The sequence below is a fragment of the Leptosomus discolor genome, chromosome 15 (genome assembly GCF_034619465.1).
Source record: "Leptosomus discolor isolate bLepDis1 chromosome 15, bLepDis1.hap2, whole genome shotgun sequence".
NCBI lineage: Eukaryota > Metazoa > Chordata > Aves > Leptosomiformes > Leptosomidae > Leptosomus > Leptosomus discolor.
Genome location: NC_141405.1, coordinates 10,647,954 through 10,717,921, shown reverse-complemented (window position 1 = coordinate 10,717,921; position 69,968 = coordinate 10,647,954). Strand labels below are relative to the sequence as shown.

The window sequence follows — 69,968 nt, the reverse complement described above, 5'->3', positions numbered from 1 at the left end:
TATAGAAGTGATCTATGAAAGCAAATCATTTAATGATACGAAAGCAAAAGCATCTCATGCATCAGAAGCAGGAAGGCAGGACAGTGGTTTAATGCACCTGGTGTACGTCAAAGATAAAGGCTGACCACGCAGACACCTGCTGAGGAGCTCCTGAAGGAAGGGGAGGGTTTTCTCTCTCAGTTACTGGCTTCTCCATGTCACCCAACGCAGGAGGACAACTGTCTAATTTGACTTTGTCCAAGAAAGTCTCAGGGGATTTTTTCTGAAACGTAAAATCCACCACCTGAAACAGCTTTTCAGTCTGCCCTGACAATCTGCTTATTTCTGTCATCACGAGACAAGAACGATGCAGACACAGAATCGGCAAGAGGGCCTTGTTCTAAACTCAGCCCACAGATACACTGGCAAAGCTGTGCCTCTGCCGATTCAAAAGCCACCTTTACCCACATGCAGCACAACAGAGGAACCTCTCCAGCTCTGTCACAGCTTTTGTAGACTTTGTGCCTGACCAGTTAGCTTCTCTCTGTTCAGTTCTGGTCGGGTTTGTGTTGGCAGCAACAAAACCGCCCCAGGAGAATTTGAAGTTACAAATACCGGCCATGCCTTCTGTGCATAAGATTGTGTGTGTTATTAGTGTCTCACCTCTGCAGAACTAACAAACAGCTCTGTAGCTCCTCTTTCTGCTGGTGGCAATGTCTCTTTTTGGTCCTGCGGAGGAACGGACCCTGCTTCTTCATTGTCGCTCCCATTCTCCTCCTCTACTGCCTAGCACACACACAGGCAAAAAGCAGAATAGCAGCGTTACAGCAGGTTGTGCATTTTATTTAATGCTCATGCTACGGTGCTGTAACAACTGCTTTTTGTCATGGGAGTTTAATTCTGAAATTTAATCTCGTTCACAAAAAAAGTCACCCAGGCAGCATGAAGACGGTAAAGATCCTGACAAAAATTCTACACACCACTTTTAATTTCAGATGTGTTTCTGGCTCACGTCTATTTTTTAAAAAAATGCCCTTAGGGATTGTAGTCCTCCAGCTGGTGCTACAGGTAGCCAAACTATTATCTTCTTTTTAAAGAGACACTGTTTTATCCCGTGCCATCATTTGCCAAATTCAAATATCGTGAGTACGAACAGACAGAAAAAACTTATCACCACCAACCTCGAACACAGCCCCCGTACGTGTGTCTGTGAGATGGGGGCAAGCTCCCGTTTAACATGCCTACAGCCATCTGGGAGCTGAGTGAGAAGCACATGCTTCAGGACGCTGCTGACACACAGAACTACAACGACATTTAACTTTGTTTTTTTAATAGGCAGGGCAAGACTTCAACAACCGCTCCCTTGTTTTACTTCTCGCTATTGAAACTGCTTTCACGAAGCCATCACTCTGCAAGGAGAGCGTAGGAACACCATGGTGCCCCGCGAACGTTCTGAAGGAAATCACCTCCATAGCAAGATACGACAGAACTCGGCCGATATCCCGCGTAGCGGAGCCGGATTCCACCCCAGAGCCCTCTGCTGCGGCACCGGCGGCCTCCTCCATATTGCTGGGCTGGGGATGGCCTGTGCCTGCAACCAGAGCGGAGGGAAGAGTGAGAACCAGCCCAGCTCCCCGGGGCCCGCCAGCTGCAGGCCGCCGCAGGGCTGGGCACGGGCACCCGCGGGGCCGGGGAGGCCGGGCGGCCGAGGCCCGGGCGGTTCAAGGCCCGGCCGCGGCCCAGCCCCACAGTCACCCGCTGCTGTCTGCGCCATGTTCCCGTTGCCAGGCGACACATCAACACCCGGTCACGTGAGCGCTCCGGGCCGCAACACCTCAGCCCGTGGGGAGGCAGGGGGGGGGGGGAACGCGGGCCACACCACCTCAGCTCGTGGAGATGGGGAGGACTGTGGGGGGGGCGCTCGGCCCACACTACCTCAGCCCGCCGGGCCCGGGGAGGCCCACGGTGTCCCGGCCGCCCTGGCTGCGCCAGCCCTGGTGCGGGGCAGCGGGTATCGGCGCCGAGGGCTGGAGTCCGGGTGGGGGGAGCTGCGGGGACGAGGCCCCCGGGACGCTGCCCAGCACCCCGGGGATGCATCCATTTTCTTTTATCTCGCTCTTTGTCTTCCCTTCCCACCGGAGCCCCGAGGCGGTTGGTGTGCTGCCGGCTGGGGGCTGGCGGAATGCAAGATAGTTCATTTTAACTTTATTTCCTGCTGTTCTGGGCTGGCTCCCTAAAGCTTGGGGTGTGCTTAGGATTGCCTTACTTTTGGGGAGGGGGTCCTCTCTCAAATTGCCCCACTATCTACCTCTTCCTTTGCTGTTATCAGCAGAGACCTGAAGGTGGATGGTCGGGACCCCCAGCAATTGCTTATGTATGGCCTTCAGGTGCTCCAGGGCAGGGATTACATGGGATATTTTGCTCGCTGTGTTGCTGACGCTCTGTAAAATAACTCTGCTTCTTCCTCTCTGAGGTCTGCCCCGCTTTTCAGTTCTCAGGCTGGGAGCTTGTCGTGCAAAGGTATTATGTTCTTAATTGCCACTCTGCATAGGAAGTAATAAAAATGAAAGATCTTTCATGAGAAAAGAGTAGAAATGTTGAGACCAGGACAGCTCAGGGCTTGCTGCTTCTTCTGTAGAAGCCTCCTTTAAGTTTGTAGGCTTAGAGGAGCTCAGTCTCATTCTGATGATAACTTGGCTGAAAGCAGCAAAGTCTCTGAAAGCTGCTTCTCTGACCCTGCGTTGGATTTGTTGAATATCTGGGTTTATTCTGTACGTCTCGCAGTGTGGTTGGCGTAGAACTGGAGAGCTGGAATGGGGCAGAGCATTGCTTTCTCTGTCCAGCAGGCAAGAAAAGGGCGGGCGGGGGGGGGCAGAGTCCTGCCTGTGGCAGGGTGAAAAGCAGACTAATTCAGTGTCAGAGTGGCTGAGGTGTGTGCTCTGGTGTCTGTCCTGTTAAGAAAAGACTTTGCAATTCAGCTGTGAAAGCAGGTTCCTGGGATTTTTTGGCTGCTGCTATTTAGGGATCTGGTACCGTGAGCGCTATCGGACCACAGCTGCAGGATGTTGGAAATAAAAAGCCATAAAAGTGTTACCTACTGCACGAGCACTGCAATTAACTGATGTGAAAGGTTGTTCACGTCATCCTTGGGACGGAGGGACATATGGCACAAAGAATTTCTAAAGCAGGTGTTGTGGTTGGACTCTTGGTGCTGGAGGCGTGGTAAGCTTTTTGTTTGCTTTTTTATGCCTCAGCAGGTGTGGCTGGGAGCAGCAGGCAGGCTCCGACGGTAGCATTTCGTTTCCCTTTTTATCTCTGAGTCACAAACTTGCAGTATTGAGTCTGCTGTCCCTTTTTTACCTTCTCAGCTGAGATGCATGTGAGTGAAATCTGTTCCACTGAAGTGCCTGGAATTGGAGTTGTGCGAGTGCTGGGATTTCAGCCTTCACTGGTGACTGCTGTTACTTTTCCTTTACTCTGTACTCGCTGTGCCACTGCTGCACCAGCAGGTCAGGAATGAAAGGCTTTTTGGTGACCTACATAATTCTCCCCATGAAGTGGGATGACTTCAGAATGGCTCCCTATGGTAAACCTTTTTTCCTTGATTTGGCTGGGTCATCTTAAATAGCTCCAGTTAATAGCTAGTAGTTTGGAAAGCTTTCCCCCCCCCCCCCCCCCCCCCCCTAATGTAGAGGTATGGCGATACAAAGGGAAGGTCGTTACAAGGGCTGTCATGTACACATAGAGGAGTATAGATCAAGTGTGCGACTGGCTGAGAGTTGCGGAGACGGGAGTTGGAGAATCCACAAAAGACTCAATATGAGTTATATCAGGAAACTCCTTTTTGTGTGCAGATGCACTTTCTTAAATAGGATAATTTTCCAAAGTCATCATGACTTGCAGTTTTTCATAAACTCCAATTGTGCTATACATACATCAGTCATCTGCTTCTACCTATCACTTTACTATTAATACTAATGCGTTTCGCCTCATACGGATGTTAGCTTCTAATTCTTCTATTCTGACCCTCAAGGTCGAAGCGTCCTTGAGGCCTACCATGTTAGCTTAGACAAACTGTTCAACAGAGTTTTCCTTGTGCAGGCCCTCTAGCATTCCATGCCTGTTTTCAGCGAGCTACGCTCCCACAGCCTATCTTGTGTAAAGAAGCATCAAGAGGGTAGGACGGGAAGATAAAATTTAGAGCTGGATAATTGCAACACCACATAAACACTGTCAATTAGGAGAAAGCCTTAAAGGAGTTGGGCTAGGGGGAAAGATGGGGGACTCTGAAAGCAAAATTGGAGAAAATAGGAAAGTTTGGGTGCTGATATTGGTGTGCCCTCATAGTACAACAGAGCTCAGGTATCTTTTTATGTGACTCAAAAATGAAGGTGGAAATGAAATGAATGTGAAGCTGTCGCTGATGCCAGGATTTCGCTCAAGTCACTTAAAAGCATGAGTCTTTCAGAAAGGGACTGGGGTGCCTCCGTTTCCCAGCGCTCAGCTCGAGACAATTCACGGGACCCAATTCTCAAAACAGAAAACAGGCAGCTCTGCCTGAAAACCAGCCATCTGGAGCGGGGCTTCAAAACAGCCGAGCAGCCAAAATCACCAGGGTTTATGAAAGCTTTCAGTAAAGGAACACAGGGAGAGTAACAGCTCAAAGCAGCACAAAGGCTAGCGAGGGTGCCAACAAAAACTGGAAGTCCCTATGAGTTCAGCATGCCATCGGCTTATTTTGGGGAGGGAGATAAGTGCAGAAAGGGAAGGTGCGATGAGCTGGACAGTTTTTCTTGCTTGCGGTTATATCGTCTCTTTAGAAAGGGTGGCTGCTGTCTCCGACAGACTCTGGCTCCAAGATACACACAAAGTAGAGGAAACCTATCTTTAGTCTCCGTGAGACAAAAGTGCTAGTAAAAAAGAAAGAAAAAAAAAAAATAGACAATTGCTTCCTGTTTAGGGCTGCAGCTCTGAAGAGAGATCCTGCCAAGATGCTGGGGCCAGGGCAGGACCTTGGCACAGGTTACAGCTCTCGGGGGCTGCCCCTGGGAGAGCAGGGAGGGCAGGCAGGTCTGTCTGGACCTGTGCTGTGAGCTGGAGTCATCTGGGGGTACGAGATGAGAGAAGATGCTCTCAGCTCCTGAGAGTCCCCACGCTGGGCCAGGAGGTCCATGCCCTGGATTCTCAAGGGAAGAGAAGGGACTTGAGCTTCTGCTCCTTTGGGATTCTTGGTGCCTACAGGCTTTAGGCTGAGCTCAGCTCTGCTTAGGTTAAAAGAGTCGAGAGTGTCTGACACGTGAGTCTGACGGGACAATTTGCAAAGTGACTGTCACACTGAACTTCAGATTGATTAAAGACTTATCCTCTGAAAATTCAAACACTTGGTAAAATTTACAGCCAGAGAGCAGGTACTATGGCAGTCGAGGTGGCTGACTTAAGGACTGATTTGTTCCTTTATCTTCAAAGTGCTTTGGTGCTTCCACCAACAAACTACTTGCAAGAGGTTAAATTAGGAACCAATCCATACTCACCAAGATTAAAACCGCAGCATTTTCTTCAATTAGCTAGCCAAAAGCACTTCTTTGTTTTAAGACCCCAGCACTGACATTTTAGATGACATTTAAAATTTTTCAAAAGCAAGAAAATGATCACTAGACATCAGCTTAAAATGCAAGTTTTTCTGTTTAGGAACAGAACATACTGTAATGCTTTACTAGATAGCTTGTGTTTCTTCTCCTGAACCATTAAAAATACATTAAAGATGTCAACAGCTAATTACTCTGACAACTAGCTTTACTTCCCCTTGTGCTTTTTCCGCATCAGACAGGCTCAAAGCGAGGAGGACATGAGAGTTTTTCTCCTAAAATCACAGACTGAAAGGGTAGGAATGTATCGCTGTGGGTGGATTTACTCTTAGTCACACACAGGATATTTTCAGCTACTTTCTGGCACACCGTGGAAAAGCAACGGAAAGTGAAAAACCAAAGGAATAAAAAATCCTGGTAGACCATGTAACACACAAAGTGATCGTTTAATTTCTACTCAGGGCTTTCATGAGGAAGTGAAAGTCTAATCATGTATTTTCAAAGCATCTTAGCAAAACTGGGAATGCGTCCTAGCAAAACTGGGAATACTCCTGCAACAGATAGCGTGGGTTCAGCTGAGCCCAGCCTAAAAGCAACCCAGCAGCCGTGCAGTGTTGGGAAAGGTCTTGCGCATCCCCATGCACTTCTCCTGGTCAATGAACAGCGAGTTGGCTTTGGTGGCCAGGTCATGCTCCAAGATCGACTTGGCATGCACCAGCATTTGCAGTATGTTCTCGGCGTCTCTCAGCCGCTGCTGAAGGCTCTGGATCGTCTCATTGATTTCATGGACCTCATTGACGAGGCTGGAAAACAGCAAGAAATGCCCATTAACAGTCCCGTCACGGGGGTGGTTTCTAGCACGGCGTTGGTGATGGGCCCCTTGGGGACAGGATTTCCCCCTTCAGTGTGCTCGGAGTAACTCAACCCCTCATTTCTGGCAGATGCACGGGAAAGGCGAGGGCAGAGCTCCTCCAGACCTCCGTGGGCAGGCATGGTTAAGTTTGCTCTAAGGCTTCGGCGATGTGCAGCCTCATCTCCTGGAGCAGCTTGTGCCACCGAGAAGAGGGATGAGCAGCTGTGGTTTCCTGTTCCTGTTTGGTTTTGCGGGTTTGTTGGTTCACCCACCCGGATCTCCCTGTGCAGCGTTCCTCCCCACACCCACGGATGCACACACAGCAAAATGGGGGAGCTGGGAGAGGCTAAAAGTGAATGTGAAACAAGTGGAGGATGGAAAAACCCAATGGCATGCAAGGGCTGGGTTTATATGGCTTCTAAAAAGCTTCACGTGGAGTCATTCCCAGAGGGCTCCTAGGAGGAGGGGTGAGGTTTGGGGTGCCTCACCCCTCACATGGGGTGCTGTTGGGCACTCAGGGCAGCCTGCTCCTCCACGGCCCCTTGGGGTGCAGTCCCAAAGGGCTCACTATGTCCTTGAAAGGATTTCCAGTGTCCTCAGGGGAGGTGAGGACAGCCCTTACTGCTTCTCCACATGGTGCATCCTTTCTTGCAGTGACCCAAAAGGAAGCAGCTAAGTGCTCTCAACACAAGCCTGTCAGAGATTAAAGGGCTTATACTGCAAAACTAAGCCATCCAACAGCTGGGAAGCAGGCAGGAGAGTAGGTGAGGTTTACCCAAGTGGGAAAAATCCATCCCTTCACGGGGTGGTATCAGGCTGTACCCGGCCATGGCGTACAGCCTCCTTCGTGGGTGCAGAGCTCTTCTACCACCCCGAGGCCGGGATACCTAATCATTGCTCTTGATTATACCAGTGCACTTATGGAATGACTCTTTGGGGAAAAAAAAAAAAAAAAAGATTAATTTTGTCATCCAGTGATGCTCCTGAGCGCTACGACCAGTCACTCCTCAAGGACCCTCCCAGCCCTGGGTCCTGCCTTACCGGAGCTGGGCAGTGTCCCGGCACAGCTCCACATTGGGTCTCCGCGTGCGCTCATCCAGCCGGGTCTGAGCCACTTTTAACACTAGCCCATTGTCCCTAATGGCTTTTCGGATGGCTTCTATGTTCATCTCGATCTGGAAGATTTCCTGCAGTGTCTGGCATGAAAAAAACGCATTCATAAATTAAATGATATATTCTCAAGTGACCACATCATTTCCCTTTTCTCCTGTCCATCTGCAGAAAAAAACAAGATGAATAAGCAGACCCTGGGCTCAGACCCCTGTCGCTCTGACACATGCCAAGGCACAGATCCAGCAGATTTCTTTTCAAGGAAAAGCCTCTCTTTGCTGTTGCTGTCACATCAGAGGAGATTTTGGAGCAGTGATGGATCTATTGAATTACCAGCTACCCAAAATTACTGCTTGCAGGAATTGATCATCCATCAATAGCAACTCATAGAGGGAAAGTTTTTAATGGATCCTCAATTAAAGACGTGACATCAGCCTGCAGAGCTGCAAGCCCAGTCTCTGCTCAGTTAATCGATACCGTGTCAAGCTCTTTTCAGGAAGCTTTCCATGAGACCCAGCAGTCCGAGCCAGGTGCCCATCACTGATCTCCACTTCCCCTGCTTGGCAGAGCCATGCGGGAAACACACGGCTGACCATGCAGCAAACCTGGAGCACTGAGCCTGAAAGCATGTCCTTGGAGGAGAAGGGAGCCTGCAAACCCCCCGGCAGGCACCCCAGTAGAGGCCCAGCAAAGACTTTCTGCAGGGCAGCCAGCACTTCTGAAGTAACTACCAGGAGATGCAAACAGCATTTCCACCTTCTGCTTGAAATCCCTTTGCTGCTGGGCACTAGGGAAATAAAGGATCCCTTGAGAGGAAGTTACAGTGCCAACTTGTCCTGCTCCAAGGAGAATGTCCCCAGTACTTGGAATTTCAAACAGATAATGATACTATAACCAGCTCCTTGTAGCAACCGTTCCTCTTCTTGGGCCAGGTCTGTGTGGAGAGTGGTGTCACTGGGAAGTGACGGTGTCACACCGAAAGGGAGGGGTTCAGGCTACCTTGGCCAGGTGGGTCTGAATCTTGCTCTTGGCGTCAGCTGTCTCAGCGATGCGGTTGGCAAAGGCGACGTTCACCCTGTTGAACTGGCGCCACATCTCGTTGGCCGTCACCACCAGCAGGTTCTCGAGGTTGTCCCGCAGCTTGGCGGAGGCCGCCCGTTCGCTCTGGGAGAGGAGAATGTTGTCGTCCGAGAACTTGGCCCACGACTCTGGCACCGAGATCCTGGGGAGGAGGAAGGAGAGGCCTCCAGTAAGCCCATGCTGCTGAAGCTGGCCATGGCCAGGCATGCCATGGGAGCAGTGTGGATTAAATGCAGGTTAAAGCTACGCTCTTAATTTGACCACATGAAGGTAAAACACCTGGACACCATTTGTTCGATATGCTTATGAAATGATGACATGTTCATGAAGACAACTGTGGTACTTATGAAAGCCCAGACAAAGCAAAGATTCCCCCAGAAAAATGAAGATTTTAGTCAGACCTCATATTTACACGTTCGAGCCATCTAAGTGCCAAGTGATTCCCAGCTTCACGTCGACGCGCAGATTGCAGTCAATTAATTTTGCTCATAACTTATCTCAGTTTCATACTAAACTGAACAAGCATTAGATAATATTCATTTCCCTGTCTGTGCATTCACGATGAAGTTCACGCCTGTGCAGTAGGCCAGAACAAGGTCAACAAAAGACTTAAATACCACATAAGCCCCATTTAAAACATGCTGGTTCTCGGCACATTTTGCCCCCCTCTGAATTTTAGCATCAATCCTTTGCAATTCATTTGCAATATGTCTGAGCTGTGAATAATTATTCAAATATTAGAAAGATTGAATCAATCTATGCCCCTCCATAAACTGCACGCGTCCTTGTGAGCAGCAGATATATTCCCTCAGCCCTTTGCCACTTAGCGCGTATCTCTGCGAGTGCTGGTTTAGGTCACCATTCATCTACTGCAGAGCCGAAGCTGAATTCCTGGCACCCAAAAGCAGCTGAACCGTATCCCAGGACCATGCTCTCTATTTCTTTATCTTCTGTGTCATTTCGGCTCCCTGCCAGGCCCTCTCCATGCAGGGGTGAACCCCCCAGACGTCACGTCAACCAAGAGCGCTCATGCAAGCACTGACACATCTTTGAAAATACGCATAAACTTAATGAGCTGTGCAGAGGTGTTGGGCTGAGTTCATTTTCAGGCTGATCTCTGAACCCTGATATAATGTGTAATTAGGTGGGACTCGCTTTCACCCACTGCGTGTTCAGCATCCAGCTGAAAGCAGAGGGTTGTTCTCCCTTTATGGTGAGCAGGGAGAAACGGCCCCTCCAAGATGGGTGTTTCCAGGCAGGATGGATGTGCCATGCAGAGACACATGCCTTTACAGTGGGCTGGGGACAACCCGTTCCCTGCCAGGGCGAGGCACCGCGCATCCCAGGGACAGCTCGGTGCTCTCGTGCTGCCCAGCGTGCACTCACGTGGCGTCAACCCGCTCCACCCCTCGGAAGTAGCTGATGCCATCGGAGGTGTTCCTCAGGTGGTGGCACTTGTCGTCGATGCGGTAGGCTGTCTGCTTGTTGGCCAGGTCCCTCTCCAGCTCATGCTGGGCTGCCCTGTTGGACCTTCAACACACAAACAAGAGCCATGGGTGGGGATGTATGGGTGGAATGGTTTCCTCCCACCTGGGCAGCTACGTGCTCCTGTGGGCGCCACTGCCCGCTTCCCATGGAGCCTGCCCAGGTTTTACGGCTGTAGGGTGTGGGCAGAGGTGGGGGTCTGCCGGGGTTTCACATCGCAGCTGCAAATGCAGCATGAGAGAAGGAGCTCCTCCTTACGCGAGCTGGGCTTTCGCCTTATCCAGGTACTGCTGCATCCTCTCCTGGCAGGATCTGATGACGTCGGCTTCCTGGGCAAAGGCAAAACATGACCCCATCAGTATCCATGCTCAGTTGTCCTGGTCACACTCATCCCCTCAGGCCTCTCCAACCGTGCACACAGCAAGGACAAAGCAAACTGGCAGGGAGTGGAGAAAGTGCCCCCCAACCCCAGAGCGCTCACTTGTGCAGCTGAGCCTGGGCGCAGCGACCAGGAGGGGATGGGAGGGTGCTGTGGCCACAGCCATGGCCTCCCACTTCACTTTCAGGGTGGGTTGCCAAGTGTTTTCTCATCTTGACATCAATGTCAAGTGATGATTAGTTCCACTATAGGAGACAGGGACAGATCCTGACCTGATATGAACAGGCATAGAGGTTCTCTGGACCAGCAGCGCTACACATCCCCATCCCCAATCAGCATCTGCCCTTTTTGCTCCCCAAATGTTTTCTTCCCCAGGAGAAATCCCATCCATCTGGGACAAGAGGAGACGGACTTGAGTTTGGTGTAACTTTCTAAGCCATTTCTAAGAAACATCCAGCTCCACCGGAGGAAGGCATGTGCTGCTCTCAGCTCACTTGACTTCAGCACAAATCTATCGCGTTTGTGAAGCCCCAGCTACTGGAGGCAGGTGATTAGTGCTCCAAAACCATAATTTTTAAGCCCTCCTGTCTGCAGGAGCCAGCTGAAAAGCATGGCCTAAATATGTCCGAAACACTTAAAATCCAAAATGCCATTATGGAGATAACCAGCTCCAATTATTTTCTTAAAATCTCATGACCCTTAAACTAATCTTTCAATTTTTTTAGGGCCTGACTCATAAGAAAAAATCTTCTAACAGAGCAGTGGCTTCACAGTCCCAGGGGCTGCAGTTTCGCGATGCCTTTGCAGTGATTGTATTTTGTTGTACCCTGCGATAGGATCCCATCTTCTGTGCCAGCTCTCATCGTGTTTGCTTTTTATTCATAATTTAAAGCAGCCTATATAAAGGCAGGCAGGAGTGCGCGGTTTTAGGACTGCTATAAAATGCATTGCCTAAGCACACACAGTCTTACTGCGGCCACGCTGCTCTGAGCAAAGCAAAGCTGGGGGTAGATGTAATATCTTTTATTAGACCAAGTAACATAGTTGGGAAAACCAGACAAGCTGTCGGGCAGACACTGCCTTCTCCATATCTGTGTGTGTGCATGTGTGCGTAATATATATGTATGTGACACAGATATATAGAGATATATCACATGTATGTGACAGATACTTATAGATCCTGTGCCGGCAGGGCTCTGAAAGGCAGGAGAGTCCCACAAGCTCCTTGAAGAGGGACAGAGGACCCTGATAGGCTACACAAACACACAGCTGGTTTTCAGCTATTCCTGCCTCTGGCAGGGCAAGTCTTACCCACACCGTGTGGGCACGCTGCTGCGTGGGGGAACGTCGTCCCCTGGCCCTGCAGGTTTTGGGGGTTTGAAGAGTTTAGCACCTCACAGGCACTAAGGAGCCAGAGAGGGAACAGGGCTGCAAAACCTGTTCAGAGTAGTTTAGGTAAAAATAACACATGATCTGTGTTGACAAACTTACCACAAAGAGCTGTTTCTCCACATCATCATGGACCAGGTCAATGCCCATCCTCTTCTCCCGGTGAAGCAAGCACTCCTGAGTGACCTGTTGGGGACATGCCATCACTGCTGGTTGCAAATCCCTACAGGGATGGTCCCCATGTCAAGTAATGTAAGAAATGAAATTGTAGGTGGGCACAGAGACGACAGCACGGGAAAAAAAGTGCCCAGGGCAGCTGGTTTAGCTGACAACGAGCAGCCGAGCTGCAACATCAGCATTAAATCAACGTGGGGGAGCACACGTGTCCCTGGCGCAGCCACAGCTGAAGGCAGGGACCTGTGTCAGGCTTGAGGCTGACCTCGCCAGAGCCTCGTAGGAGGACATGGGCTTTTGTCTCCCAAACCAGGATTTTGGATGTACCACTTATAAAAATATTTGGTTAAGCAAATACTGTTCTGATGTGCTCAGTACGTACTGATAGGGGAGGCAGCAGATGGCAAGGCATTTGTTTATTACTAACTTAACTAATGGTCTCTTAATAAAAACTTTCTAGACGTTACGGAGCTGCAATGAAACTTAATTGGGCGTCTGAATGGCTGCAGATGTTTCAGCAGTAGGCTACAGCTTGCAGCCCACCGGACAGGGTGCTTACCTGGAGAGGGGCCTCTGTCTCAGCCAAGGCTCTCTCCAGTCTTTTCTTCAAGTCTGTGAGTGCGTTCGTTTCCCCGATCATCTCATCCAGCTCATGGCAGAGCTCTGACTTCCAAAATTCTATCTCTTGGACACGATCTCCCAGGTTTTTGGTGCTTTCTACTTGGGTCTTCTTTGTCTGCTGATATTTATCGTGAATCAGACGGGAGGTATCGACTCTCAGACACTCGGCATTGCGCCGGGTAGTCTCCGACTCTTTGTAGTTGGTCAGATTGGACATGTACCAGTCGTCAGAGGTGTACCGGCTGAAGAGGGTTGTTCTGTTGGAAACAAAAGGAAGCATCTTGCTTGGGGGTAACCCCTGGGAGCTTTTGGAAAAGGGAGCCAAAGTTGGGTTGATGGCAGCTGCTTTGTAGTAGGCTCTGGGCATCCGGGGGAGGCTGAAGCTCTGAGGCAAGGGGTAGTAAGGAAAACGGTTCTTATAGCTTGAAGCCATGGTGCTGATGGCAGGCAGAAACTTGGTAGGTGTTGATCTTGGATGGGCATATGTTGCAGTTAAGGGAGATCCAACCAGCTCCATTCTTGAACGCCGCTATTCAGGTATGTGTCCTGCACAAAGGAGACAGAAGAAGACAACCTCACTCAGTAAGCTCCTGCACTTGCGCTACTTCTTACAGCGACACACGCAACTTAAAATACGAAGAGCGATGCACACAGCACCCACACATCGCCTGGACAGGCCTAAAACTCTTGAAAGCAAATCCCTTCTGACAGCATCCCAAGCATTTTTATATATAAGGATTTTACTTTGTTGTCAGTATCTCTCATCAGGTCTTGGAATGTAGAGAGAAACAAATCATGGCTACTAAGGAGAATGACAGATACTGTGCCTTCATTTTGTCTGTCCGTCCAATGAAACTGTAGTTGCTGATTCTCTGATGTTCATTTGTTTCTTTTGGCCAGCGTTTTTGCTGATCTTATAGTATTCCTGCTGTAATTTCCTCTTTAAAAGTTCCATTACCAGCCGTGATAGCTTTGGATGCACAGCTGCTACCAACCCAGCGCGGTTTGTGGGTGAGGGAATCCATCCTCATCATCTCTATTTTCACTTGCAGTAAAAGCTTGAGTGAGGTGTCCGCAGGTGAGCTGAGCTTTGCTTAAATTTGGACTATATCCAAATTTCACCCCACCCCTGCACCCACCCCCCCCCACCCCCCCCCATTTCAACCTAAAAAGAACAGCCATCTCTGGACTTGCAAAGGAAGAAAAACATCTCTGGCTCACCTGCTGTAAAACAAATGCACTTGGAAAGGAGATATCCCACAAAGTCTTTTCAGAGCAGCTCGTAAACACCAGCCTTGCAGTAACCCTAAGGGGAAGAGTCACACAGGAAGATTTTGCTACCAATAACTGTGTAAGGCATGTGGGTGCCATTGCTCTTTTCAGATTAAGGTTATCAGTCAATTTTATCAGAAATATAATGCAGAGGGGCCACCGAATGTACCTGACACACCTCATCTAAGGACAAACACTCAGGAGGGTATGCTGTGCTCGGTGTGAAGTTTCTGTATGGTTACAGGTGTCACCCACGGGCAGAATAAGTCCCTATAGCTGTTGTAGCCAGGTGCTGTGTTGCAGGGATGTGTCCTTCCCCTAACACCATCCCATCCCCACTGCTCCCAGCCTGGCTCGGAGCCGCAGTGAAAGATTGGGACGCTGGTGTGCTACAACAAGATCCCTGGGTGGGAGGGGAGATTGACCTGAAGCATGTGCTAAATCCTATTTGTCACAGCATGAAATCAACTTTATTCCTTTAAAAATGGGATGTTTGCATGAAATAAACTCACTTTTATTCTAGAACAAAGCATCGACAGAAGCGATCACGTGGCTAGAGGTTTAATTGCTCCTCCTGGGCTACCCTAATCACTTTGCATGTGTAGGCGAGCTGAGAGAGACTGCCTTATTTTTAAAATCATTAAACCCTTGGGAAAGAGAGTTTCTTTCATTTTAGTCACCTCTGCAACAAAGAATGCCTCTCTCTACACAAGGGCAGGACGAAGGAGTCACAGTTTCCTACGGGAAGGCTTAAAAGGCGATGGATGGGAGGCACACGGAGACAGGCAGGCTCTGCCTGGGAGCTGCTGTTGCTGTACACCGAGGGTAACCCTCCTTCATGCCGGACGCTCGCAGCCCATTGACTCATTAAACTGCACGTTTTCCAACATCTAGCTATGGGGACAGGTGACCTAAGAGACTTCTTGCGTCACCTGTGCCTGTAGCAGTTTGGTGCATTCAGATGAACAATGTCTCAGAATGCAGCTATTAAATTAGAGAACGGCGAATACAGGAGAATAACAGGACCTTCAGTTCGGGCAAATCGGAGAAAAATAGGGATGAGTCAGAGGGCAAAAGTGTACAGCCCGCAGCTGGGAAATCACTGAACTTTGAGGACAGTATTTGCAAGCCTTGAGCAATTTTGGCCATGCTGGCATGGGCTGCCCCAGTACCTGACTTGAGAGCAGCATAGCTGTGGGCACCGAGTCTCGCCCCAGGATCCAGCCTGGCTGAAGAGGCTGTGGGATAGGCAGCGGGAAACTCACACCCTCAAATTTAGCAGAAAAACTTTCACAAACACAACCCTCCGAGCCAGTTTGGCAGAGCTGAGGATGAAACGTCTGTGCTCAGGTCCAACAAAAACCACTGTGTGTGTCGGTTCCCACAAACCAGTCACTTCAGCCCTTTTGTCCCTGCTAGGGACAGGCGACTGCACTTTCCTTAACTCCGTGCCACTTATTTATACGTGAGAAACAGCATTCCGAGAGTGGGAGACTGCTTCCCTGGCTCCTACCCCTGCAAATAAATTATTCCCTTTCAGCCACTGACAGACACATATTTAAGAACTTGGGAATGGACCAGGGTTACTTTTCCCTGCATTTCCAGCTGAAATAAATGTCCCTGCACCCTCTTGGGATAAGTCATCCCAGGGTGCTACTTTCTGCCACCCCTGAACACAGACACACCACGGGAGCCCCCAACCACCTAGCTGGGGTACACTTAGGCGACATAAGAGATAATGCAGAAGATCAGGAGAAATATCTCTGCTTTTTTAGTCCTCCCCTTGCTCACCCTTAGCTGCTTGGATGCGGGGTGCACTGCGGAGGCTTGAGGGTGCCCCGGGGGCTGCTGCTCACTGCTGTGCTGCCAGGCTCGGTGGCAGCTCTGCCAGGCACTGCAGCGTCCCCGGTGCCGTCAGTGACATAAGAAGCGGGTGACCGGGTGTTGCCCGGGCCGACTCCCTGCAGCTGCCATGGCAACCTGATGCAGCCCTCGGGCAACACAGCGCTCTCGATGGGCAACCCAGGGCCAGCCCTGGGCAAGAAAATACCCTCGTATGGCACCCTAGTTCCTGCCCTGGGCAACCTACCGCTCTCGCTGGGCAGCTTTGTGCAGCCCCTGGGCAAGCAGGTGCAGCTGTTGGGCAAGTGTTGAGCAGCTGGACAATGCTCTCAGTCATGGGGTTTAGTTTTAGGTAGTCCTGCAAGGAGCAGGGAGTTGGACTCGCTGATCCTTATGGGTCCCTTCTAACTTGAGATATTCTATGATCCTCCATCCCTGGCAGTGCTCAAGGCCAGGCTGGATGGAGCCTTGAGCAACCTGGTCTGGTGGGAGGTGTCCCTGCCCATGGCAGGGGGGTTGGAACAAGATGATCTTTGAGGTCCCTTCCAACCCAAACCATTCTGTGATTCTATGATCCTATGAACTCACTGCCCTCAGTGGGCAACCCAGTGCCACTCCTGGGCAACTTAGTGCAGACTCTGTGCAACCTACTGCCTTTGCTGGACAACCTGATCCTGTCCCTGGACAACCCCCGGTGCCATCAACGGGCAACCCAGTACAGCCGTTGGGCATCCTAGTGCCACCCATGGGCAACCGTGTGCCACCCAGTGCTCCTGATGGGCAAAGTAGTGCCCTCATGGGCAACCCAGTGCCTGCACTGGTGTTCCTGGGCCAGCCCGTGGCCCAGCAGAGGCTCCACTGGGGCGGGTGGGTGCACCAGGCGCTGGCACCCCAGGTGAGAAGATGCACAGTGTCCCCAGGAGCTCCACCATGACACAGCCTCATGCAGCATCAGGGCATCACACACCAGTCACGCAGCGACATCAGGGATGTTTCCTGGAGAGGGTCCTTCCCCAGTTATTTCAGGCTTTAGCCTGAGAACAGGCACTGAAACGGGAGGACCCTGGTAGTGCTGATGGCGTCACGCTCTGGGCTGTGCAAACACAGAGCGAGAAGGGTCTTGTCCCCAAGGGCTGCGATCTAGCCTGCCGTTAGAGGCGATCTTCTGATTCGGGTTTGTAGGTCTGTGATCTGGGCTGCTGTGTCTCTGGACAAATTATCTGACCCGTTCCCCAAAAGCAGAGCGGGGAGATGCACAGTGGTGAAAGGCAGGCGGGAGGCGTGGGGGTCACATAACTGCACCCGAGCTCCTCCGTGAAGGTGGGAGAGCAAAACCACCTCGGCTCCAGTTCTGAAAAGGGTGCCAAAAGCAGCTTTTTAAGCACCAGAGAAATATCTGAAACTCAAATCAGGGAAAAGAGTAGCCTGCGGGTAACAAAGCCTATTTTGGCTGAGAGTTGTGGATTAGAAACTGTGGAGGAAATCCAGGGAGAAGAGCACATCACTCCCGTGCTCCTCAGACACTTCTTTTCTTGGAAAGGTGCATCAACTTAACAGAGCAGGGCCTTGGAAAAACATCTGCTGAGCACGTGGTCTCATGGCAGCTCTCGGGACAGGGGGCCGTGCTGCTCCAGGGAGCTCACGTGAGAGCACTGCAGGGAAAGCAGGAGGTGCCGGATGGCGACTGTCCGGGCCAGGAGAGGAGAAAGTGAGGATGGCCACAGCAGAGCCCTTGGGGTTTTGCTGGAGAGACGTCACTGCCGCCCGACCCGGCACAGGCCAGGGAATTGCACAGTGCTCCCCATCAAGGGGCTCGAAAGCTGCCCAGCTGCCCCAGCTCAGCCTCCATACGAGTGTGGCTGGCAGTGGTCATCACCGCCTAAATAAAAGCAGGCGCCACGATAAATTTGAAAAATGTTTTGTGCACAAACAAGATTTGCCACAGGCTGTGCTGAGAATACTGTAAGATTGACAGGTTGTGTAAACACTGGGTAAAAAAATGTGGATTTCTCACTTTGAATCTATTCCGTGGGATAACTTAAAACTCTTACAATGCTTCAGCTTGAATTTCTAGAATAAAATAATGATAATTCAGGAGGGAAGGTGGGGTTTATATCACTTTAGTTCAGATGCTAGTCTGACAAGGCAGTGGTGGACTTTGATGACTTTGCTGAGAAGGGTCTAAGCCTCATTTACCTGTGTCTGCGGCATCACCTGAACCAGCCCATCACGGGCTCTGCCACCATCGGTCCAGCATACACTACACCATCCCCTTCCCCGGGCCGGGTGAATGAAACCACTCTTCAAAAAAGCATTTTCAAACTACACAAAAAGACAAGATTTTCTTGGGGATGAACTTGTTTAACCCCAAGACTTTGCTCTGTCATCACAATTTTAGGGATTTCCGTCCTCTTCCCTACCCTGTTGATTCAGACCACTAGCAACGGAGGATTTGAAATGCAAAGGGGAAGGGGCAGAAACCTGCATTGCCATCAGCGAGCCCGCAGCTCACGTGGGGCTGGGGACAGAACAACGGGGAAAAAAATCCTCGTTTCAGACAACTGTGCGACTAGGGAAGTAAGGAGAGCAATATATGGTTTGACTCACATTTTATGGAGAACCTATAATGCTCCTCCAAACAAACAAACAAACAAATAAAAATATATAAAAATACACACACCCAGAGAGAAAATAACTACTAAATAAGTATTTCCAGCTGAAGGGCTGGGGGAATGCTCTCCACTTTGAGAGCTGGCCCCCAGCTGGCAGCGAGAGCAGGGCTCAGAGGGCTGCCAGGCTCTTGCCCTTTCCCCAGCACACGGAGGGATGTGCACCGAGCGCGGCTGGGTCTCAGCCAGGCGGCCGGGGAGGAGGCAGACGCATGCCCCAGGAAGGGGTGCCGCTGCGGGTTACTGAGCCTCACGGCTACCACGCAGCAGGGCTGTGAGAGGAATGGGCCTTTTCTCCAGCGTAAAACGCCGTTTGGATCAAAATGCACTGAAAGAGTGGTCTTGGACCTTTTCTGATAAAACTGGTGGAATGGCTATCTGAAAAGCCATTTCAAGCAGAAGAAAAACAGAAGGGGAGACATTTAACTTCAGCAAACTTCTAAAACAAGAGGTCTAATACATCTTGGAGACATTGACTTACTTTTCCTGCCATTTCTTTTCCACCAAACCAAGAAAAATTTCTAAAATATTTTAGTCCTGTCTGCGTTCATGCCCAAAACCCGACTTCATCCAACTTTTTACTTTCGACTCTAAGCCAGTTGTCGTCACTGATAGAGTCAGACTGAAAGCACTGGAGAAAAGCCCACTGGCTTCAACGAAACCAACATTCACCCACTGACTCCAAAACCAAAAAAATCCCAACCAAGCTTCCTGGCGGGGACATGACTGTGTCAGAACATATTCAGATACTTTCAGAAATTGTGATTCGCGCTCATCTCCTGCATGCTGACAGCATATAAGAGGAGCCAACCCGCTGTGATCTCCTGTGTTGAACCTACAGAGGACACAGATCTAAAACAGCTTTGAGCCACATTTTTGTCCGAGCTATTGAGTTTTACACTTTTGGCTTCAGCGGTCCAAGGCCTGAGCCCTTTTTTAATCTCCTCCAGGGTGCCAAAAGCGGCTGCCGATGCCCCGAGGGTGATGATACTCCATCCCCTGCAGCTCCCCACTGAGGGACACAGTGGATGCTGCAAGTCTGCACGGGCTCGAAGAACAACTGGAACAAGACCCTGTGAAACAAATCCATCGGGGGATATTAAATTCAAAGACAGCCCTGTCAGCTCAGGAAGTCCTTGAGATACTAATTGCTGGAAGCTGGGAAAGTAGACTGGGAAAGTATCACAGGGTGCTTGCCTTGCTCTGGTGCTTTTATCTAAGCGTCTCCTGTTGGCTCTGTCAGAGGCTGAATCTGGAGCTTTCTGGACTTTGATCTGAGCCAGCACAGCCATTTCTATGGTCCTATACTGCCAAAATTTTCCTCAGAATTTTGCCAGTTTTCTCTCTCTCCTTTTTTTTTTTTTTTTTTTTTTAATAATCGCAATGAGTTTGTTTTGGTTTTTTTTTCTGACTGCTGATGCCATTTTGGGAAGTCTGTTTCCCTCGAGCATAATAATCTGCATTAGTTATGCAATACACTGTTAACATGGTTTTTGGCAAGCATTCATTTCACCCAAATTCCTATCAGAATTCTGCAGGACATTCAATGATTTTTCCCTTCTTGGACAACAGAGCACCCAAGCCTCTTTTCTAAATAGCCTCTTGATGGACTGGCCTCAACTGTTCAACTGGGTCCTGCACCAACATGAAGCTTCCCTTGCATGAAGCAACGCTGTCCTGATTTTATTAATTTATTTTCTTTCCTCCAGTCAGTAAACAATTAGTTTACAAGCCCAGCTTTGCAGGGTCTGTTGGAATGATGCAGGAGGGTGGGAATATAGCTGTGGGAGGCAAAGGAATTTCCACAAACTAACTTTCCTAGCAACTTGGCTGATAAAGCCAGCAATAAAGCAGCAATAAAGAGCGATAAAAGCGGGCACGTCGTTCTTCGGACTGAAGGCATTTAAAGAAAGGAAACATCACATCAGTGCAGAAAGGCAGCTGAGGCAGCCGGGGATGCTATATAGAAGTGATCTATGAAAGCAAATCATTTAATGATACGAAAGCAAAAGCATCTCATGCATCAGAAGCAGGAAGGCAGGACAGTGGTTTAATGCACCTGGTGTACGTCAAAGATAAAGGCTGACCACGCAGACACCTGCTGAGGAGCTCCTGAAGGAAGGGGAGGGTTTTCTCTCTCAGTTACTGGCTTCTCCATGTCACCCAACGCAGGAGGACAACTGTCTAATTTGACTTTGTCCAAGAAAGTCTCAGGGGATTTTTTCTGAAACGTAAAATCCACCACCTGAAACAGCTTTTCAGTCTGCCCTGACAATCTGCTTATTTCTGTCATCACGAGACAAGAACGATGCAGACACAGAATCGGCAAGAGGGCCTTGTTCTAAACTCAGCCCACAGATACACTGGCAAAGCTGTGCCTCTGCCGATTCAAAAGCCACCTTTACCCACATGCAGCACAACAGAGGAACCTCTCCAGCTCTGTCACAGCTTTTGTAGACTTTGTGCCTGACCAGTTAGCTTCTCTCTGTTCAGTTCTGGTCGGGTTTGTGTTGGCAGCAACAAAACCGCCCCAGGAGAATTTGAAGTTACAAATACCGGCCATGCCTTCTGTGCATAAGATTGTGTGTGTTATTAGTGTCTCACCTCTGCAGAACTAACAAACAGCTCTGTAGCTCCTCTTTCTGCTGGTGGCAATGTCTCTTTTTGGTCCTGCGGAGGAACGGACCCTGCTTCTTCATTGTCGCTCCCATTCTCCTCCTCTACTGCCTAGCACACACACAGGCAAAAAGCAGAATAGCAGCGTTACAGCAGGTTGTGCATTTTATTTAATGCTCATGCTACGGTGCTGTAACAACTGCTTTTTGTCATGGGAGTTTAATTCTGAAATTTAATCTCGTTCACAAAAAAAGTCACCCAGGCAGCATGAAGACGGTAAAGATCCTGACAAAAATTCTACACACCACTTTTAATTTCAGATGTGTTTCTGGCTCACGTCTATTTTTTAAAAAAATGCCCTTAGGGATTGTAGTCCTCCAGCTGGTGCTACAGGTAGCCAAACTATTATCTTCTTTTTAAAGAGACACTGTTTTATCCCGTGCCATCATTTGCCAAATTCAAATATCGTGAGTACGAACAGACAGAAAAAACTTATCACCACCAACCTCGAACACAGCCCCCGTACGTGTGTCTGTGAGATGGGGGCAAGCTCCCGTTTAACATGCCTACAGCCATCTGGGAGCTGAGTGAGAAGCACATGCTTCAGGACGCTGCTGACACACAGAACTACAACGACATTTAACTTTGTTTTTTTAATAGGCAGGGCAAGACTTCAACAACCGCTCCCTTGTTTTACTTCTCGCTATTGAAACTGCTTTCACGAAGCCATCACTCTGCAAGGAGAGCGTAGGAACACCATGGTGCCCCGCGAACGTTCTGAAGGAAATCACCTCCATAGCAAGATACGACAGAACTCGGCCGATATCCCGCGTAGCGGAGCCGGATTCCACCCCAGAGCCCTCTGCTGCGGCACCGGCGGCCTCCTCCATATTGCTGGGCTGGGGATGGCCTGTGCCTGCAACCAGAGCGGAGGGAAGAGTGAGAACCAGCCCAGCTCCCCGGGGCCCGCCAGCTGCAGGCCGCCGCAGGGCTGGGCACGGGCACCCGCGGGGCCGGGGAGGCCGGGCGGCCGAGGCCCGGGCGGTTCAAGGCCCGGCCGCGGCCCAGCCCCACAGTCACCCGCTGCTGTCTGCGCCATGTTCCCGTTGCCAGGCGACACATCAACACCCGGTCACGTGAGCGCTCCGGGCCGCAACACCTCAGCCCGTGGGGAGGCAGGGGGGGGGGGGAACGCGGGCCACACCACCTCAGCTCGTGGAGATGGGGAGGACTGTGGGGGGGGCGCTCGGCCCACACTACCTCAGCCCGCCGGGCCCGGGGAGGCCCACGGTGTCCCGGCCGCCCTGGCTGCGCCAGCCCTGGTGCGGGGCAGCGGGTATCGGCGCCGAGGGCTGGAGTCCGGGTGGGGGGAGCTGCGGGGACGAGGCCCCCGGGACGCTGCCCAGCACCCCGGGGATGCATCCATTTTCTTTTATCTCGCTCTTTGTCTTCCCTTCCCACCGGAGCCCCGAGGCGGTTGGTGTGCTGCCGGCTGGGGGCTGGCGGAATGCAAGATAGTTCATTTTAACTTTATTTCCTGCTGTTCTGGGCTGGCTCCCTAAAGCTTGGGGTGTGCTTAGGATTGCCTTACTTTTGGGGAGGGGGTCCTCTCTCAAATTGCCCCACTATCTACCTCTTCCTTTGCTGTTATCAGCAGAGACCTGAAGGTGGATGGTCGGGACCCCCAGCAATTGCTTATGTATGGCCTTCAGGTGCTCCAGGGCAGGGATTACATGGGATATTTTGCTCGCTGTGTTGCTGACGCTCTGTAAAATAACTCTGCTTCTTCCTCTCTGAGGTCTGCCCCGCTTTTCAGTTCTCAGGCTGGGAGCTTGTCGTGCAAAGGTATTATGTTCTTAATTGCCACTCTGCATAGGAAGTAATAAAAATGAAAGATCTTTCATGAGAAAAGAGTAGAAATGTTGAGACCAGGACAGCTCAGGGCTTGCTGCTTCTTCTGTAGAAGCCTCCTTTAAGTTTGTAGGCTTAGAGGAGCTCAGTCTCATTCTGATGATAACTTGGCTGAAAGCAGCAAAGTCTCTGAAAGCTGCTTCTCTGACCCTGCGTTGGATTTGTTGAATATCTGGGTTTATTCTGTACGTCTCGCAGTGTGGTTGGCGTAGAACTGGAGAGCTGGAATGGGGCAGAGCATTGCTTTCTCTGTCCAGCAGGCAAGAAAAGGGCGGGCGGGGGGGGGCAGAGTCCTGCCTGTGGCAGGGTGAAAAGCAGACTAATTCAGTGTCAGAGTGGCTGAGGTGTGTGCTCTGGTGTCTGTCCTGTTAAGAAAAGACTTTGCAATTCAGCTGTGAAAGCAGGTTCCTGGGATTTTTTGGCTGCTGCTATTTAGGGATCTGGTACCGTGAGCGCTATCGGACCACAGCTGCAGGATGTTGGAAATAAAAAGCCATAAAAGTGTTACCTACTGCACGAGCACTGCAATTAACTGATGTGAAAGGTTGTTCACGTCATCCTTGGGACGGAGGGACATATGGCACAAAGAATTTCTAAAGCAGGTGTTGTGGTTGGACTCTTGGTGCTGGAGGCGTGGTAAGCTTTTTGTTTGCTTTTTTATGCCTCAGCAGGTGTGGCTGGGAGCAGCAGGCAGGCTCCGACGGTAGCATTTCGTTTCCCTTTTTATCTCTGAGTCACAAACTTGCAGTATTGAGTCTGCTGTCCCTTTTTTACCTTCTCAGCTGAGATGCATGTGAGTGAAATCTGTTCCACTGAAGTGCCTGGAATTGGAGTTGTGCGAGTGCTGGGATTTCAGCCTTCACTGGTGACTGCTGTTACTTTTCCTTTACTCTGTACTCGCTGTGCCACTGCTGCACCAGCAGGTCAGGAATGAAAGGCTTTTTGGTGACCTACATAATTCTCCCCATGAAGTGGGATGACTTCAGAATGGCTCCCTATGGTAAACCTTTTTTCCTTGATTTGGCTGGGTCATCTTAAATAGCTCCAGTTAATAGCTAGTAGTTTGGAAAGCTTTCCCCCCCCCCCCCCCCCCCCCCCTAATGTAGAGGTATGGCGATACAAAGGGAAGGTCGTTACAAGGGCTGTCATGTACACATAGAGGAGTATAGATCAAGTGTGCGACTGGCTGAGAGTTGCGGAGACGGGAGTTGGAGAATCCACAAAAGACTCAATATGAGTTATATCAGGAAACTCCTTTTTGTGTGCAGATGCACTTTCTTAAATAGGATAATTTTCCAAAGTCATCATGACTTGCAGTTTTTCATAAACTCCAATTGTGCTATACATACATCAGTCATCTGCTTCTACCTATCACTTTACTATTAATACTAATGCGTTTCGCCTCATACGGATGTTAGCTTCTAATTCTTCTATTCTGACCCTCAAGGTCGAAGCGTCCTTGAGGCCTACCATATTAGCTTAGACAAACTGTTCAACAGAGTTTTCCTTGTGCAGGCCCTCTAGCATTCCATGCCTGTTTTCAGCGAGCTACGCTCCCACAGCCTATCTTGTGTAAAGAAGCATCAAGAGGGTAGGACGGGAAGATAAAATTTAGAGCTGGATAATTGCAACACCACATAAACACTGTCAATTAGGAGAAAGCCTTAAAGGAGTTGGGCTAGGGGGAAAGATGGGGGACTCTGAAAGCAAAATTGGAGAAAATAGGAGAGTTTGGGTGCTGATATTGGTGTGCCCTCATAGTACAACAGAGCTCAGGTATCTTTTTATGTGACTCAAAAATGAAGGTGGAAATGAAATGAATGTGAAGCTGTCGCTGATGCCAGGATTTCGCTCAAGTCACTTAAAAGCATGAGTCTTTCAGAAAGGGACTGGGGTGCCTCCGTTTCCCAGCGCTCAGCTCGAGACAATTCACGGGACCCAATTCTCAAAACAGAAAACAGGCAGCTCTGCCTGAAAACCAGCCATCTGGAGCGGGGCTTCAAAACAGCCGAGCAGCCAAAATCACCAGGGTTTATGAAAGCTTTCAGTAAAGGAACACAGGGAGAGTAACAGCTCAAAGCAGCACAAAGGCTAGCGAGGGTGCCAACAAAAACTGGAAGTCCCTATGAGTTCAGCATGCCATCGGCTTATTTTGGGGAGGGAGATAAGTGCAGAAAGGGAAGGTGCGATGAGCTGGACAGTTTTTCTTGCTTGCGGTTATATCGTCTCTTTAGAAAGGGTGGCTGCTGTCTCCGACAGACTCTGGCTCCAAGATACACACAAAGTAGAGGAAACCTATCTTTAGTCTCCGTGAGACAAAAGTGCTAGTAAAAAAGAAAGAAAAAAAAAAAAATAGACAATTGCTTCCTGTTTAGGGCTGCAGCTCTGAAGAGAGATCCTGCCAAGATGCTGGGGCCAGGGCAGGACCTTGGCACAGGTTACAGCTCTCGGGGGCTGCCCCTGGGAGAGCAGGGAGGGCAGGCAGGTCTGTCTGGACCTGTGCTGTGAGCTGGAGTCATCTGGGGGTACGAGATGAGAGAAGATGCTCTCAGCTCCTGAGAGTCCCCACGCTGGGCCAGGAGGTCCATGCCCTGGATTCTCAAGGGAAGAGAAGGGACTTGAGCTTCTGCTCCTTTGGGATTCTTGGTGCCTACAGGCTTTAGGCTGAGCTCAGCTCTGCTTAGGTTAAAAGAGTCGAGAGTGTCTGACACGTGAGTCTGACGGGACAATTTGCAAAGTGACTGTCACACTGAACTTCAGATTGATTAAAGACTTATCCTCTGAAAATTCAAACACTTGGTAAAATTTACAGCCAGAGAGCAGGTACTATGGCAGTCGAGGTGGCTGACTTAAGGACTGATTTGTTCCTTTATCTTCAAAGTGCTTTGGTGCTTCCACCAACAAACTACTTGCAAGAGGTTAAATTAGGAACCAATCCATACTCACCAAGATTAAAACCGCAGCATTTTCTTCAATTAGCTAGCCAAAAGCACTTCTTTGTTTTAAGACCCCAGCACTGACATTTTAGATGACATTTAAAATTTTTCAAAAGCAAGAAAATGATCACTAGACATCAGCTTAAAATGCAAGTTTTTCTGTTTAGGAACAGAACATACTGTAATGCTTTACTAGATAGCTTGTGTTTCTTCTCCTGAACCATTAAAAATACATTAAAGATGTCAACAGCTAATTACTCTGACAACTAGCTTTACTTCCCCTTGTGCTTTTTCCGCATCAGACAGGCTCAAAGCGAGGAGGACATGAGAGTTTTTCTCCTAAAATCACAGACTGAAAGGGTAGGAATGTATCGCTGTGGGTGGATTTACTCTTAGTCACACACAGGATATTTTCAGCTACTTTCTGGCACACCGTGGAAAAGCAACGGAAAGTGAAAAACCAAAGGAATAAAAAATCCTGGTAGACCATGTAACACACAAAGTGATCGTTTAATTTCTACTCAGGGCTTTCATGAGGAAGTGAAAGTCTAATCATGTATTTTCAAAGCATCTTAGCAAAACTGGGAATGCGTCCTAGCAAAACTGGGAATACTCCTGCAACAGATAGCGTGGGTTCAGCTGAGCCCAGCCTAAAAGCAACCCAGCAGCCGTGCAGTGTTGGGAAAGGTCTTGCGCATCCCCATGCACTTCTCCTGGTCAATGAACAGCGAGTTGGCTTTGGTGGCCAGGTCATGCTCCAAGATCGACTTGGCATGCACCAGCATTTGCAGTATGTTCTCGGCGTCTCTCAGCCGCTGCTGAAGGCTCTGGATCGTCTCATTGATTTCATGGACCTCATTGACGAGGCTGGAAAACAGCAAGAAATGCCCATTAACAGTCCCGTCACGGGGGTGGTTTCTAGCACGGCGTTGGTGATGGGCCCCTTGGGGACAGGATTTCCCCCTTCAGTGTGCTCGGAGTAACTCAACCCCTCATTTCTGGCAGATGCACGGGAAAGGCGAGGGCAGAGCTCCTCCAGACCTCCGTGGGCAGGCATGGTTAAGTTTGCTCTAAGGCTTCGGCGATGTGCAGCCTCATCTCCTGGAGCAGCTTGTGCCACCGAGAAGAGGGATGAGCAGCTGTGGTTTCCTGTTCCTGTTTGGTTTTGCGGGTTTGTTGGTTCACCCACCCGGATCTCCCTGTGCAGCGTTCCTCCCCACACCCACGGATGCACACACAGCAAAATGGGGGAGCTGGGAGAGGCTAAAAGTGAATGTGAAACAAGTGGAGGATGGAAAAACCCAATGGCATGCAAGGGCTGGGTTTATATGGCTTCTAAAAAGCTTCACGTGGAGTCATTCCCAGAGGGCTCCTAGGAGGAGGGGTGAGGTTTGGGGTGCCTCACCCCTCACATGGGGTGCTGTTGGGCACTCAGGGCAGCCTGCTCCTCCACGGCCCCTTGGGGTGCAGTCCCAAAGGGCTCACTATGTCCTTGAAAGGATTTCCAGTGTCCTCAGGGGAGGTGAGGACAGCCCTTACTGCTTCTCCACATGGTGCATCCTTTCTTGCAGTGACCCAAAAGGAAGCAGCTAAGTGCTCTCAACACAAGCCTGTCAGAGATTAAAGGGCTTATACTGCAAAACTAAGCCATCCAACAGCTGGGAAGCAGGCAGGAGAGTAGGTGAGGTTTACCCAAGTGGGAAAAATCCATCCCTTCACGGGGTGGTATCAGGCTGTACCCGGCCATGGCGTACAGCCTCCTTCGTGGGTGCAGAGCTCTTCTACCACCCCGAGGCCGGGATACCTAATCATTGCTCTTGATTATACCAGTGCACTTATGGAATGACTCTTTGGGGAAAAAAAAAAAAAAAAGATTAATTTTGTCATCCAGTGATGCTCCTGAGCGCTACGACCAGTCACTCCTCAAGGACCCTCCCAGCCCTGGGTCCTGCCTTACCGGAGCTGGGCAGTGTCCCGGCACAGCTCCACATTGGGTCTCCGCGTGCGCTCATCCAGCCGGGTCTGAGCCACTTTTAACACTAGCCCATTGTCCCTAATGGCTTTTCGGATGGCTTCTATGTTCATCTCGATCTGGAAGATTTCCTGCAGTGTCTGGCATGAAAAAACCGCATTCATAAATTAAATGATATATTCTCAAGTGACCACATCATTTCCCTTTTCTCCTGTCCATCTGCAGAAAAAAACAAGTTGAATAAGCAGACCCTGGGCTCAGACCCCTGTCGCTCTGACACATGCCAAGGCACAGATCCAGCAGATTTCTTTTCAAGGAAAAGCCTCTCTTTGCTGTTGCTGTCACATCGGAGGAGATTTTGGAGCAGTGATGGATCTATTGAATTACCAGCTACCCAAAATTACTGCTTGCAGGAATTGATCATCCATCAATAGCAACTCATAGAGGGAAAGTTTCTAATGGATCCTCAATTAAAGACGTGACATCAGCCTGCAGAGCTGCAAGCCCAGTCTCTGCTCAGTTAATCGATACCGTGTCAAGCTCTTTTCAGGAAGCTTTCCATGAGACCCAGCAGTCCGAGCCAGGTGCCCATCACTGATCTCCACTTCCCCTGCTTGGCAGAGCCATGCGGGAAACACACGGCTGACCATGCAGCAAACCTGGAGCACTGAGCCTGAAAGCATGTCCTTGGAGGAGAAGGGAGCCTGCAAACCCCCCGGCAGGCACCCCAGTAGAGGCCCAGCAAAGACTTTCTGCAGGGCAGCCAGCACTTCTGAAGTAACTACCAGGAGATGCAAACAGCATTTCCACCTTCTGCTTGAAATCCCTTTGCTGCTGGGCACTAGGGAAATAAAGGATCCCTTGAGAGGAAGTTACAGTGCCAACTTGTCCTGCTCCAAGGAGAATGTCCCCAGTACTTGGAATTTCAAACAGATAATGATACTATAACCAGCTCCTTGTAGCAACCGTTCCTCTTCTTGGGCCAGGTCTGTGTGGAGAGTGGTGTCACTGGGAAGTGACGGTGTCACACCGAAAGGGAGGGGTTCAGGCTACCTTGGCCAGGTGGGTCTGAATCTTGCTCTTGGCGTCAGCTGTCTCAGCGATGCGGTTGGCAAAGGCGACGTTCACCCTGTTGAACTGGCGCCACATCTCGTTGGCCGTCACCACCAGCAGGTTCTCGAGGTTGTCCCGCAGCTTGGCGGAGGCCGCCCGTTCGCTCTGGGAGAGGAGAATGTTGTCGTCCGAGAACTTGGCCCACGACTCTGGCACCGAGATCCTGGGGAGGAGGAAGGAGAGGCCTCCAGTAAGCCCATGCTGCTGAAGCTGGCCATGGCCAGGCATGCCATGGGAGCAGTGTGGATTAAATGCAGGTTAAAGCTACGCTCTTAATTTGACCACATGAAGGTAAAACACCTGGACACCATTTGTTCGATATGCTTATGAAATGATGACATGTTCATGAAGACAACTGTGGTACTTATGAAAGCCCAGACAAAGCAAAGATTCCCCCAGAAAAATGAAGATTTTAGTCAGACCTCATATTTACACGTTCGAGCCATCTAAGTGCCAAGTGATTCCCAGCTTCACGTCGACGCGCAGATTGCAGTCAATTAATTTTGCTCATAACTTATCTCAGTTTCATACTAAACTGAACAAGCATTAGATAATATTCATTTCCCTGTCTGTGCATTCACGATGAAGTTCACGCCTGTGCAGTAGGCCAGAACAAGGTCAACAAAAGACTTAAATACCACATAAGCCCCATTTAAAACATGCTGGTTCTCGGCACATTTTGCCCCCCTCTGAATTTTAGCATCAATCCTTTGCAATTCATTTGCAATATGTCTGAGCTGTGAATAATTATTCAAATATTAGAAAGATTGAATCAATCTATGCCCCTCCATAAACTGCACGCGTCCTTGTGAGCAGCAGATATATTCCCTCAGCCCTTTGCCACTTAGCGCGTATCTCTGCGAGTGCTGGTTTAGGTCACCATTCATCTACTGCAGAGCCGAAGCTGAATTCCTGGCACCCAAAAGCAGCTGAACCGTATCCCAGGACCATGCTCTCTATTTCTTTATCTTCTGTGTCATTTCGGCTCCCTGCCAGGCCCTCTCCATGCAGGGGTGAACCCCCCAGACGTCACGTCAACCAAGAGCGCTCATGCAAGCACTGACACATCTTTGAAAATACGCATAAACTTAATGAGCTGTGCAGAGGTGTTGGGCTGAGTTCATTTTCAGGCTGATCTCTGAACCCTGATATAATGTGTAATTAGGTGGGACTCGCTTTCACCCACTGCGTGTTCAGCATCCAGCTGAAAGCAGAGGGTTGTTCTCCCTTTATGGTGAGCAGGGAGAAACGGCCCCTCCAAGATGGGTGTTTCCAGGCAGGATGGATGTGCCATGCAGAGACACATGCCTTTACAGTGGGCTGGGGACAACCCGTTCCCTGCCAGGGCGAGGCACCGCGCATCCCAGGGACAGCTCGGTGCTCTCGTGCTGCCCAGCGTGCACTCACGTGGCGTCAACCCGCTCCACCCCTCGGAAGTAGCTGATGCCATCGGAGGTGTTCCTCAGGTGGTGGCACTTGTCGTCGATGCGGTAGGCTGTCTGCTTGTTGGCCAGGTCCCTCTCCAGCTCATGCTGGGCTGCCCTGTTGGACCTTCAACACACAAACAAGAGCCATGGGTGGGGATGTATGGGTGGAATGGTTTCCTCCCACCTGGGCAGCTACGTGCTCCTGTGGGCGCCACTGCCCGCTTCCCATGGAGCCTGCCCAGGTTTTACGGCTGTAGGGTGTGGGCAGAGGTGGGGGTCTGCCGGGGTTTCACATCGCAGCTGCAAATGCAGCATGAGAGAAGGAGCTCCTCCTTACGCGAGCTGGGCTTTCGCCTTATCCAGGTACTGCTGCATCCTCTCCTGGCAGGATCTGATGACGTCGGCTTCCTGGGCAAAGGCAAAACATGACCCCATCAGTATCCATGCTCAGTTGTCCTGGTCACACTCATCCCCTCAGGCCTCTCCAACCGTGCACACAGCAAGGACAAAGCAAACTGGCAGGGAGTGGAGAAAGTGCCCCCCAACCCCAGAGCGCTCACTTGTGCAGCTGAGCCTGGGCGCAGCGACCAGGAGGGGATGGGAGGGTGCTGTGGCCACAGCCATGGCCTCCCACTTCACTTTCAGGGTGGGTTGCCAAGTGTTTTCTCATCTTGACATCAATGTCAAGTGATGATTAGTTCCACTATAGGAGACAGGGACAGATCCTGACCTGATATGAACAGGCATAGAGGTTCTCTGGACCAGCAGCGCTACACATCCCCATCCCCAATCAGCATCTGCCCTTTTTGCTCCCCAAATGTTTTCTTCCCCAGGAGAAATCCCATCCATCTGGGACAAGAGGAGACGGACTTGAGTTTGGTGTAACTTTCTAAGCCATTTCTAAGAAACATCCAGCTCCACCGGAGGAAGGCATGTGCTGCTCTCAGCTCACTTGACTTCAGCACAAATCTATCGCGTTTGTGAAGCCCCAGCTACTGGAGGCAGGTGATTAGTGCTCCAAAACCATAATTTTTAAGCCCTCCTGTCTGCAGGAGCCAGCTGAAAAGCATGGCCTAAATATGTCCGAAACACTTAAAATCCAAAATGCCATTATGGAGATAACCAGCTCCAATTATTTTCTTAAAATCTCATGACCCTTAAACTAATCTTTCAATTTTTTTAGGGCCTGACTCATAAGAAAAAATCTTCTAACAGAGCAGTGGCTTCACAGTCCCAGGGGCTGCAGTTTCCTTCCCAGTTTCGCGATGCCTTTGCAGTGATTGTATTTTGTTGTACCCTGCGATAGGATCCCATCTTCTGTGCCAGCTCTCATCGTGTTTGCTTTTTATTCATAATTTAAAGCAGCCTATATAAAGGCAGGCAGGAGTGCGCGGTTTTAGGACTGCTATAAAATGCATTGCCTAAGCACACACAGTCTTACTGCGGCCACGCTGCTCTGAGCAAAGCAAAGCTGGGGGTAGATGTAATATCTTTTATTAGACCAAGTAACATAGTTGGGAAAACCAGACAAGCTGTCGGGCAGACACTGCCTTCTCCATATCTGTGTGTGTGCATGTGTGCGTAATATATATGTATGTGACACAGATATATAGAGATATATCACATGTATGTGACAGATACTTATAGATCCTGTGCCGGCAGGGCTCTGAAAGGCAGGAGAGTCCCACAAGCTCCTTGAAGAGGGACAGAGGACCCTGATAGGCTACACAAACACACAGCTGGTTTTCAGCTATTCCTGCCTCTGGCAGGGCAAGTCTTACCCACACCGTGTGGGCACGCTGCTGCGTGGGGGAACGTCGTCCCCTGGCCCTGCAGGTTTTGGGGGTTTGAAGAGTTTAGCACCTCACAGGCACTAAGGAGCCAGAGAGGGAACAGGGCTGCAAAACCTGTTCAGAGTAGTTTAGGTAAAAATAACACATGATCTGTGTTGACAAACTTACCACAAAGAGCTGTTTCTCCACATCATCATGGACCAGGTCAATGCCCATCCTCTTCTCCCGGTGAAGCAAGCACTCCTGAGTGACCTGTTGGGGACATGCCATCACTGCTGGTTGCAAATCCCTACAGGGATGGTCCCCATGTCAAGTAATGTAAGAAATGAAATTGTAGGTGGGCACAGAGACGACAGCACGGGAAAAAAAGTGCCCAGGGCAGCTGGTTTAGCTGACAACGAGCAGCCGAGCTGCAACATCAGCATTAAATCAACGTGGGGGAGCACACGTGTCCCTGGCGCAGCCACAGCTGAAGGCAGGGACCTGTGTCAGGCTTGAGGCTGACCTCGCCAGAGCCTCGTAGGAGGACATGGGCTTTTGTCTCCCAAACCAGGATTTTGGATGTACCACTTATAAAAATATTTGGTTAAGCAAATACTGTTCTGATGTGCTCAGTACGTACTGATAGGGGAGGCAGCAGATGGCAAGGCATTTGTTTATTACTAACTTAACTAATGGTCTCTTAATAAAAACTTTCTAGACGTTACGGAGCTGCAATGAAACTTAATTGGGCGTCTGAATGGCTGCAGATGTTTCAGCAGTAGGCTACAGCTTGCAGCCCACCGGACAGGGTGCTTACCTGGAGAGGGGCCTCTGTCTCAGCCAAGGCTCTCTCCAGTCTTTTCTTCAAGTCTGTGAGTGCGTTCGTTTCCCCGATCATCTCATCCAGCTCATGGCAGAGCTCTGACTTCCAAAATTCTATCTCTTGGACACGATCTCCCAGGTTTTTGGTGCTTTCTACTTGGGTCTTCTTTGTCTGCTGATATTTATCGTGAATCAGACGGGAGGTATCGACTCTCAGACACTCGGCATTGCGCCGGGTAGTCTCCGACTCTTTGTAGTTGGTCAGATTGGACATGTACCAGTCGTCAGAGGTGTACCGGCTGAAGAGGGTTGTTCTGTTGGAAACAAAAGGAAGCATCTTGCTTGGGGGTAACCCCTGGGAGCTTTTGGAAAAGGGAGCCAAAGTTGGGTTGATGGCAGCTGCTTTGTAGTAGGCTCTGGGCATCCGGGGGAGGCTGAAGCTCTGAGGCAAGGGGTAGTAAGGAAAACGGTTCTTATAGCTTGAAGCCATGGTGCTGATGGCAGGCAGAAACTTGGTAGGTGTTGATCTTGGATGGGCATATGTTGCAGTTAAGGGAGATCCAACCAGCTCCATTCTTGAACGCCGCTATTCAGGTATGTGTCCTGCACAAAGGAGACAGAAGAAGACAACCTCACTCAGTAAGCTCCTGCACTTGCGCTACTTCTTACAGCGACACACGCAACTTAAAATACGAAGAGCGATGCACACAGCACCCACACATCGCCTGGACAGGCCTAAAACTCTTGAAAGCAAATCCCTTCTGACAGCATCCCAAGCATTTTTATATATAAGGATTTTACTTTGTTGTCAGTATCTCTCATCAGGTCTTGGAATGTAGAGAGAAACAAATCATGGCTACTAAGGAGAATGACAGATACTGTGCCTTCATTTTGTCTGTCCGTCCAATGAAACTGTAGTTGCTGATTCTCTGATGTTCATTTGTTTCTTTTGGCCAGCGTTTTTGCTGATCTTATAGTATTCCTGCTGTAATTTCCTCTTTAAAAGTTCCATTACCAGCCGTGATAGCTTTGGATGCACAGCTGCTACCAACCCAGCGCGGTTTGTGGGTGAGGGAATCCATCCTCATCATCTCTATTTTCACTTGCAGTAAAAGCTTGAGTGAGGTGTCCGCAGGTGAGCTGAGCTTTGCTTAAATTTGGACTATATCCAAATTTCACCCCACCCCTGCACCCACCCCCCCCCACCCCCCCCCATTTCAACCTAAAAAGAACAGCCATCTCTGGACTTGCAAAGGAAGAAAAACATCTCTGGCTCACCTGCTGTAAAACAAATGCACTTGGAAAGGAGATATCCCACAAAGTCTTTTCAGAGCAGCTCGTAAACACCAGCCTTGCAGTAACCCTAAGGGGAAGAGTCACACAGGAAGATTTTGCTACCAATAACTGTGTAAGGCATGTGGGTGCCATTGCTCTTTTCAGATTAAGGTTATCAGTCAATTTTATCAGAAATATAATGCAGAGGGGCCACCGAATGTACCTGACACACCTCATCTAAGGACAAACACTCAGGAGGGTATGCTGTGCTCGGTGTGAAGTTTCTGTATGGTTACAGGTGTCACCCACGGGCAGAATAAGTCCCTATAGCTGTTGTAGCCAGGTGCTGTGTTGCAGGGATGTGTCCTTCCCCTAACACCATCCCATCCCCACTGCTCCCAGCCTGGCTCGGAGCCGCAGTGAAAGATTGGGACGCTGGTGTGCTACAACAAGATCCCTGGGTGGGAGGGGAGATTGACCTGAAGCATGTGCTAAATCCTATTTGTCACAGCATGAAATCAACTTTATTCCTTTAAAAATGGGATGTTTGCATGAAATAAACTCACTTTTATTCTAGAACAAAGCATCGACAGAAGCGATCACGTGGCTAGAGGTTTAATTGCTCCTCCTGGGCTACCCTAATCACTTTGCATGTGTAGGCGAGCTGAGAGAGACTGCCTTATTTTTAAAATCATTAAACCCTTGGGAAAGAGAGTTTCTTTCATTTTAGTCACCTCTGCAACAAAGAATGCCTCTCTCTACACAAGGGCAGGACGAAGGAGTCACAGTTTCCTACGGGAAGGCTTAAAAGGCGATGGATGGGAGGCACACGGAGACAGGCAGGCTCTGCCTGGGAGCTGCTGTTGCTGTACACCGAGGGTAACCCTCCTTCATGCCGGACGCTCGCAGCCCATTGACTCATTAAACTGCACGTTTTCCAACATCTAGCTATGGGGACAGGTGACCTAAGAGACTTCTTGCGTCACCTGTGCCTGTAGCAGTTTGGTGCATTCAGATGAACAATGTCTCAGAATGCAGCTATTAAATTAGAGAACGGCGAATACAGGAGAATAACAGGACCTTCAGTTCGGGCAAATCGGAGAAAAATAGGGATGAGTCAGAGGGCAAAAGTGTACAGCCCGCAGCTGGGAAATCACTGAACTTTGAGGACAGTATTTGCAAGCCTTGAGCAATTTTGGCCATGCTGGCATGGGCTGCCCCAGTACCTGACTTGAGAGCAGCATAGCTGTGGGCACCGAGTCTCGCCCCAGGATCCAGCCTGGCTGAAGAGGCTGTGGGATAGGCAGCGGGAAACTCACACCCTCAAATTTAGCAGAAAAACTTTCACAAACACAACCCTCCGAGCCAGTTTGGCAGAGCTGAGGATGAAACGTCTGTGCTCAGGTCCAACAAAAACCACTGTGTGTGTCGGTTCCCACAAACCAGTCACTTCAGCCCTTTTGTCCCTGCTAGGGACAGGCGACTGCACTTTCCTTAACTCCGTGCCACTTATTTATACGTGAGAAACAGCATTCCGAGAGTGGGAGACTGCTTCCCTGGCTCCTACCCCTGCAAATAAATTATTCCCTTTCAGCCACTGACAGACACATATTTAAGAACTTGGGAATGGACCAGGGTTACTTTCCCCTGCATTTCCAGCTGAAATAAATGTCCCTGCACCCTCTTGGGATAAGTCATCCCAGGGTGCTACTTTCTGCCACCCCTGAACACAGACACACCACGGGAGCCCCCAACCACCTAGCTGGGGTACACTTAGGCGACATAAGAGATAATGCAGAAGATCAGGAGAAATATCTCTGCTTTTTTAGTCCTCCCCTTGCTCACCCTTAGCTGCTTGGATGCGGGGTGCACTGCGGAGGCTTGAGGGTGCCCCGGGGGCTGCTGCTCACTGCTGTGCTGCCAGGCTCGGTGGCAGCTCTGCCAGGCACTGCAGCGTCCCCGGTGCCGTCAGTGACATAAGAAGCGGGTGACCGGGTGTTGCCCGGGCCGACTCCCTGCAGCTGCCATGGCAACCTGATGCAGCCCTCGGGCAACACAGCGCTCTCGATGGGCAACCCAGGGCCAGCCCTGGGCAAGAAAATACCCTCGTATGGCACCCTAGTTCCTGCCCTGGGCAACCTACCGCTCTCGCTGGGCAGCTTTGTGCAGCCCCTGGGCAAGCAGGTGCAGCTGTTGGGCAAGTGTTGAGCAGCTGGACAATGCTCTCAGTCATGGGGTTTAGTTTTAGGTAGTCCTGCAAGGAGCAGGGAGTTGGACTCGCTGATCCTTATGGGTCCCTTCTAACTTGAGATATTCTATGATCCTCCATCCCTGGCAGTGCTCAAGGCCAGGCTGGATGGAGCCTTGAGCAACCTGGTCTGGTGGGAGGTGTCCCTGCCCATGGCAGGGGGGTTGGAACAAGATGATCTTTGAGGTCCCTTCCAACCCAAACCATTCTGTGATTCTATGATCCTATGAACTCACTGCCCTCAGTGGGCAACCCAGTGCCACTCCTGGGCAACTTAGTGCAGACTCTGTGCAACCTACTGCCTTTGCTGGACAACCTGATCCTGTCCCTGGACAACCCCCGGTGCCATCAACAGGCAACCCAGTACAGCCGTTGGGCATCCTAGTGCCACCCATGGGCAACCGTGTGCCACCCAGTGCTCCTGATGGGCAAAGTAGTGCCCTCATGGGCAACCCAGTGCCTGCACTGGTGTTCCTGGGCCAGCCCGTGGCCCAGCAGAGGCTCCACTGGGGCGGGTGGGTGCACCAGGCGCTGGCACCCCAGGTGAGAAGATGCACAGTGTCCCCAGGAGCTCCACCATGACACAGCCTCATGCAGCATCAGGGCATCACACACCAGTCACGCAGCGACATCAGGGATGTTTCCTGGAGAGGGTCCTTCCCCAGTTATTTCAGGCTTTAGCCTGAGAACAGGCACTGAAACGGGAGGACCCTGGTAGTGCTGATGGCACCACGCTCTGGGCTGTGCAAACACAGAGCGAGAAGGGTCTTGTCCCCAAGGGCTGCGATCTAGCCTGCCGTTAGAGGCGATCTTCTGATTCGGGTTTGTAGGTCTGTGATCTGGGCTGCTGTGTCTCTGGACAAATTATCTGACCCGTTCCCCAAAAGCAGAGCGGGGAGATGCACAGTGGTGAAAGGCAGGCGGGAGGCGTGGGGGTCACATAACTGCACCCGAGCTCCTCCGTGAAGGTGGGAGAGCAAAACCACCTCGGCTCCAGTTCTGAAAAGGGTGCCAAAAGCAGCTTTTTAAGCACCAGAGAAATATCTGAAACTCAAATCAGGGAAAAGAGTAGCCTGCGGGTAACAAAGCCTATTTTGGCTGAGAGTTGTGGATTAGAAACTGTGGAGGAAATCCAGGGAGAAGAGCACATCACTCCCGTGCTCCTCAGACACTTCTTTTCTTGGAAAGGTGCATCAACTTAACAGAGCAGGGCCTTGGAAAAACATCTGCTGAGCACGTGCTCTCATGGCAGCTCTCGGGACAGGGGGCCGTGCTGCTCCAGGGAGCTCACGTGAGAGCACTGCAGGGAAAGCAGGAGGTGCCGGATGGCGACTGTCCGGGCCAGGAGAGGAGAAAGTGAGGATGGCCACAGCAGAGCCCTTGGGGTTTTGCTGGAGAGACGTCACTGCCGCCCGACCCGGCACAGGCCAGGGAATTGCACAGTGCTCCCCATCAAGGGGCTCGAAAGCTGCCCAGCTGCCCCAGCTCAGCCTCCATACGAGTGTGGCTGGCAGTGGTCATCACCGCCTAAATAAAAGCAGGCGCCACGATAAATTTGAAAAATGTTTTGTGTACAAACAAGATTTGCCACAGGCTGTGCTGAGAATACTGTAAGATTGACAGGTTGTGTAAACACTGGGTAAAAAAATGTGGATTTCTCACTTTGAATCTATTCCGTGGGATAACTTAAAACTCTTACAATGCTTCAGCTTGAATTTCTAGAATAAAATAATGATAATTCAGGAGGGAAAGTGGGGTTTATATCACTTTAGCTCAGATGCTAGTCTGACAAGGCAGTGGTGGACTTTGATGACTTTGCTGAGAAGGGTCTAAGCCTCATTTACCTGTGTCTGCGGCATCACCTGAACCAGCCCATCACGGGCTCTGCCACCATCGGTCCAGCATACACTACACCATCCCCTTCCCCGGGCCGGGTGAATGAAACCACTCTTCAAAAAAGCATTTTCAAACTACACAAAAAGACAAGATTTTCTTGGGGATGAACTTGTTTAACCCCAAGACTTTGCTCTGTCATCACAATTTTAGGGATTTCCGTCCTCTTCCCTACCCTGTTGATTCAGACCACTAGCAACGGAGGATTTGAAATGCAAAGGGGAAGGGGCAGAAACCTGCATTGCCATCAGCGAGCCCGCAGCTCACGTGGGGCTGGGGACAGAACAACGGGGAAAAAAATCCTCGTTTCAGACAACTGTGCGACTAGGGAAGTAAGGAGAGCAATATATGGTTTGACTCACATTTTATGGAGAACCTATAATGCTCCTCCAAACAAACAAACAAACAAATAAAAATATATAAAAATACACACACCCAGAGAGAAAATAACTACTAAATAAGTATTTCCAGCTGAAGGGCTGGGGGAATGCTCTCCACTTTGAGAGCTGGCCCCCAGCTGGCAGCGAGAGCAGGGCTCAGAGGGCTGCCAGGCTCTTGCCCTTTCCCCAGCACACGGAGGGATGTGCACCGAGCGCGGCTGGGTCTCAGCCAGGCGGCCGGGGAGGAGGCAGACGCATGCCCCAGGAAGGGGTGCCGCTGCGGGTTACTGAGCCTCACGGCTACCACGCAGCAGGGCTGTGAGAGGAATGGGCCTTTTCTCCAGCGTAAAACGCCGTTTGGATCAAAATGCACTGAAAGAGTGGTCTTGGACCTTTTCTGATAAAACTGGTGGAATGGCTATCTGAAAAGCCATTTCAAGCAGAAGAAAAACAGAAGGGGAGACATTTAACTTCAGCAAACTTCTAAAACAAGAGGTCTAATACATCTTGGAGACATTGACTTACTTTTCCTGCCATTTCTTTTCCACCAAACCAAGAAAAATTTCTAAAATATTTTAGTCCTGTCTGCGTTCATGCCCAAAACCCGACTTCATCCAACTTTTTACTTTCGACTCTAAGCCAGTTGTCGTCACTGATAGAGTCAGACTGAAAGCACTGGAGAAAAGCCCACTGGCTTCAACGAAACCAACATTCACCCACTGACTCCAAAACCAAAAAAATCCCAACCAAGCTTCCTGGCGGGGACATGACTGTGTCAGAACATATTCAGATACTTTCAGAAATTGTGATTCGCGCTCATCTCCTGCATGCTGACAGCATATAAGAGGAGCCAACCCGCTGTGATCTCCTGTGTTGAACCTACAGAGGACACAGATCTAAAACAGCTTTGAGCTACATTTTTGTCCGAGCTATTGAGTTTTACACTTTTGGCTTCAGCGGTCCAAGGCCTGAGCCCTTTTTTAATCTCCTCCAGGGTGCCAAAAGCGGCTGCCGATGCCCCGAGGGTGATGATACTCCATCCCCTGCAGCTCCCCACTGAGGGACACAGTGGATGCTGCAAGTCTGCACGGGCTCGAAGAACAACTGGAACAAGACCCTGTGAAACAAATCCATCGGGGGATATTAAATTCAAAGACAGCCCTGTCAGCTCAGGAAGTCCTTGAGATACTAATTGCTGGAAGCTGGGAAAGTAGACTGGGAAAGTATCACAGGGTGCTTGCCTTGCTCTGGTGCTTTTATCTAAGCGTCTCCTGTTGGCTCTGTCAGAGGCTGAATCTGGAGCTTTCTGGACTTTGATCTGAGCCAGCACAGCCATTTCTATGGTCCTATACTGCCAAAATTTTCCTCAGAATTTTGCCAGTTTTCTCTCTCTCCTTTTTTTTTTTTTTTTTTTTTAATAATCGCAATGAGTTTGTTTTGGTTTTTTTTCTGACTGCTGATGCCGTTTTGGGAAGTCTCTTTCCCTCGAGCATAATAATCTGCATTAGTTATGCAATACACTGTTAACATGGTTTTTGGCAAGCATTCATTTCACCCAAATTTCTATCAGAATTCTGCAGGACATTCAATGATTTTTCCCTTCTTGGACAACAGAGCACCCAAGCCTCTTTTCTAAATAGCCTCTTGATGGACTGGCCTCAACTGTTCAACTGGGTCCTGGACCAACATGAAGCTTCCCTTGCATGAAGCAACGCTGTCCTGATTTTATTAATTTATTTTCTTTCCTCCAGTCAGTAAACAATTAGTTTACAAGCCCAGCTTTGCAGGGTCTGTTGGAATGATGCAGGAGGGTGGGAATATAGCTGTGGGAGGCAAAGGAATTTCCACAAACTAACTTTCCTAGCAACTTGGCTGATAAAGCCAGCAATAAAGCAGCAATAAAGAGCGATAAAAGCGGGCACGTCGTTCTTCGGACTGAAGGCATTTAAAGAAAGGAAACATCACATCAGTGCAGAAAGGCAGCTGAGGCAGCCGGGGATGCTATATAGAAGTGATCTATGAAAGCAAATCATTTAATGATACGAAAGCAAAAGCATCTCATGCATCAGAAGCAGGAAGGCAGGACAGTGGTTTAATGCACCTGGTGTACGTCAAAGATAAAGGCTGCTCGGCTACAACCCCAAAACCAACCCTGCAGTGACTGAACCGAGCAGCTTTACTCACCAGCAGCTCAGTCATGGGAGGAAAATCCATCCCTGTGCAGGAGACCCTGCCACAAGCCATGTGTCTGTTAGAATTTCACCCCAAACCCTCTCCCTAGAGACCCATTTTACAGGAGTTTTGTGGCAGGGCTGGCTCCTGCCATGGGATGGGCATAGGACACACTGTGAGAGGGGGAAAAAACAGACTCAAACTGAAGCACACATAGGGTTAGATGACTAAATTGCTTGAGGGAGATTTTAGAGTGTCAGCTACCAGAAGTAACATCAATATTGTCAACTTACGGAAAACTGGCATGGAGAGAATCAAAGCCCAAAGGGACCTGGGAATTCTCTAATGTCTGGGAAATCTGCTGCAGGAAAGGGGAAAGTATTTGTGAAAGAAATTAGAGAAGCTGCAACTGAAATTCCTCTGGTCATGGCTCAAATGGAGGAAAGAAATGCGTTGCCAATTGCGGAGACGGGAGTTGGAGAATCCACAAAAGACTCAATATGAGTTATATCAGGAAACTCCTTTTATTGTGCAGATGCACTTTCTTAAATAGGATAATTTTCCAAAGTCATCATGACTTGCAGTTTTTCATAAACTCCAATTGTGCTATACATACATCAGTCATCTGCTTCTACCTATCACTTTACTATTAATACTAATGCGTTTCGCCTCATACGGATGTTAGCTTCTAATTCTTCTATTCTGACCCTCAAGGTCGAAGCGTCCTTGAGGCCTACTATGTTAGCTTAGACAAACTGTTCAACAGAGTTTTCCTTGTGCAGGCCCTCTAGCATTCCATGCCTGTTTTCAGCGAGCTACGCTCCCACAGCCTATCTTGTGTAAAGAAGCATCAAGAGGGTAGGACGGGAAGATAAAATTTAGAGCTGGATAATTGCAACACCACATAAACACTGTCAATTAGGAGAAAGCCTTAAAGGAGTTGGGCTAGGGGGAAAGATGGGGGACTCTGAAAGCAAAATTGGAGAAAATAGGAGAGTTTGGGTGCTGATATTGGTGTGCCCTCATAGTACAACAGAGCTCAGGTATCTTTTTATGTGACTCAAAAATGAAGGTGGAAATGAAATGAATGTGAAGCTGTCGCTGATGCCAGGATTTCGCTCAAGTCACTTAAAAGCATGAGTCTTTCAGAAAGGGACTGGGGTGCCTCCGTTTCCCAGCGCTCAGCTCGAGACAATTCACGGGACCCAATTCTCAAAACAGAAAACAGGCAGCTCTGCCTGAAAACCAGCCATCTGGAGCGGGGCTTCAAAACAGCCGAGCAGCCAAAATCACCAGGGTTTATGAAAGCTTTCAGTAAAGGAACACAGGGAGAGTAACAGCTCAAAGCAGCACAAAGGCTAGCGAGGGTGCCAACAAAAACTGGAAGTCCCTATGAGTTCAGCATGCCATCGGCTTATTTTGGGGAGGGAGATAAGTGCAGAAAGGGAAGGTGCGATGAGCTGGACAGTTTTTCTTGCTTGCGGTTATATCGTCTCTTTAGAAAGGGTGGCTGCTGTCTCCGACAGACTCTGGCTCCAAGATACACACAAAGTAGAGGAAACCTATCTTTAGTCTCTGTGAGACAAAAGTGCTAGTAAAAAAGAAAGAAAAAAAAAAAAATAGACAATTGCTTCCTGTTTAGGGCTGCAGCTCTGAAGAGAGATCCTACCAAGATGCTGGGGCCAGGGCAGGACCTTGGCACAGGTTACAGCTCTCGGGGGCTGCCCCTGGGAGAGCAGGGAGGGCAGGCAGGTCTGTCTGGACCTGTGCTGTGAGCTGGAGTCATCTGGGGGTACGAGACGAGAGAAGATGCTCTCAGCTCCTGAGAGTCCCCACGCTGGGCCAGGAGGTCCATGCCCTGGATTCCCGAGGGAAGAGAAGGGACTTGAACTTCTGCTCCTTTAGGATTCTTGGTGCCTACAGGCTTTAGGCTGAGCTCAGCTCTGCTTAGGTTAAAAGAGTCGAGAGTGTCTGACACGTGAGTCTGACGGGACAATTTGCAAAGTGACTGTCACACTGAACTTCAGATTGATTAAAGACTTATCCTCTGAAAATTCAAACACTTGGTAAAATTTACAGCCAGAGAGCAGGTACTATGGCAGTCGAGGTGGCTGACTTAAGGACTGATTTGTTCCTTTATCTTCAAAGTGCTTTGGTGCTTCCACCAACAAACTACTTGCAAGAGGTTAAATTAGGAACCAATCCATACTCACCAAGATTAAAACCGCAGCATTTTCTTCAATTAGCTAGCCAAAAGCACTTCTTTGTTTTAAGACCCCAGCACTGACATTTTAGATGACATTTAAAATTTTTCAAAAGCAAGAAAATGATCACTAGACATCAGCTTAAAATGCAAGTTTTTCTGTTTAGGAACAGAACATACTGTAATGCTTTACTAGATAGTTTGTGTTTCTTCTCCTGAACCATTAAAAATACATTAAAGATGTCAACAGCTAATTACTCTGACAACTAGCTTTACTTCCCCTTGTGCTTTTTCCGCATCAGACAGGCTCAAAGCGAGGAGGACATGAGAGTTTTTCTCCTAAAATCACAGACTGAAAGGGTAGGAATGTATCGCTGTGGGTGGATTTACTCTTAGTCACACACAGGATATTTTCAGCTACTTTCTGGCACACCGTGGAAAAGCAACGGAAAGTGAAAAACCAAAGGAATAAAAAATCCTGGTAGACCATGTAACACACAAAGTGATCGTTTAATTTCTACTCAGGGCTTTCATGAGGAAGTGAAAGTCTAATCATGTATTTTCAAAGCATCTTAGCAAAACTGGGAATGCGTCCTAGCAAAACTGGGAATACTCCTGCAACAGATAGCGTGGGTTCAGCTGAGCCCAGCCTAAAAGTAACCCAGCAGCCGTGCAGTGTTGGGAAAGGTCTTGCGCATCCCCATGCACTTCTCCTGGTCAATGAACAGCGAGTTGGCTTTGGTGGCCAGGTCATGCTCCAAGATCGACTTGGCATGCACCAGCATTTGCAGTATGTTCTCGGCGTCTCTCAGCCGCTGCTGAAGGCTCTGGATCGTCTCATTGATTTCATGGACCTCATTGACGAGGCTGGAAAACAGCAAGAAATGCCCATTAACAGTCCCGTCACGGGGGTGGTTTCTAGCACGGCGTTGGTGATGGGCCCCTTGGGGACAGGATTTCCCCCTTCAGTGTGCTCGGAGTAACTCAACCCCTCATTTCTGGCAGATGCACGGGAAAGGCGAGGGCAGAGCTCCTCCAGACCTCCGTGGGCAGGCATGGTTAAGTTTGCTCTAAGGCTTCGGCGATGTGCAGCCTCATCTCCTGGAGCAGCTTGTGCCACCGAGAAGAGGGATGAGCAGCTGTGGTTTCCTGTTCCTGTTTGGTTTTGCGGGTTTGTTGGTTCACCCACCCGGATCTCCCTGTGCAGCGTTCCTCCCCACACCCACGGATGCACACACAGCAAAATGGGGGAGCTGGGAGAGGCTAAAAGTGAATGTGAAACAAGTGGAGGATGGAAAAACCCAATGGCATGCAAGGGCTGGGTTTATATGGCTTCTAAAAAGCTTCACGTGGAGTCATTCCCAGAGGGCTCCTAGGAGGAGGGGTGAGGTTTGGGGTGCCTCACCCCTCACATGGGGTGCTGTTGGGCACTCAGGGCAGCCTGCTCCTCCACGGCCCCTTGGGGTGCAGTCCCAAAGGGCTCACTATGTCCTTGAAAGGATTTCCAGTGTCCTCAGGGGAGGTGAGGACAGCCCTTACTGCTTCTCCACATGGTGCATCCTTTCTTGCAGTGACCCAAAAGGAAGCAGCTAAGTGCTCTCAACACAAGCCTGTCAGAGATTAAAGGGCTTATACTGCAAAACTAAGCCATCCAACAGCTGGGAAGCAGGCAGGAGAGTAGGTGAGGTTTACCCAAGTGGGAAAAATCCATCCCTTCACGGGGTGGTATCAGGCTGTACCCGGCCATGGGTACAGCCTCTTTCGTGGGTGCAGAGCTCTTCTACCACCCCGAGGCCGGGATACCTAATCATTGCTCTTGATTATACCAGTGCACTTATGGAATGACTCTTTGGGGAAAAAAAAAAAAAAAAGATTAATTTTGTCATCCAGTGATGCTCCTGAGCGCTACGACCAGTCACTCCTCAAGGACCCTCCCAGCCCTGGGTCCTGCCTTACCGGAGCTGGGCAGTGTCCCGGCACAGCTCCACATTGGGTCTCCGCGTGCGCTCATCCAGCCGGGTCTGAGCCACTTTTAACACTAGCCCATTGTCCCTAATGGCTTTTCGGATGGCTTCTATGTTCATCTCGATCTGGAAGATTTCCTGCAGTGTCTGGCATGAAAAAACCGCATTCATAAATTAAATGATATATTCTCAAGTGACCACATCATTTCCCTTTTCTCCTGTCCATCTGCAGAAAAAAACAAGTTGAATAAGCAGACCCTGGGCTCAGACCCCTGTCGCTCTGACACATGCCAAGGCACAGATCCAGCAGATTTCTTTTCAAGGAAAAGCCTCTCTTTGCTGTTGCTGTCACATCGGAGGAGATTTTGGAGCAGTGATGGATCTATTGAATTACCAGCTACCCAAAATTACTGCTTGCAGGAATTGATCATCCATCAATAGCAACTCATAGAGGGAAAGTTTTTAATGGATCCTCAATTAAAGACGTGACATCAGCCTGCAGAGCTGCAAGCCCAGTCTCTGCTCAGTTAATCGATACCGTGTCAAGCTCTTTTCAGGAAGCTTTCCATGAGACCCAGCAGTCCGAGCCAGGTGCCCATCACTGATCTCCACTTCCCCTGCTTGGCAGAGCCATGCGGGAAACACACGGCTGACCATGCAGCAAACCTGGAGCACTGAGCCTGAAAGCATGTCCTTGGAGGAGAAGGGAGCCTGCAAACCCCCCGGCAGGCACCCCAGTAGAGGCCCAGCAAAGACTTTCTGCAGGGCAGCCAGCACTTCTGAAGTAACTACCAGGAGATGCAAACAGCATTTCCACCTACTGCTTGAAATCCCTTTGCTGCTGGGCACTAGGGAAATAAAGGATCCCTTGAGAGGAAGTTACAGTGCCAACTTGTCCTGCTCCAAGGAGAATGTCCCCAGTACTTGGAATTTCAAACAGATAATGATACTATAACCAGCTCCTTGTGGCAACCGTTCCTCTTCTTGGGCCAGGTCTGTGTGTCACTGGGAAGTGACGGTGTCACACCGAAAGGGAGGGGTTCAGGCTACCTTGGCCAGGTGAGTCTGAATCTTGCTCTTGGCGTCAGCTGTCTCAGCGATGCGGTTGGCAAAGGCGACGTTCACCCTGTTGAACTGGCGCCACATCTCGTTGGCCGTCACCACCAGCAGGTTCTCGAGGTTGTCCCGCAGCTTGGCGGAGGCCGCCCGTTCGCTCTGGGAGAGGAGAATGTTGTCGTCCGAGAACTTGGCCCACGACTCTGGCACCGAGATCCTGGGGAGGAGGAAGGAGAGGCCTCCAGTAAGCCCATGCTGCTGAAGCTGGCCATGGCCAGGCATGCCATGGGAGCAGTGTGGATTAAATGCAGGTTAAAGCTACGCTCTTAATTTGACCACATGAAGGTAAAACACCTGGACACCATTTGTTCGATATGCTTATGAAATGATGACATGTTCATGAAGACAACTGTGGTACTTATGAAAGCCCAGACAAAGCAAAGATTCCCCCAGAAAAATGAAGATTTTAGTCAGACCTCATATTTACACGTTCGAGCCATCTAAGTGCCAAGTGATTCCCAGCTTCACGTCGACGCGCAGATTGCAGTCAATTAATTTTGCTCATAACTTATCTCAGTTTCATACTAAACTGAACAAGCATTAGATAATATTCATTTCCCTGTCTGTGCATTCACGATGAAGTTCACGCCTGTGCAGTAGGCCAGAACAAGGTCAACAAAAGACTTAAATACCACATAAGCCCCATTTAAAACATGCTGGTTCTCGGCACATTTTGCCCCCCTCTGAATTTTAGCATCAATCCTTTGCAATTCATTTGCAATATGTCTGAGCTGTGAATAATTATTCAAATATTAGAAAGATTGAATCAATCTATGCCCCTCCATAAACTGCACGCGTCCTTGTGAGCAGCAGATATATTCCCTCAGCCCTTTGCCACTTAGCGCATATCTCTGCGAGTGCTGGTTTAGGTCACCATTCATCTACTGCAGAGCCGAAGCTGAATTCCTGGCACCCAAAAGCAGCTGAACCGTATCCCAGGACCATGCTCTCTATTTCTTTATCTTCTGTGTCATTTCGGCTCCCTGCCAGGCCCTCTCCATGCAGGGGTGAACCCCCCAGACGTCACGTCAACCAAGAGCGCTCATGCAAGCACTGACACATCTTTGAAAATACGCATAAACTTAATGAGCTGTGCAGAGGTGTTGGGCTGAGTTCATTTTCAGGCTGATCTCTGAACCCTGATATAATGTGTAATTAGGTGGGACTCGCTTTCACCCACTGCGTGTTCAGCATCCAGCTGAAAGCAGAGGGTTGTTCTCCCTTTATGGTGAGCAGGGAGAAACGGCCCCTCCAAGATGGGTGTTTCCAGGCAGGATGGATGTGCCATGCAGAGACACATGCCTTTACAGTGGGCTGGGGACAACCCGTTCCCTGCCAGGGCGAGGCACCGCGCATCCCAGGGACAGCTCGGTGCTCTCGTGCTGCCCAGCGTGCACTCACGTGGCGTCAACCCGCTCCACCCCTCGGAAGTAGCTGATGCCATCGGAGGTGTTCCTCAGGTGGTGGCACTTGTCGTCGATGCGGTAGGCTGTCTGCTTGTTGGCCAGGTCCCTCTCCAGCTCATGCTGGGCTGCCCTGTTGGACCTTCAACACACAAACAAGAGCCATGGGTGGGGATGTATGGGTGGAATGGTTTCCTCCCACCTGGGCAGCTACGTGCTCCTGTGGGCGCCACTGCCCGCTTCCCATGGAGCCTGCCCAGGTTTTACGGCTGTAGGGTGTGGGCAGAGGTGGGGGTCTGCCGGGGTTTCACATCGCAGCTGCAAATGCAGCATGAGAGAAGGAGCTCCTCCTTACGCGAGCTGGGCTTTCGCCTTATCCAGGTACTGCTGCATCCTCTCCTGGCAGGATCTGATGACGTCGGCTTCCTGGGCAAAGGCAAAACATGACCCCATCAGTATCCATGCTCAGTTGTCCTGGTCACACTCATCCCCTCAGGCCTCTCCAACCGTGCACACAGCAAGGACAAAGCAAACTGGCAGGGAGTGGAGAAAGTGCCCCCCAACCCCAGAGCGCTCACTTGTGCAGCTGAGCCTGGGCGCAGCGACCAGGAGGGGATGGGAGGGTGCTGTGGCCACAGCCATGGCCTCCCACTTCACTTTCAGGGTGGGTTGCCAAGTGTTTTCTCATCTTGACATCAATGTCAAGTGATGATTAGTTCCACTATAGGAGACAGGGACAGATCCTGACCTGATATGAACAGGCATAGAGGTTCTCTGGACCAGCAGCGCTACACATCCCCATCCCCAATCAGCATCTGCCCTTTTTGCTCCCCAAATGTTTTCTTCCCCAGGAGAAATCCCATCCATCTGGGACAAGAGGAGACGGACTTGAGTTTGGTGTAACTTTCTAAGCCATTTCTAAGAAACATCCAGCTCCACCGGAGGAAGGCATGTGCTGCTCTCAGCTCACTTGACTTCAGCACAAATCTATCGCGTTTGTGAAGCCCCAGCTACTGGAGGCAGGTGATTAGTGCTCCAAAACCATAATTTTTAAGCCCTCCTGTCTGCAGGAGCCAGCTGAAAAGCATGGCCTAAATATGTCCGAAACACTTAAAATCCAAAATGCCATTATGGAGATAACCAGCTCCAATTATTTTCTTAAAATCTCATGACCCTTAAACTAATCTTTCAATTTTTTTAGGGCCTGACTCATAAGAAAAAATCTTCTAACAGAGCAGTGGCTTCACAGTCCCAGGGGCTGCAGTTTCCTTCCCAGTTTCGCGATGCCTTTGCAGTGATTGTATTTTGTTGTACCCTGCGATAGGATCCCATCTTCTGTGCCAGCTCTCATCGTGTTTGCTTTTTATTCATAATTTAAAGCAGCCTATATAAAGGCAGGCAGGAGTGCGCGGTTTTAGGACTGCTATAAAATGCATTGCCTAAGCACACACAGTCTTACTGCGGCCACGCTGCTCTGAGCAAAGCAAAGCTGGGGGTAGATGTAATATCTTTTATTAGACCAAGTAACATAGTTGGGAAAACCAGACAAGCTGTCGGGCAGACACTGCCTTCTCCATATCTGTGTGTGTGCATGTGTGCGTAATATATATGTATGTGACACAGATATATAGAGATATATCACATGTATGTGACAGATACTTATAGATCCTGTGCCGGCAGGGCTCTGAAAGGCAGGAGAGTCCCACAAGCTCCTTGAAGAGGGACAGAGGACCCTGATAGGCTACACAAACACACAGCTGGTTTTCAGCTATTCCTGCCTCTGGCAGGGCAAGTCTTACCCACACCGTGTGGGCACGCTGCTGCGTGGGGGAACGTCGTCCCCTGGCCCTGCAGGTTTTGGGGGTTTGAAGAGTTTAGCACCTCACAGGCACTAAGGAGCCAGAGAGGGAACAGGGCTGCAAAACCTGTTCAGAGTAGTTTAGGTAAAAATAACACATGATCTGTGTTGACAAACTTACCACAAAGAGCTGTTTCTCCACATCATCATGGACCAGGTCAATGCCCATCCTCTTCTCCCGGTGAAGCAAGCACTCCTGAGTGACCTGTTGGGGACATGCCATCACTGCTGGTTGCAAATCCCTACAGGGATGGTCCCCATGTCAAGTAATGTAAGAAATGAAATTGTAGGTGGGCACAGAGACGACAGCACGGGAAAAAAAGTGCCCAGGGCAGCTGGTTTAGCTGACAACGAGCAGCCGAGCTGCAACATCAGCATTAAATCAACGTGGGGGAGCACACGTGTCCCTGGCGCAGCCACAGCTGAAGGCAGGGACCTGTGTCAGGCTTGAGGCTGACCTCGCCAGAGCCTCGTAGGAGGGCATGGGCTTTTGTCTCCCAAACCAGGATTTTGGATGTACCACTTATAAAAATATTTGGTTAAGCAAATACTGTTCTGGTGTGCTCAGTACGTACTGATAGGGGAGGCAGCAGATGGCAAGGCATTTGTTTATTACTAACTTAACTAATGGTCTCTTAATAAAAACTTTCTAGATGTTACGGAGCTGCAATGAAACTTAATTGGGCGTCTGAATGGCTGCAGATGTTTCAGCAGTAGGCTACAGCTTGCAGCCCACCGGACAGGGTGCTTACCTGGAGAGGGGCCTCTGTCTCAGCCAAGGCTCTCTCCAGTCTTTTCTTCAAGTCTGTGAGTGCGTTCGTTTCCCCGATCATCTCATCCAGCTCATGGCAGAGCTCTGACTTCCAAAATTCTATCTCTTGGACACGATCTCCCAGGTTTTTGGTGCTTTCTACTTGGGTCTTCTTTGTCTGCTGATATTTATCGTGAATCAGACGGGAGGTATCGACTCTCAGACACTCGGCATTGCGCCGGGTAGTCTCCGACTCTTTGTAGTTGGTCAGATTGGACATGTACCAGTCGTCAGAGGTGTACCGGCTGAAGAGGGTTGTTCTGTTGGAAACAAAAGGAAGCATCTTGCTTGGGGGTAACCCCTGGGAGCTTTTGGAAAAGGGAGCCAAAGTTGGGTTGATGGCAGCTGCTTTGTAGTAGGCTCTGGGCATCCGGGGGAGGCTGAAGCTCTGAGGCAAGGGGTAGTAAGGAAAACGGTTCTTATAGCTTGAAGCCATGGTGCTGATGGCAGGCAGAAACTTGGTAGGTGTTGATCTTGGATGGGCATATGTTGCAGTTAAGGGAGATCCAACCAGCTCCATTCTTGAACGCCGCTATTCAGGTATGTGTCCTGCACAAAGGAGACAGAAGAAGACAACCTCACTCAGTAAGCTCCTGCACTTGCGCTACTTCTTACAGCGACACACGCAACTTAAAATACGAAGAGCGATGCACACAGCACCCACACATCGCCTGGACAGGCCTAAAACTCTTGAAAGCAAATCCCTTCTGACAGCATCCCAAGCATTTTTATATATAAGGATTTTACTTTGTTGTCAGTATCTCTCATCAGGTCTTGGAATGTAGAGAGAAACAAATCATGGCTACTAAGGAGAATGACAGATACTGTGCCTTCATTTTGTCTGTCCGTCCAATGAAACTGTAGTTGCTGATTCTCTGATGTTCATTTGTTTCTTTTGGCCAGCGTTTTTGCTGATCTTATAGTATTCCTGCTGTAATTTCCTCTTTAAAAGTTCCATTACCAGCCGTGATAGCTTTGGATGCACAGCTGCTACCAACCCAGCGTGGTTTGTGGGTGAGGGAATCCATCCTCATCATCTCTATTTTCACTTGCAGTAAAAGCTTGAGTGAGGTGTCCGCAGGTGAGCTGAGCTTTGCTTAAATTTGGACTATATCCAAATTTCACCCCACCCCTGCACCCACCCCCCCCCACCCCCCCCCATTTCAACCTAAAAAGAACAGCCATCTCTGGACTTGCAAAGGAAGAAAAACATCTCTGGCTCACCTGCTGTAAAACAAATGCACTTGGAAAGGAGATATCCCACAAAGTCTTTTCAGAGCAGCTCGTAAACACCAGCCTTGCAGTAACCCTAAGGGGAAGAGTCACACAGGAAGATTTTGCTACCAATAACTGTGTAAGGCATGTGGGTGCCATTGCTCTTTTCAGATTAAGGTTATCAGTCAATTTTATCAGAAATATAATGCAGAGGGGCCACCGAATGTACCTGACACACCTCATCTAAGGACAAACACTCAGGAGGGTATGCTGTGCTCGGTGTGAAGTTTCTGTATGGTTACAGGTGTCACCCACGGGCAGAATAAGTCCCTATAGCTGTTGTAGCCAGGTGCTGTGTTGCAGGGATGTGTCCTTCCCCTAACACCATCCCATCCCCACTGCTCCCAGCCTGGCTCGGAGCCGCAGTGAAAGATTGGGACGCTGGTGTGCTACAACAAGATCCCTGGGTGGGAGGGGAGATTGACCTGAAGCATGTGCTAAATCCTATTTGTCACAGCATGAAATCAACTTTATTCCTTTAAAAATGGGATGTTTGCATGAAATAAACTCACTTTTATTCTAGAACAAAGCATCGACAGAAGCGATCACGTGGCTAGAGGTTTAATTGCTCCTCCTGGGCTACCCTAATCACTTTGCATGTGTAGGCGAGCTGAGAGAGACTGCCTTATTTTTAAAATCATTAAACCCTTGGGAAAGAGAGTTTCTTTCATTTTAGTCACCTCTGCAACAAAGAATGCCTCTCTCTACACAAGGGCAGGACGAAGGAGTCACAGTTTCCTACTTTCCTTCCTAAAGGCTTAAAAGGCGATGGATGGGAGGCACACGGAGACAGGCAGGCTCTGCCTGGGAGCTGCTGTTGCTGTACACCGAGGGTAACCCTCCTTCATGCCGGACGCTCGCAGCCCATTGACTCATTAAACTGCACGTTTTCCAACATCTAGCTATGGGGACAGGTGACCTAAGAGACTTCTTGCGTCACCTGTGCCTGTAGCAGTTTGGTGCATTCAGATGAACAATGTCTCAGAATGCAGCTATTAAATTAGAGAACGGCGAATACAGGAGAATAACAGGACCTTCAGTTCGGGCAAATCGGAGAAAAATAGGGATGAGTCAGAGGGCAAAAGTGTACAGCCCGCAGCTGGGAAATCACTGAACTTTGAGGACAGTATTTGCAAGCCTTGAGCAATTTTGGCCATGCTGGCATGGGCTGCCCCAGTACCTGACTTGAGAGCAGCATAGCTGTGGGCACCGAGTCTCGCCCCAGGATCCAGCCTGGCTGAAGAGGCTGTGGGATAGGCAGCGGGAAACTCACACCCTCAAATTTAGCAGAAAAACTTTCACAAACACAACCCTCCGAGCCAGTTTGGCAGAGCTGAGGATGAAACGTCTGTGCTCAGGTCCAACAAAAACCACTGTGTGTGTCGGTTCCCACAAACCAGTCACTTCAGCCCTTTTGTCCCTGCTAGGGACAGGCGACTGCACTTTCCTTAACTCCGTGCCACTTATTTATACGTGAGAAACAGCATTCCGAGAGTGGGAGACTGCTTCCCTGGCTCCTACCCCTGCAAATAAATTATTCCCTTTCAGCCACTGACAGACACATATTTAAGAACTTGGGAATGGACCAGGGTTACTTTCCCCTGCATTTCCAGCTGAAATAAATGTCCCTGCACCCTCTTGGGATAAGTCATCCCAGGGTGCTACTTTCTGCCACCCCTGAACACAGACACACCACGGGAGCCCCCAACCACCTAGCTGGGGTACACTTAGGCGACATAAGAGATAATGCAGAAGATCAGGAGAAATATCTCTGCTTTTTTAGTCCTCCCCTTGCTCACCCTTAGCTGCTTGGATGCGGGGTGCACTGCGGAGGCTTGAGGGTGCCCCGGGGGCTGCTGCTCACTGCTGTGCTGCCAGGCTCGGTGGCAGCTCTGCCAGGCACTGCAGCGTCCCGGGTGCCGTCAGTGACATAAGAAGCGGGTGACCGGGTGTTGCCCGGGCCGACTCCCTGCAGCTGCCATGGCAACCTGATGCAGCCCTCGGGCAACACAGCGCTCTCGATGGGCAACCCAGGGCCAGCCCTGGGCAAGAAAATACCCTCGTATGGCACCCTAGTTCCTGCCCTGGGCAACCTACCGCTCTCGCTGGGCAGCTTTGTGCAGCCCCTGGGCAAGCAGGTGCAGCTGTTGGGCAAGTGTTGAGCAGCTGGACAATGCTCTCAGTCATGGGGTTTAGTTTTAGGTAGTCCTGCAAGGAGCAGGGAGTTGGACTCGCTGATCCTTATGGGTCCCTTCTAACTTGAGATATTCTATGATCCTCCATCCCTGGCAGTGCTCAAGGCCAGGCTGGATGGAGCCTTGAGCAACCTGGTCTGGTGAGAGGTGTCCCTGCCCATGGCAGGGGGGTTGGAACAAGATGATCTTTGAGGTCCCTTCCAACCCAAACCATTCTGTGATTCTATGATCCTATGAACTCACTGCCCTCAGTGGGCAACCCAGTGCCACTCCTGGGCAACTTAGTGCAGACTCTGTGCAACCTACTGCCTTTGCTGGACAACCTGATCCTGTCCCTGGACAACCCCCGGTGCCATCAACGGGCAACCCAGTACAGCCGTTGGGCATCCTAGTGCCACCCATGGGCAACCGTGTGCCACCCAGTGCTCCTGATGGGCAAAGTAGTGCCCTCATGGGCAACCTAGTGCCTGCACTGGTGTTCCTGGGCCAGCCCGTGGCCCAGCAGAGGCTCCACTGGGGCGGGTGGGTGCACCAGGCGCTGGCACCCCAGGTGAGAAGATGCACAGTGTCCCCAGGAGCTCCACCATGACACAGCCTCATGCAGCATCAGGGCATCACACACCAGTCACGCAGCGACATCAGGGATGTTTCCTGGAGAGGGTCCTTCCCCAGTTATTTCAGGCTTTAGCCTGAGAACAGGCACTGAAACGGGAGGACCCTGGTAGTGCTGATGGCACCACGCTCTGGGCTGTGCAAACACAGAGCGAGAAGGGTCTTGTCCCCAAGGGCTGCGATCTAGCCTGCCGTTAGAGGCGATCTTCTGATTCGGGTTTGTAGGTCTGTGATCTGGGCTGCTGTGTCTCTGGACAAATTATCTGACCCGTTCCCCAAAAGCAGAGCGGGGAGATGCACAGTGGTGAAAGGCAGGCGGGAGGCGTGGGGGTCACATAACTGCACCCGAGCTCCTCCGTGAAGGTGGGAGAGCAAAACCACCTCGGCTCCAGTTCTGAAAAGGGTGCCAAAAGCAGCTTTTTAAGCACCAGAGAAATATCTGAAACTCAAATCAGGGAAAAGAGTAGCCTGCGGGTAACAAAGCCTATTTTGGCTGAGAGTTGTGGATTAGAAACTGTGGAGGAAATCCAGGGAGAAGAGCACATCACTCCCGTGCTCCTCAGACACTTCTTTTCTTGGAAAGGTGCATCAACTTAATAGAGCAGGGCCTTGGAAAAACATCTGCTGAGCACGTGGTCTCATGGCAGCTCTCGGGACAGGGGGCCGTGCTGCTCCAGGGAGCTCACGTGAGAGCACTGCAGGGAAAGCAGGAGGTGCCGGATGGCGACTGTCCGGGCCAGGAGAGGAGAAAGTGAGGATGGCCACAGCAGAGCCCTTGGGGTTTTGCTGGAGAGACGTCACTGCCGCCCGACCCGGCACAGGCCAGGGAATTGCACAGTGCTCCCCATCAAGGGGCTCGAAAGCTGCCCAGCTGCCCCAGCTCAGCCTCCATACGAGTGTGGCTGGCAGTGGTCATCACCGCCTAAATAAAAGCAGGCGCCACGATAAATTTGAAAAATGTTTTGTGTACAAACAAGATTTGCCACAGGCTGTGCTGAGAATACTGTAAGATTGACAGGTTGTGTAAACACTGGGTAAAAAAATGTGGATTTCTCACTTTGAATCTATTCCGTGGGATAACTTAAAACTCTTACAATGCTTCAGCTTGAATTTCTAGAATAAAATAATGATAATTCAGGAGGGAAAGTGGGGTTTATATCGCTTTAGCTCAGATGCTAGTCTGACAAGGCAGTGGTGGACTTTGATGACTTTGCTGAGAAGGGTCTAAGCCTCATTTACCTGTGTCTGCGGCATCACCTGAACCAGCCCATCACGGGCTCTGCCACCATCGGTCCAGCATACACTACACCATCCCCTTCCCCGGGCCGGGTGAATGAAACCACTCTTCAAAAAAGCATTTTCAAACTACACAAAAAGACAAGATTTTCTTGGGGATGAACTTGTTTAACCCCAAGACTTTGCTCTGTCATCACAATTTTAGGGATTTCCGTCCTCTTCCCTACCCTGTTGATTCAGACCACTAGCAACGGAGGATTTGAAATGCAAAGGGGAAGGGGCAGAAACCTGCATTGCCATCAGCGAGCCCGCAGCTCACGTGGGGCTGGGGACAGAACAACGGGGAAAAAAATCCTCGTTTCAGACAACTGTGCGACTAGGGAAGTAAGGAGAGCAATATATGGTTTGACTCACATTTTATGGAGAACCTATAATGCTCCTCCAAACAAACAAACAAACAAATAAAAATATATAAAAATACACACACCCAGAGAGAAAATAACTACTAAATAAGTATTTCCAGCTGAAGGGCTGGGGGAATGCTCTCCACTTTGAGAGCTGGCCCCCAGCTGGCAGCGAGAGCAGGGCTCAGAGGGCTGCCAGGCTCTTGCCCTTTCCCCAGCACACGGAGGGATGTGCACCGAGCGCGGCTGGGTCTCAGCCAGGCGGCCGGGGAGGAGGCAGACGCATGCCCCAGGAAGGGGTGCCGCTGCGGGTTACTGAGCCTCACGGCTACCACGCAGCAGGGCTGTGAGAGGAATGGGCCTTTTCTCCAGCGTAAAACGCCGTTTGGATCAAAATGCACTGAAAGAGTGGTCTTGGACCTTTTCTGATAAAACTGGTGGAATGGCTATCTGAAAAGCCATTTCAAGCAGAAGAAAAACAGAAGGGGAGACATTTAACTTCAGCAAACTTCTAAAACAAGAGGTCTAATACATCTTGGAGACATTGACTTACTTTTCCTGCCATTTCTTTTCCACCAAACCAAGAAAAATTTCTAAAATATTTTAGTCCTGTCTGCGTTCATGCCCAAAACCCGACTTCATCCAACTTTTTACTTTCGACTCTAAGCCAGTTGTCGTCACTGATAGAGTCAGACTGAAAGCACTGGAGAAAAGCCCACTGGCTTCAACGAAACCAACATTCACCCACTGACTCCAAAACCAAAAAAATCCCAACCAAGCTTCCTGGCGGGGACATGACTGTGTCAGAACATATTCAGATACTTTCAGAAATTGTGATTCGCGCTCATCTCCTGCATGCTGACAGCATATAAGAGGAGCCAACCCGCTGTGATCTCCTGTGTTGAACCTACAGAGGACACAGATCTAAAACAGCTTTGAGCTACATTTTTGTCCGAGCTATTGAGTTTTACACTTTTGGCTTCAGCGGTCCAAGGCCTGAGCCCTTTTTTAATCTCCTCCAGGGTGCCAAAAGCGGCTGCCGATGCCCCGAGGGTGATGATACTCCATCCCCTGCAGCTCCCCACTGAGGGACACAGTGGATGCTGCAAGTCTGCACGGGCTCGAAGAACAACTGGAACAAGACCCTGTGAAACAAATCCATCGGGGGATATTAAATTCAAAGACAGCCCTGTCAGCTCAGGAAGTCCTTGAGATACTAATTGCTGGAAGCTGGGAAAGTAGACTGGGAAAGTATCACAGGGTGCTTGCCTTGCTCTGGTGCTTTTATCTAAGCGTCTCCTGTTGGCTCTGTCAGAGGCTGAATCTGGAGCTTTCTGGACTTTGATCTGAGCCAGCACAGCCATTTCTATGGTCCTATACTGCCAAAATTTTCCTCAGAATTTTGCCAGTTTTCTCTCTCTCCTTTTTTTTTTTTTTTTTTTTAATAATCACAATGAGTTTGTTTTGGTTTTTTTTCTGACTGCTGATGCCATTTTGGGAAGTCTGTTTCCCTCGAGCATAATAATCTGCATTAGTTATGCAATACACTGTTAACATGGTTTTTGGCAAGCATTCATTTCACCCAAATTCCTATCAGAATTCTGCAGGACATTCAATGATTTTTCCCTTCTTGGACAACAGCGCACCCAAGCCTCTTTTCTAAATTGCCTCTTGATGGACTGGCCTCAACTGTTCAACTGGGTCCTGCACCAACATGAAGCTTCCCTTGCATGAAGCAACGCTGTCCTGATTTTATTAATTTATTTTCTTTCCTCCAGTCAGTAAACAATTAGTTTACAAGCCCAGCTTTGCAGGGTCTGTTGGAATGATGCAGAAGGGTGGGAATATAGCTGTGGGAGGCAAAGGAATTTCCACAAACTAACTTTCCTAGCAACTTGGCTGATAAAGCCAGCAATAAAGCAGCAATAAAGAGCGATAAAAGCGGGCACGTCGTTCTTCGGACTGAAGGCATTTAAAGAAAGGAAACATCACATCAGTGCAGAAAGGCAGCTGAGGCAGCCGGGGATGCTATATAGAAGTGATCTATGAAAGCAAATCATTTAATGATACGAAAGCAAAAGCATCTCATGCATCAGAAGAAGGAAGGCAGGACAGTGGTTTAATGCACCTGGTGTACGTCAAAGATAAAGGCTGCTCGGCTACAACCCCAAAACCAACCCTGCAGTGACTGAACCGAGCAGCTTTACTCACCAGCAGCTCAGTCATGGGAGGAAAATCCATCCCTGTGCAGGAGACCCTGCCACAAGCCATGTGTCTGTTAGAATTTCACCCCAAACCCTCTCCCTAGAGACCCATTTTACAGGAGTTTTGTGGCAGGGCTGGCTCCTGCCATGGGATGGGCATAGGACACACTGTGAGAGGGGGAAAAAACAGACTCAAACTGAAGCACACATAGGGTTAGATGACTAAATTGCTTGAGGGAGATTTTAGAGTGTCAGCTACCAGAAGTAACATCAATATTGTCAACTTACGGAAAACTGGCATGGAGAGAATCAAAGCCCAAAGGGACCTGGGAATTCTCTAATGTCTGGGAAATCTGCTGCAGGAAAGGGGAAAGTATTTGTGAAAGAAATTAGAGAAGCTGCAACTGAAATTCCTCTGGTCATGGCTCAAATGGAGGAAAGAAATGCGTTGCCAATTGCGGAGACGGGAGTTGGAGAATCCACAAAAGACTCAATATGAGTTATATCAGAAAACTCCTTTTATTGTGCAGATGCACTTTCTTAAATAGGATAATTTTCCAAAGTCATCATGACTTGCAGTTTTTCATAAACTCCAATTGTGCTATATATACATCAGTCATCTGCTTCTACCTATCACTTTACTATTAATACTAATGCGTTTCGCCTCATACGGATGTTAGCTTCTAATTCTTCTATTCTGACCCTCAAGGTCGAAGCGTCCTTGAGGCCTACTATGTTAGCTTAGACAAACTGTTCAACAGAGTTTTCCTTGTGCAGGCCCTCTAGCATTCCATGCCTGTTTTCAGCGAGCTACGCTCCCACAGCCTATCTTGTGTAAAGAAGCATCAAGAGGGTAGGACGGGAAGATAAAATTTAGAGCTGGATAATTGCAACACCACATAAACACTGTCAATTAGGAGAAAGCCTTAAAGGAGTTGGGCTAGGGGGAAAGATGGGGGACTCTGAAAGCAAAATTGGAGAAAATAGGAGAGTTTGGGTGCTGATATTGGTGTGCCCTCATAGTACAACAGAGCTCAGGTATCTTTTTATGTGACTCAAAAATGAAGGTGGAAATGAAATGAATGTGAAGCTGTCGCTGATGCCAGGATTTCGCTCAAGTCACTTAAAAGCATGAGTCTTTCAGAAAGGGACTGGGGTGCCTCCGTTTCCCAGCGCTCAGCTCGAGACAATTCACGGGACCCAATTCTCAAAACAGAAAACAGGCAGCTCTGCCTGAAAACCAGCCATCTGGAGCGGGGCTTCAAAACAGCCGAGCAGCCAAAATCACCAGGGTTTATGAAAGCTTTCAGTAAAGGAACACAGGGAGAGTAACAGCTCAAAGCAGCACAAAGGCTAGCGAGGGTGCCAACAAAAACTGGAAGTCCCTATGAGTTCAGCATGCCATCGGCTTATTTTGGGGAGGGAGATAAGTGCAGAAAGGGAAGGTGCGATGAGCTGGACAGTTTTTCTTGCTTGCGGTTATATCGTCTCTTTAGAAAGGGTGGCTGCTGTCTCCGACAGACTCTGGCTCCAAGATACACACAAAGTAGAGGAAACCTATCTTTAGTCTCTGTGAGACAAAAGTGCTAGTAAAAAAGAAAGAAAAAAAAAAAAATAGACAATTGCTTCCTGTTTAGGGCTGCAGCTCTGAAGAGAGATCCTGCCAAGATGCTGGGGCCAGGGCAGGACCTTGGCACAGGTTACAGCTCTCGGGGGCTGCCCCTGGGAGAGCAGGGAGGGCAGGCAGGTCTGTCTGGACCTGTGCTGTGAGCTGGAGTCATCTGGGGGTACGAGACGAGAGAAGATGCTCTCAGCTCCTGAGAGTCCCCACGCTGGGCCAGGAGGTCCATGCCCTGGATTCCCGAGGGAAGAGAAGGGACTTGAACTTCTGCTCCTTTAGGATTCTTGGTGCCTACAGGCTTTAGGCTGAGCTCAGCTCTGCTTAGGTTAAAAGAGTCGAGAGTGTCTGACACGTGAGTCTGACGGGACAATTTGCAAAGTGACTGTCACACTGAACTTCAGATTGATTAAAGACTTATCCTCTGAAAATTCAAACACTTGGTAAAATTTACAGCCAGAGAGCAGGTACTATGGCAGTCGAGGTGGCTGACTTAAGGACTGATTTGTTCCTTTATCTTCAAAGTGCTTTGGTGCTTCCACCAACAGACTACTTGCAAGAGGTTAAATTAGGAACCAATCCATACTCACCAAGATTAAAACCGCAGCATTTTCTTCAATTAGCTAGCCAAAAGCACTTCTTTGTTTTAAGACCCCAGCACTGACATTTTAGATGACATTTAAAATTTTTCAAAAGCAAGAAAATGATCACTAGACATCAGCTTAAAATGCAAGTTTTTCTGTTTAGGAACAGAACATACTGTAATGCTTTACTGGATAGTTTGTGTTTCTTCTCCTGAACCATTAAAAATACATTAAAGATGTCAACAGCTAATTACTCTGACAACTAGCTTTACTTCCCCTTGTGCTTTTTCCGCATCAGACAGGCTCAAAGCGAGGAGGACATGAGAGTTTTTCTCCTAAAATCACAGACTGAAAGGGTAGGAATGAATCGCTGTGGGTGGATTTACTCTCAGTCACATACAGGATATTTTCAGCTACTTTCTGGCACACTGTGGAAAAGCAACGGAAAGTGAAAAACCAAAGGAATAAAAAATCCTGGTAGACCATGTAACACACAAAGTGATCGTTTAATTTCTACTCAGGGCTTTCATGAGGAAGTGAAAGTCTAATCATGTATTTTCAAAGCATCTTAGCAAAACTGGGAATGCGTCCTAGCAAAACTGGGAATACTCCTGCAACAGATAGCGTGGGTTCAGCTGAGCCCAGCCTAAAAGCAACCCAGCAGCCGTGCAGTGTTGGGAAAGGTCTTGCGCATCCCCATGCACTTCTCCTGGTCAATGAACAGCGAGTTGGCTTTGGTGGCCAGGTCATGCTCCAAGATCGACTTGGCATGCACCAGCATTTGCAGTATGTTCTCGGCGTCTCTCAGCCGCTGCTGAAGGCTCTGGATCGTCTCATTGATTTCATGGACCTCATTGACGAGGCTGGAAAACAGCAAGAAATGCCCATTAACAGTCCCGTCACGGGGGTGGTTTCTAGCACGGCGTTGGTGATGGGCCCCTTGGGGACAGGATTTCCCCCTTCAGTGTGCTCGGAGTAACTCAACCCCTCATTTCTGGCAGATGCACGGGAAAGGCGAGGGCAGAGCTCCTCCAGACCTCCGTGGGCAGGCATGGTTAAGTTTGCTCTAAGGCTTCGGCGATGTGCAGCCTCATCTCCTGGAGCAGCTTGTGCCACCGAGAAGAGGGATGAGCAGCTGTGGTTTCCTGTTCCTGTTTGGTTTTGCGGGTTTGTTGGTTCACCCACCCGGATCTCCCTGTGCAGCATTCCTCCCCACACCCACGGATGCACACACAGCAAAATGGGGGAGCTGGGAGAGGCTAAAAGTGAATGTGAAACAAGTGGAGGATGGAAAAACCCAATGGCATGCAAGGGCTGGGTTTATATGGCTTCTAAAAAGCTTCACGTGGAGTCATTCCCAGAGGGCTCCTAGGAGGAGGGGTGAGGTTTGGGGTGCCTCACCCCTCACATGGGGTGCTGTTGGGCACTCAGGGCAGCCTGCTCCTCCACGGCCCCTTGGGGTGCAGTCCCAAAGGGCTCACTATGTCCTTGAAAGGATTTCCAGTGTCCTCAGGGGAGGTGAGGACAGCCCTTACTGCTTCTCCACATGGTGCATCCTTTCTTGCAGTGACCCAAAAGGAAGCAGCTAAGTGCTCTCAACACAAGCCTGTCAGAGATTAAAGGGCTTATACTGCAAAACTAAGCCATCCAACAGCTGGGAAGCAGGCAGGAGAGTAGGTGAGGTTTACCCAAGTGGGAAAAATCCATCCCTTCACGGGGTGGTATCAGGCTGTACCCGGCCATGGCGTACAGCCTCCTTCGTGGGTGCAGAGCTCTTCTACCACCCCGAGGCCGGGATACCTAATCATTGCTCTTGATTATACCAGTGCACTTATGGAATGACTCTTTGGGGAAAAAAAAAAAAAAAAGATTAATTTTGTCATCCAGTGATGCTCCTGAGCGCTACGACCAGTCACTCCTCAAGGACCCTCCCAGCCCTGGGTCCTGCCTTACCGGAGCTGGGCAGTGTCCCGGCACAGCTCCACATTGGGTCTCCGCGTGCGCTCATCCAGCCGGGTCTGAGCCACTTTTAACACTAGCCCATTGTCCCTAATGGCTTTTCGGATGGCTTCTATGTTCATCTCGATCTGGAAGATTTCCTGCAGTGTCTGGCATGAAAAAACCGCATTCATAAATTAAATGATATATTCTCAAGTGACCACATCATTTCCCTTTTCTCCTGTCCATCTGCAGAAAAAAACAAGTTGAATAAGCAGACCCTGGGCTCAGACCCCTGTCGCTCTGACACATGCCAAGGCACAGATCCAGCAGATTTCTTTTCAAGGAAAAGCCTCTCTTTGCTGTTGCTGTCACATCGGAGGAGATTTTGGAGCAGTGATGGATCTATTGAATTACCAGCTACCCAAAATTACTGCTTGCAGGAATTGATCATCCATCAATAGCAACTCATAGAGGGAAAGTTTCTAATGGATCCTCAATTAAAGACGTGACATCAGCCTGCAGAGCTGCAAGCCCAGTCTCTGCTCAGTTAATCGATACCGTGTCAAGCTCTTTTCAGGAAGCTTTCCATGAGACCCAGCAGTCCGAGCCAGGTGCCCATCACTGATCTCCACTTCCCCTGCTTGGCAGAGCCATGCGGGAAACACACGGCTGACCATGCAGCAAACCTGGAGCACTGAGCCTGAAAGCATGTCCTTGGAGGAGAAGGGAGCCTGCAAACCCCCCGGCAGGCACCCCAGTAGAGGCCCAGCAAAGACTTTCTGCAGGGCAGCCAGCACTTCTGAAGTAACTACCAGGAGATGCAAACAGCATTTCCACCTTCTGCTTGAAATCCCTTTGCTGCTGGGCACTAGGGAAATAAAGGATCCCTTGAGAGGAAGTTACAGTGCCAACTTGTCCTGCTCCAAGGAGAATGTCCCCAGTACTTGGAATTTCAAACAGATAATGATACTATAACCAGCTCCTTGTAGCAACCGTTCCTCTTCTTGGGCCAGGTCTGTGTGGAGAGTGGTGTCACTGGGAAGTGACGGTGTCACACCGAAAGGGAGGGGTTCAGGCTACCTTGGCCAGGTGGGTCTGAATCTTGCTCTTGGCGTCAGCTGTCTCAGCGATGCGGTTGGCAAAGGCGACGTTCACCCTGTTGAACTGGCGCCACATCTCGTTGGCCGTCACCACCAGCAGGTTCTCGAGGTTGTCCCGCAGCTTGGCGGAGGCCGCCCGTTCGCTCTGGGAGAGGAGAATGTTGTCGTCCGAGAACTTGGCCCACGACTCTGGCACCGAGATCCTGGGGAGGAGGAAGGAGAGGCCTCCAGTAAGCCCATGCTGCTGAAGCTGGCCATGGCCAGGCATGCCATGGGAGCAGTGTGGATTAAATGCAGGTTAAAGCTACGCTCTTAATTTGACCACATGAAGGTAAAACACCTGGACACCATTTGTTCGATATGCTTATGAAATGATGACATGTTCATGAAGACAACTGTGGTACTTATGAAAGCCCAGACAAAGCAAAGATTCCCCCAGAAAAATGAAGATTTTAGTCAGACCTCATATTTACACGTTCGAGCCATCTAAGTGCCAAGTGATTCCCAGCTTCACGTCGACGCGCAGATTGCAGTCAATTAATTTTGCTCATAACTTATCTCAGTTTCATACTAAACTGAACAAGCATTAGATAATATTCATTTCCCTGTCTGTGCATTCACGATGAAGTTCACGCCTGTGCAGTAGGCCAGAACAAGGTCAACAAAAGACTTAAATACCACATAAGCCCCATTTAAAACATGCTGGTTCTCGGCACATTTTGCCCCCCTCTGAATTTTAGCATCAATCCTTTGCAATTCATTTGCAATATGTCTGAGCTGTGAATAATTATTCAAATATTAGAAAGATTGAATCAATCTATGCCCCTCCATAAACTGCACGCGTCCTTGTGAGCAGCAGATATATTCCCTCAGCCCTTTGCCACTTAGCGCATATCTCTGCGAGTGCTGGTTTAGGTCACCATTCATCTACTGCAGAGCCGAAGCTGAATTCCTGGCACCCAAAAGCAGCTGAACCGTATCCCAGGACCATGCTCTCTATTTCTTTATCTTCTGTGTCATTTCGGCTCCCTGCCAGGCCCTCTCCATGCAGGGGTGAACCCCCCAGACGTCACGTCAACCAAGAGCGCTCATGCAAGCACTGACACATCTTTGAAAATACGCATAAACTTAATGAGCTGTGCAGAGGTGTTGGGCTGAGTTCATTTTCAGGCTGATCTCTGAACCCTGATATAATGTGTAATTAGGTGGGACTCGCTTTCACCCACTGCGTGTTCAGCATCCAGCTGAAAGCAGAGGGTTGTTCTCCCTTTATGGTGAGCAGGGAGAAACGGCCCCTCCAAGATGGGTGTTTCCAGGCAGGATGGATGTGCCATGCAGAGACACATGCCTTTACAGTGGGCTGGGGACAACCCGTTCCCTGCCAGGGCGAGGCACCGCGCATCCCAGGGACAGCTCGGTGCTCTCGTGCTGCCCAGCGTGCACTCACGTGGCGTCAACCCGCTCCACCCCTCGGAAGTAGCTGATGCCATCGGAGGTGTTCCTCAGGTGGTGGCACTTGTCGTCGATGCGGTAGGCTGTCTGCTTGTTGGCCAGGTCCCTCTCCAGCTCATGCTGGGCTGCCCTGTTGGACCTTCAACACACAAACAAGAGCCATGGGTGGGGATGTATGGGTGGAATGGTTTCCTCCCACCTGGGCAGCTACGTGCTCCTGTGGGCGCCACTGCCCGCTTCCCATGGAGCCTGCCCAGGTTTTACGGCTGTAGGGTGTGGGCAGAGGTGGGGGTCTGCCGGGGTTTCACATCGCAGCTGCAAATGCAGCATGAGAGAAGGAGCTCCTCCTTACGCGAGCTGGGCTTTCGCCTTATCCAGGTACTGCTGCATCCTCTCCTGGCAGGATCTGATGACATCGGCTTCCTGGGCAAAGGCAAAACATGACCCCATCAGTATCCATGCTCAGTTGTCCTGGTCACACTCATCCCCTCAGGCCTCTCCAACCGTGCACACAGCAAGGACAAAGCAAACTGGCAGGGAGTGGAGAAAGTGCCCCCCAACCCCAGAGCGCTCACTTGTGCAGCTGAGCCTGGGCGCAGCGACCAGGAGGGGATGGGAGGGTGCTGTGGCCACAGCCATGGCCTCCCACTTCACTTTCAGGGTGGGTTGCCAAGTGTTTTCTCATCTTGACATCAATGTCAAGTGATGATTAGTTCCACTATAGGAGACAGGGACAGATCCTGACCTGATATGAACAGGCATAGAGGTTCTCTGGACCAGCAGCGCTACACATCCCCATCCCCAATCAGCATCTGCCCTTTTTGCTCCCCAAATGTTTTCTTCCCCAGGAGAAATCCCATCCATCTGGGACAAGAGGAGACGGACTTGAGTTTGGTGTAACTTTCTAAGCCATTTCTAAGAAACATCCAGCTCCACCGGAGGAAGGCATGTGCTGCTCTCAGCTCACTTGACTTCAGCACAAATCTGTCGCGTTTGTGAAGCCCCAGCTACTGGAGGCAGGTGATTAGTGCTCCAAAACCATAATTTTTAAGCCCTCCTGTCTGCAGGAGCCAGCTGAAAAGCATGGCCTAAATATGTCCGAAACACTTAAAATCCAAAATGCCATTATGGAGATAACCAGCTCCAATTATTTTCTTAAAATCTCATGACCCTTAAACTAATCTTTCAATTTTTTTAGGGCCTGACTCATAAGAAAAAATCTTCTAACAGAGCAGTGGCTTCACAGTCCCAGGGGCTGCAGTTTCGCGATGCCTTTGCAGTGATTGTATTTTGTTGTACCCTGCGATAGGATCCCATCTTCTGTGCCAGCTCTCATCGTGTTTGCTTTTTATTCATAATTTAAAGCAGCCTATATAAAGGCAGGCAGGAGTGCGCGGTTTTAGGACTGCTATAAAATGCATTGCCTAAGCACACACAGTCTTACTGCGGCCACGCTGCTCTGAGCAAAGCAAAGCTGGGGGTAGATGTAATATCTTTTATTAGACCAAGTAACATAGTTGGGAAAACCAGACAAGCTGTCGGGCAGACACTGCCTTCTCCATATCTGTGTGTGTGCATGTGTGCGTAATATATATGTATGTGACACAGATATATAGAGATATATCACATGTATGTGACAGATACTTATAGATCCTGTGCCGGCAGGGCTCTGAAAGGCAGGAGAGTCCCACAAGCTCCTTGAAGAGGGACAGAGGACCCTGATAGGCTACACAAACACACAGCTGGTTTTCAGCTATTCCTGCCTCTGGCAGGGCAAGTCTTACCCACACCGTGTGGGCACGCTGCTGCGTGGGGGAACGTCGTCCCCTGGCCCTGCAGGTTTTGGGGGTTTGAAGAGTTTAGCACCTCACAGGCACTAAGGAGCCAGAGAGGGAACAGGGCTGCAAAACCTGTTCAGAGTAGTTTAGGTAAAAATAACACATGATCTGTGTTGACAAACTTACCACAAAGAGCTGTTTCTCCACATCATCATGGACCAGGTCAATGCCCATCCTCTTCTCCCGGTGAAGCAAGCACTCCTGAGTGACCTGTTGGGGACATGCCATCACTGCTGGTTGCAAATCCCTACAGGGATGGTCCCCATGTCAAGTAATGTAAGAAATGAAATTGTAGGTGGGCACAGAGACGACAGCACGGGAAAAAAAGTGCCCAGGGCAGCTGGTTTAGCTGACAACGAGCAGCCGAGCTGCAACATCAGCATTAAATCAACGTGGGGGAGCACACGTGTCCCTGGCGCAGCCACAGCTGAAGGCAGGGACCTGTGTCAGGCTTGAGGCTGACCTCGCCAGAGCCTCGTAGGAGGGCATGGGCTTTTGTCTCCCAAACCAGGATTTTGGATGTACCACTTATAAAAATATTTGGTTAAGCAAATACTGTTCTGGTGTGCTCAGTACGTACTGATAGGGGAGGCAGCAGATGGCAAGGCATTTGTTTATTACTAACTTAACTAATGGTCTCTTAATAAAAACTTTCTAGACGTTACGGAGCTGCAATGAAACTTAATTGGGCGTCTGAATGGCTGCAGATGTTTCAGCAGTAGGCTACAGCTTGCAGCCCACCGGACAGGGTGCTTACCTGGAGAGGGGCCTCTGTCTCAGCCAAGGCTCTCTCCAGTCTTTTCTTCAAGTCTGTGAGTGCGTTCGTTTCCCCGATCATCTCATCCAGCTCATGGCAGAGCTCTGACTTCCAAAATTCTATCTCTTGGACACGATCTCCCAGGTTTTTGGTGCTTTCTACTTGGGTCTTCTTTGTCTGCTGATATTTATCGTGAATCAGACGGGAGGTATCGACTCTCAGACACTCGGCATTGCGCCGGGTAGTCTCCGACTCTTTGTAGTTGGTCAGATTGGACATGTACCAGTCGTCAGAGGTGTACCGGCTGAAGAGGGTTGTTCTGTTGGAAACAAAAGGAAGCATCTTGCTTGGGGGTAACCCCTGGGAGCTTTTGGAAAAGGGAGCCAAAGTTGGGTTGATGGCAGCTGCTTTGTAGTAGGCTCTGGGCATCCGGGGGAGGCTGAAGCTCTGAGGCAAGGGGTAGTAAGGAAAACGGTTCTTATAGCTTGAAGCCATGGTGCTGATGGCAGGCAGAAACTTGGTAGGTGTTGATCTTGGATGGGCATATGTTGCAGTTAAGGGAGATCCAACCAGCTCCATTCTTGAACGCCGCTATTCAGGTATGTGTCCTGCACAAAGGAGACAGAAGAAGACAACCTCACTCAGTAAGCTCCTGCACTTGCGCTACTTCTTACAGCGACACACGCAACTTAAAATACGAAGAGCGATGCACACAGCACCCACACATCGCCTGGACAGGCCTAAAACTCTTGAAAGCAAATCCCTTCTGACAGCATCCCAAGCATTTTTATATATAAGGATTTTACTTTGTTGTCAGTATCTCTCATCAGGTCTTGGAATGTAGAGAGAAACAAATCATGGCTACTAAGGAGAATGACAGATACTGTGCCTTCATTTTGTCTGTCCGTCCAATGAAACTGTAGTTGCTGATTCTCTGATGTTCATTTGTTTCTTTTGGCCAGCGTTTTTGCTGATCTTATAGTATTCCTGCTGTAATTTCCTCTTTAAAAGTTCCATTACCAGCCGTGATAGCTTTGGATGCACAGCTGCTACCAACCCAGCGCGGTTTGTGGGTGAGGGAATCCATCCTCATCATCTCTATTTTCACTTGCAGTAAAAGCTTGAGTGAGGTGTCCGCAGGTGAGCTGAGCTTTGCTTAAATTTGGACTATATCCAAATTTCACCCCACCCCTGCACCCACCCCCCCCCCCATTTCAACCTAAAAAGAACAGCCATCTCTGGACTTGCAAAGGAAGAAAAACATCTCTGGCTCACCTGCTGTAAAACAAATGCACTTGGAAAGGAGATATCCCACAAAGTCTTTTCAGAGCAGCTCGTAAACACCAGCCTTGCAGTAACCCTAAGGGGAAGAGTCACACAGGAAGATTTTGCTACCAATAACTGTGTAAGGCATGTGGGTGCCATTGCTTTTTTCAGATTAAGGTTATCAGTCAATTTTATCAGAAATATAATGCAGAGGGGCCACCGAATGTACCTGACACACCTCATCTAAGGACAAACACTCAGGAGGGTATGCTGTGCTCGGTGTGAAGTTTCTGTATGGTTACAGGTGTCACCCACGGGCAGAATAAGTCCCTATAGCTGTTGTAGCCAGGTGCTGTGTTGCAGGGATGTGTCCTTCCCCTAACACCATCCCATCCCCACTGCTCCCAGCCTGGCTCGGAGCCGCAGTGAAAGATTGGGACGCTGGTGTGCTACAACAAGATCCCTGGGTGGGAGGGGAGATTGACCTGAAGCATGTGCTAAATCCTATTTGTCACAGCATGAAATCAACTTTATTCCTTTAAAAATGGGATGTTTGCATGAAATAAACTCACTTTTATTCTAGAACAAAGCATCGACAGAAGCGATCACGTGGCTAGAGGTTTAATTGCTCCTCCTGGGCTACCCTAATCACTTTGCATGTGTAGGCGAGCTGAGAGAGACTGCCTTATTTTTAAAATCATTAAACCCTTGGGAAAGAGAGTTTCTTTCATTTTAGTCACCTCTGCAACAAAGAATGCCTCTCTCTACACAAGGGCAGGACGAAGGAGTCACAGTTTCCTACTTTCCTTCCTAAAGGCTTAAAAGGCGATGGATGGGAGGCACACGGAGACAGGCAGGCTCTGCCTGGGAGCTGCTGTTGCTGTACACCGAGGGTAACCCTCCTTCATGCCGGACGCTCGCAGCCCATTGACCCATTGACTCATTAAACTGCACGTTTTCCAACATCTAGCTATGGGGACAGGTGACCTAAGAGACTTCTTGCGTCACCTGTGCCTGTAGCAGTTTGGTGCATTCAGATGAACAATGTCTCAGAATGCAGCTATTAAATTAGAGAACGGCGAATACAGGAGAATAACAGGACCTTCAGTTCGGGCAAATCGGAGAAAAATAGGGATGAGTCAGAGGGCAAAAG

General features: G+C 49.7%; 3 protein-coding genes and 1 pseudogene across 3 annotated transcripts; all 4 read right to left on the bottom strand.

Annotated features, from left to right (window-relative positions):
- Positions 1-6,150: 6,150 nt before the first annotated feature.
- LOC147414419 (tektin-3-like) lies at positions 6,151-13,172 on the bottom strand. The gene is made up of 7 exons (XM_086473523.1): positions 12,594-13,172; positions 11,963-12,046; positions 10,351-10,421; positions 9,994-10,137; positions 8,527-8,749; positions 7,459-7,613; positions 6,151-6,367 (listed from the first exon to the last, which is right to left on the bottom strand). The coding sequence occupies exons 1-7, from the start codon at positions 13,170-13,172 to the stop codon at positions 6,151-6,153; spliced, it is 1,473 nt and encodes a 490-aa protein (XP_086329649.1).
- Positions 13,173-26,551: 13,379 nt separating this feature from the next.
- LOC147414418 (tektin-3-like) lies at positions 26,552-33,584 on the bottom strand. The gene is made up of 7 exons (XM_086473522.1): positions 33,006-33,584; positions 32,375-32,458; positions 30,751-30,821; positions 30,394-30,537; positions 28,927-29,149; positions 27,859-28,013; positions 26,552-26,768 (listed from the first exon to the last, which is right to left on the bottom strand). The coding sequence occupies exons 1-7, from the start codon at positions 33,582-33,584 to the stop codon at positions 26,552-26,554; spliced, it is 1,473 nt and encodes a 490-aa protein (XP_086329648.1).
- A 10,232-nt stretch (positions 33,585-43,816) lies between these two features.
- Positions 43,817-50,853, bottom strand: LOC147414417 (tektin-3-like; annotated as a pseudogene).
- A 10,254-nt stretch (positions 50,854-61,107) lies between these two features.
- On the bottom strand, positions 61,108-68,128 carry LOC147414416 (tektin-3-like). Its single transcript, XM_086473521.1, has 7 exons — positions 67,550-68,128; positions 66,919-67,002; positions 65,307-65,377; positions 64,950-65,093; positions 63,483-63,705; positions 62,415-62,569; positions 61,108-61,324 (listed from the first exon to the last, which is right to left on the bottom strand). The coding sequence occupies exons 1-7, from the start codon at positions 68,126-68,128 to the stop codon at positions 61,108-61,110; spliced, it is 1,473 nt and encodes a 490-aa protein (XP_086329647.1).
- Positions 68,129-69,968: the final 1,840 nt, after the last annotated feature.

Coding starts and splice junctions, on each gene's coding strand:
- LOC147414416 (XM_086473521.1), bottom strand. CDS start 68,128: ATGGAGCTGGTTGGATCTCCCTTAACTGCAACATATGCCCATCCAAGA. Junction 65,094..65,306: donor AAGGCGAAAGCCCAGCTCGC/GTAAGGAGGAGC, acceptor TGTGTGTTGAAG/GTCCAACAGGGCAGCCCAGC. Junction 62,570..63,482: donor TTCAGACCCACCTGGCCAAG/GTAGCCTGAACC, acceptor TTTTCATGCCAG/ACACTGCAGGAAATCTTCCA.
- LOC147414419 (XM_086473523.1), bottom strand. CDS start 13,172: ATGGAGCTGGTTGGATCTCCCTTAACTGCAACATATGCCCATCCAAGA. Junction 12,047..12,593: donor AGACAGAGGCCCCTCTCCAG/GTAAGCACCCTG, acceptor TGTCCCCAACAG/GTCACTCAGGAGTGCTTGCT. Junction 6,368..7,458: donor CGGGACACTGCCCAGCTCCG/GTAAGGCAGGAC, acceptor GCTGTTTTCCAG/CCTCGTCAATGAGGTCCATG.
- LOC147414418 (XM_086473522.1), bottom strand. CDS start 33,584: ATGGAGCTGGTTGGATCTCCCTTAACTGCAACATATGCCCATCCAAGA. Junction 32,459..33,005: donor AGACAGAGGCCCCTCTCCAG/GTAAGCACCCTG, acceptor TGTCCCCAACAG/GTCACTCAGGAGTGCTTGCT. Junction 30,538..30,750: donor AAGGCGAAAGCCCAGCTCGC/GTAAGGAGGAGC, acceptor TGTGTGTTGAAG/GTCCAACAGGGCAGCCCAGC.